The 72,089-nt window shown below is 39.7% G+C and overlaps 2 protein-coding genes across 2 annotated transcripts in view; one reads left to right on the forward strand and one right to left on the reverse strand.

Moving 5' to 3' along the window:
* LOC140310345 (golgin subfamily A member 7-like) overlaps window positions 1–66 on the forward strand; it is a 15,332-nt gene extending 15,266 nt beyond the window's left edge. Inside the window, exon 6 of the mRNA XM_072388620.1 lies at window positions 1–66. This exon is cut by the window's left edge and continues 1,817 nt beyond it. The gene's annotated coding sequence lies outside the window, so the exon portion shown is untranslated.
* A 9,694-nt stretch (window positions 67–9,760) lies between these two features.
* Window positions 9,761–58,773, reverse strand: loxl2b (lysyl oxidase-like 2b). Its single transcript, XM_072388618.1, has 14 exons — window positions 58,691–58,773; window positions 53,082–53,441; window positions 52,662–52,837; window positions 37,799–38,010; window positions 30,659–30,878; window positions 21,619–21,802; window positions 19,671–19,822; window positions 19,031–19,198; window positions 16,119–16,284; window positions 13,668–13,908; window positions 13,241–13,356; window positions 12,652–12,788; window positions 12,446–12,557; window positions 9,761–11,661 (listed from the first exon to the last, which is right to left on the reverse strand). The coding sequence occupies exons 2-14, from the start codon at window positions 53,428–53,430 to the stop codon at window positions 11,591–11,593; spliced, it is 2,304 nt and encodes a 767-aa protein (XP_072244719.1). The 5' UTR covers window positions 53,431–53,441; window positions 58,691–58,773; the 3' UTR covers window positions 9,761–11,590.
* Window positions 58,774–72,089: the final 13,316 nt, after the last annotated feature.

A 72,089-nucleotide genomic window follows, 5' to 3' on the forward strand; every position in this document is an offset into this window, starting at 1 on the left:
CTTTGTCAGTTGAAATCCAAATATATTGTTAATCTTAAAGTTGTATGCTAATAAACATGTAAATATTTAACGCTTTCCTGCCCCTGGTCTTATGTGGTGCTCAGCCAGAAACTGGTCCATTTTTATATTGCCTCTCCACATCACACTTGTTTTATTAGGCACTGCTGACCACACTAAAGGCTGGATAGCCAACTGAGTGAAAGACACTACTTCAGACTAATGATTTAATGTAACGTCTCAAGTTCAGAATTTGAGTTGATCCGTCTTCAAAGTTTGACTTACTAGTTAGAGCAACATATTGCAGTCACGGGCAGATAAATCAATAAAACACATCTAACACAGTCATTTTGCTTCATAAAACAAACCTCAAGAAATTTAAATAAAAGTCCTCTGATTAATGCCCTTTAATGGATGGTGAATGTTTGTAGCCTGTTATTTTTTGGGAGGTTTGTTGTGATGCAACATATTCTCTCATATTTTAATAATGGATTTAATGGTGCTATGAGGAATGTAAGAAATAAAAACAATTGTTTCTGTTTAATTGCATTGTATGAACCCAAAATGTGTAATGTTTGTCTTGTCAACTACACTGAATTTGTCAAAATACATCAAATTGTTTAAGGTTCCCACAGCATGTGGTTGTCACGTTTTTCGCTTATTAAATCTTTACATATTTCTTTGTTTGAAACAGGTCAAGTATGCAGGCCAGTTAAGTACTCAGACTGTACCCTCTTCTTCCTCAACCATGCCTTTGTAATGTGTACAAAATGTGATTTTGCATTGTTCTGTTGAAAAATGCATGCATGTTACTGGAGAGGATGTGGTCTTTAAGGCAGCATATGTTGCTTTTCTGCATTATTGTGTGTGACTTGTTGCTGATAGCAGTCTGGGTGGTTATATTTGTATTTGGTCTGGAGCACACAGGATCCATTTAAATCAAAATTGATCTGGAATACTGTTTGGTCTGACCACAATACATCTTTCCACTGTTTGAAATTTCATTCCAGATGCCTCTGAGCCCAGAAAAGTCGACTGTGGACAAGGTAAATATAAGGATTCCTTTTTGCGCAGTAAAGTTTTAAGTGACATTTGTGAATGTAACTCTGTAATAGGTTTGTCACAGTAATCCCTTGTCCATGTGGTTTATATCAGCTATTGAAGAATGACGGTTCTCCATGCAGTGCCGTTTGAGGGATCAGAGATCACGGGTGGCCAGCTAAGGGCTTGTACTCGTTTAGGCACTGAAATATATGAAAGTAATATTTTGCACTGTAGAAGCACAACTATACAAATGTAACATATTTGCTCCTCAAAGACTCAGCCTTTCATGGAAGCTGTCTCTGTGCCAATCCATGATTACAATCTCCTGTTTCTGGTTGGGTTATTTTCATCTCAATAGTTGCCCTTAATATCCCCCATAACACATTTTTTATGTGTTGCAGGCCTAAAAAAACCCAAAAACTGATATATTAACAAGTAAATTTAAGTTGACAAGACAAAACATGAAATATGATGGGCTCATAGTGTGCAATGAAATCAACGTAAATGTAAGAATTGGTGTGCAGCACAAATATACTGGTTGGTATTTTGTTAGAACCAGTGTTTTGACTCTGCTTCCCTCACATAAGAAAATAATTGTTATTTGTTCCAAGTTGAGCAATGTTTACATCTCCACTGAGTTGATGAACCTGTTGACCAATCCTCAAAATGTCATGGCCCAGAGCTTTAAAAGTCTTTGCATACTGAACTAAAAAGGAACAGAGCCAGTGGTCTGTTTGAGGCAAGTATAAACAGAAGAAATAAAGCCAGATGAGAGAGTGCCAATCCGTTCACAGCGGTGTGTTTGAGGCACATACTGTATGACTGCATTCAAACCCATTCCTCTTCATGCCTACATCCTGCTCGCCCATGACCGTATTGCTACAATTGGTACAGACTAACTTGTGTTCTTTTCCGAACACCTTGTATTTGTATGATTTCAGCAACCATGTCAGAATGTTTGTTTTGTTCTTCCTCTGAACAATTTGATGTTTACACTGTATTCCTCATATCTGCACTCACTGGTTACTTACTTTGTCAGCTGTCTGTGTGTTCTGTTATAGACGGCTATTAGCAGGATTCTGGCTGCACTGTTAAAATGACTGCATTCCTCTTCATCTTGGCATTGCTGCATCCTCTTTCACAAGGTTTTTATTTTCACAATTTGTGTGTTCCACCTCATTACAGCTTTTGTATTTCTTTATTTGTCTTGTAAAGAGAACCCAGTAAAACCTGCAACCTGAACCTGGAACACAGAGGCTCATGGTTTTGCAAGTCTGAGAATCTGAGAAACCTCTTGAGAATCAACTGTCAAAGTTTCACATGAAGTTTTGTCTGTCCCAAAGCAGGACACAAATCAAATGTTAGGCCATTGCATGAATGGAGCCAAGCTATACATACACACAGTTTTAATCTTTTCCTTCAAAGGTTTTCTCTCATTAGGGGTCCCATGGCATCCTGAAAGAGAAAATAGACTTGATCCATCATCCTGAAAATGATTTATGTTACCAGGAATACAATGTATGCATTCACTGCAAACTGTGGTTTTCCAGCTGCACAGAAATACTTAGTGAGACAGAGCACAGGGTACCATTTGTTACTTTCATGAGGTTAAAATGCATACCAGAAAGGGATAAGTCTTGAAAGTAGTCTAGCAGAACTAAATTATTTTCTGTTGGCACAGACATACAGTTTAAAACATGATCGAAGCTTAAAGTGGTCTTGCAGAACAATATGTTGCATTTCTGAAACCATCTGGTCTAAACAGTAACCCTTTTGGAGACTAAAATAAAAAATTCTTAAACCTCCTAAATCTCACGGTTTTATTGCAAAGAAAACAAATTTTACACCCTCTTAAAGATATACTAAAGACTAGTTTGCGCAGTTTTATAACCAAAAGTGTCATAAATATAAAGGAATTTTCCATGGCAAGACTCAGAAAGGCCCAGAGAGGTAACATTTCATGTAGCCATTTCTACATTTCAAATAACACAAAGAATCAGCTGCTTTTAGTTTGGTAGATAACAAACTTCAGAAATGTTTAAAGACTTTTTTCGGCCATTTCATATATATAAATATAAATATATATATATATATATATATAAAACACAAACTAAAAACATTAACCATCACAGATTTATACACAATTTAATGCAGCATGTGTTTAGCAAAATTTCAAGCTGAGACAGACCTCAAAAAGACCTCAAGTTTATTCTGATACATAGGTTTTTCTTGTAAATAGATTTTGAATAATACACCATATCAGTGAATCAACTAATTGTTCATCACATTTAATCATTTTCACTGTCAAAGGCAACTAAAAGTAGGGGCTAGACTATCTGAATTGTTTGCTTATGGCAACAAATAGTTGAAAACTAAAATGAACTAAATTAAAGTTACTTAGCTGAAAGTGCTCGCTACATGCAATAAATTGATGGCTAACAAGTTAATATATTTGAATAGTAAATGTTGGCACAAAGATGGCATATACTATAAATAAGTTATTATAAATGCATTAATACATTACTTTATTTAGTTATTTAGAAGGTCCACTTCCTGGTTGAGGATGGTGCTCTCAAAAACTTGCCCACCTGAATGCCTCTTACTCCACCAGGTGTTGGTAATGTGGACTGAAACAAGCATGATTTTGAAGATGGGGATAGGGAAATAATGGGTTTTTATATGTGCTCTGCTTTCAAAGCATTTAATAGAAAAACGCAAGCCTTGGTTGCTGTATCGTTTAGGTCCCTCTGAGGTATAGTTTGTTGATTAAGATACATTAGTTTTAATTGTTCATTTTACTTTGTCTTTGTTATTAGCAAAATAGTTTTCCCGGAAGTATTTAAAGATGGTGTGTAATTACAGTTCTGAACTCCTAGAACTACTGGTAGATATCCTGATCAGCCAGGGTTTAATCTCTTAACTTAAAAGTGCTACCAGTATCCTGTCGACTTGAGACAATGGCTCATGATCACCACATGCAATGTCTAACTTTAGCTTCCTGATGGAAGCTACCTGGGTGTAGTTTCCGATCTAATGCTTTACAATTGCAGTGTTTAATTTATTTAGGGCAACTTGTCAGTTGGTAATATTATCCTGTTATTAACTGTTATGTATGTATTCTCATTTTTGGGGTGCGAAACTGTTTAAAATCTACCATGTTTGATGTGACTGACAACGGTGGCTCCTCCAAACATGCTTAGGTAGTTCTAGGAGTTTACTGCATTCTCTTACATTTGGGCACCTCTGACATTTCTTTTTTCCATAGAGTTTTGTACAGTTGTTGTCCATTTCATTCAAACACCATTGGATAGACGGGGAAGTTTATTCTGTTACTTGTCGGTTGCTGCATAAAGCAAAAAAACATCCTCAAACACAGCAAACTACACAAATCTCTGGCTGTCTTTACACGCTATATAGAATCTCTCAAAATGACACACAACCACAGTGTTAGCCATACATACAGCCTTCACAGGGGACACTTATAATTGAATAAACCTGTAATATACAGTCTGTGGTCACTCCTCTCAGCTTAAACTGCGACTTCATAAATTTCAGAAATATCTGGCCTTACTTCAACATCCACGCTCTCCTGCAGAGAAAGCAGCCCTGATTCAAAGAGCTTACTTCCTTAGCTTGAAATGACTGTACTTTTGACAGCTGTAATTTATTGTTTTATGGTTTATTAAATGTACTCTGGCACAGAAAACATAATTGGAGTTTACAGTAAACTCCCTCCCATTTGCTCACTGGCTTTGCAATGAGATCTGTCTGTGGCAGATGGGGAAACACGATTGTAATCTTTGAGGATGTACCACCCTATTGTTTCAGTGATGCAGCTGTGGCTCAGTGTTTATGTGGCTTTTTCTTTCCACACTGCAGAAACATGAAGTTCACGTGATGTAAATTAGAAACCACACTTTACCTGTGGGGTAGCCTGCATTGCTGGTGATGTCACATTGGATTCCTCTCACAAAGTATATGCTGGAATGAACATTAACATCATAAAATCTGAAAATGTAAATCTTATTAATAGAGAAATGTTGTAATATCAGGTTGAGGCCACTGGAGGTCAGTGTTGGACCACTATTCAGGTTCCTGTTTTAGAGACCTTTGGTTAGTTGTCATGGCTCTTGAGAGAATTGTGGAAAATGTGCCTACTATCTTCCAACTTTTCTCCATTTATAGATAAAATACAATTCAGTTACTGCTGAACTCCTAACTGAACTGGTAATCATAATTAGCTTGTTTCAGCCTAAATCAGTGCCACCTGTTAACCAGCAGGTGCACATTTATGGGAACTCATTCCTAAAATCTTGCATGTATGTCGCCTGGAGTCGCTAACGACTCAAACTCAACTCTGGCAGTGTGGAAATATGTCAGTCAGTGAGCTGTTCAGATATAACATAACATGTCAGAATATATATCTCTGTACCAGGTTATCCAGCTGCCTCCACCATAACTTCAAATGATGCTGCATTCACTGTACCTTGGATGTGGAAATGGAAACGCTGGTTTTGCTATTATCATAATATGAAATGTTCAGCTAAGGACCCTAATATTTTTATATCCTGACAAGAACATCTGTTTATTTTTAATCTGTAATTGTTTTCCAGTTGGAAGTTGGGAAGTATGATTTCCCAATTGTCCTTAAAAGCACCATCGTTACAACTTCAATAACTGTCGTTAATAAAAATTTTAAAAAACGTTAGTGAAATAATGTCCATTTAAGTAACAGTACTTAATGTTGGCCGTTAAAAATGGCATGAGAAAACTATTGCCAGGTGTTATATATAGATTTAGAAAGTTTTCAGTCGAGCTGTTCCTTCTCATCTCGTGTACAACGGTAAAGGCCGGAGCTGGTGTCCTGTAGTAGAAATGTAAAATTGAAGTTGTTCACATCTATGCTTTTTACTGTAGTACAATTAAATACTCTCAAAAAACTGTTACTGATTTTAAATACTACCATTTTTGTGATACAAACTGTTCAACAAGTTTTATCATGTGAAAAAACATGTTTTCAATTGTTAACATCCATAACTACTTAAAAATGACGTTTTTGGAAATCTGACTTTACAATGACCTCTGTATTGATGTACTGTCCAATCTACTGCAAATGGCAGATATTGTGTCCACAGTGCCATCACTCTGTGAGGAACATGTTAAAGTGAACAGTGTCTGAATGACTTTTAAAAGATTGATTAAGTTTTATTCTTTAATGTCTCCTGTCTGAAAAGGACAACAGTGGTGTAGCGTACTTGTGATGACCGGCAAGGGGGAAAGACCAAAGAAACCATTTTGCTTTGATCTGTTAGGAGTGGTTTCAAAACAACAAAACCACCTAATTTACAATCATGAGAAAAGGGGTGAACAAACATTCCAACCGAAGACCTTCCACCTTTGAAAGATTCTGGAGTCAGATTAATATCTGCTCGGCCGACCAGCACTGGGTTGGATAAACAAAGACTCACCTTTTGGTACCAAATGGGTGAGTGGAGTGCCTACCAAGAGAACATTACCATTCTTATCTAAAGAGTTGTAAATTAAAACAAGACGCTCACCACCCGGACGAAAAACAGACCCTTTTTTTAAATAAGGAAAGTCTTCAGAGCCAACTCCAGGTGGATTAATGGATCTGTTACAAATATGTATCATAGCTACCTCCCGCCGTAAATCCCGACTGTCGTGCCGTGGAGCCACAGCGCCATCTACAGCTCGGTGACAGCGAATCCTTGAATTAGAATCATTCTGCATTTTTATACTCCTGTGAATAATCCTGTGACTGCAACATTAGTACAAATTAAATGTGTGAGTGTTACAATGAACCGGAGGTCCAACCAACAGAATAACAGTCAGTAAATGAACCAAGTGTATAAAACATCTCCACTTTAATAGGCCACTCACTATAATCAATTGTCTCTCTATGTCAAATGATTTACGTTGCTTATATTTCATGCCTTTGTGATAAATATAGTATTAATGTATTCTTTAAATGTGCTTTGGGATGCCGGGATAGGAGAGATTAACTTTTCTTTTATAAAAGTTGATTTAAAATGAAGCCCCTCTATGACGCCCAAAGACAAATCAGACATCTCATTGGTAGAAAACCATAGACGAAACTCCGCCCTCACCAGTGAAAACCGCGCGCGCAGCTATTCAACTACCACAAGCAATTCAACAGCTATTCACTTTTTTAAAAAAACTTTTTAACTTCTTCTACTCCATTAGCTTTTTACTTCAGACTTCAACTATAAGTTATTACTCTTGAATTCCACTTTTCCACTTGCTTTTACTTCTCAGTTGCCTTTATATCATTATGCTCTTTTGTTTCTCTGCCCTATCATGCACCTGTCCTTAGACGTGTTTTTGTACCTTTTCCCTGACTCCGCTTATCTAATTTTTGTTACCTTTTTGGGACGCTCATTTCCTAAGCAAAACCCACGGGGCAGACTCAACCAATAATTCCCTTTGTCACAAAGTTTATTTGAAAACCTATTTTTTGGTTATTTTGACTCGACGCCGCCCAAAATCCACTCAGTCACAGGCCCGCGTTCTTCGGCCAGAAGGGAAGACGATACCACCAGCATCAGGTGCCTTCAAACCGAACCAGAACCAGAGACTGGACCGCACGCTCCAAGGATTCATTCATTCATTGGCAACGACTTCACCGGAGAAAGGGGATCCACAAGTGTCCGTTTGGGATTCGTTTAGCAGGCGACCGGAGAACTCCTGGAAGACCAATACCTCTGAGATTCTGCTCAAGGTAAGGTCAACCCATGGCTACCTCCCTAAGAATGGTAACGACTCTTAGTTGATCAATTTTAATACTTTCCCTCCAACATGAATGGTAGGTGGTGCCCTGAAAAGATTTTAAGAAATAATTATATATTATCTAGAACGCTACAGCGCACAAATGGTTTCAGGAATAATAATTCACTCTTTAACTCTTCATACTTTGCTGTGCTGCAGACTTTATTATTTACACCCAACAAACCAAAATGACAAGTGAATCTGACTTTTTAATATATATATATATAGATATTGGAAAATCTAACACTGAAATTGTATCTGTTTGGGGAAAAGGGGTAGGAAAAAAAAGACTTGGACTATTTAGAAGTCACATCTGTTAACTTAACCAACACTATTTTCTTTCTATCCCCTATGAAGAATGCAAAAAGAGGAGACATGCCTGACCCCCTTGCCCTGTTTGATTGCCACGCAAGGCCCATGTATTTGAAACACAACAAGGACAAAGATGGCGGACAGCTATTCTGTATATAAAAGATAGACGTTACTGTTGTAACATCGCCACCTTATATACAAACTGTCCTTTTGAAGTCTTGAGTTCAGCATCTGGCTTTTTATCTTTCTTATCCACCATTTAGTGAGAAGCAGGGAATACATCGCCACCCTAGGTCAGTCACAGGGACAAATGCTTGCTTCGTAACTCTGACCTTTATTATAGTTTAAAAAACAAAGCACATCATTTTGTACGCTCAATTCAAGTATACACAATGTAGCTGTTCAACATGTACTGTGCCCTCAGAAAACAGAGGACCAGTTTGATAGCACCATAACAAACAGTATGATAAAACTAGATTCACACACACATGAAAAGGTACAAAAGAATAACACAAAGAATAAAATTGTAAAAACCTAAACTTTAAAATGTTAGGAGATAAAAACGACTCATCTGCAAATCTGACAGTTTAGAAAAAGAAATGTTCTCTGTGTGATGAGAAGATGGTATATGTGGCACTGAAGGATGGAAACCAGCTCTTCTCCCTGCCAATATTTATTTTTGAGGACAATGTGGGTGGTAAATGAGCTGAAAAATCCCTCAATTGCATATGTGGGTTATTTGCAGGATTACCCTGGGACCAAGCCCTGTAGCGTATTTGTTGATCCATTCATTTTTTTACCCATTTTGAGCACATGCGCCTATTTCTGTTAGATTATTAAATATACAGCTAGGATACACATACCTGGGTTTGCCCATGTGGGCCCCAGATAAGATGCTAATTTTTGAGTTGCATGTTCACTCATGTGGTGCGCATTCATTTTGACTTCTTGTGAGGGCAATAAATGAGGCAGTGAAACTCCTCTGGCAGCATGTCACTGCAAAAAGTCCAATAATAATCATGTAACATCTGCGAAAGACAAGACATTCTAAAGTGAGGCATCTTAAAGCAAATTTTTTTACGAGAGCGTTTCACGAGGGTTTTTTGCATTGAAAACTACAATGAATTGGATTAAATTTCATCATAATTCAACTAAACTGGACAGTATATAACTGGACTTACATTGAACTAGTTAATTTTCTCTTCAAAGTGCCCTGAGATTACTTTTGTTAAGTGGCTCTACATAAATAAACTAAACTCAAATAAAGAAGCTTGCTGGAGAAACTTAAAGGGGAACTCCGGTATTTTTAAACCTAGACCTTAATTCTGGCATGAAATACGTTTATCTGCTCACCGAGAACAGTTTGGTGAAAGTCGGCGTCCTTCGGAAGCTATTTAGAAAACTCGCGATCTGCATATATATCCATATAACGGAGTGAACGGGGCTTAGAGGATGCAGCCTCTAAATAAGGCATTATCTGTCTTTATTTCACCAATACTTTAAGAAGAATGAATGAATGAACGTGTGCTATAGCTCTGTTAGCTCATAGCTGCTGTTATGTGGCTACTTGCAGCTATAGGAGAGCTAACGGAGGGATTTCTACACAGGCACACAGTAGGAATACTGGGACTTCAGAATATGTTATGTGTTACAGTATCTTGTGGCTGCATGATATGGATTCAGCAGATTCTTTAGATTATTTAATTTAGTGTTCAGGTAACGGTAGTTTTTTTTATGCTAATAAGCTCCTGAATATATAATGGTCAGATAGCAAACTTATTAGCTTTGTTGCAAACAGGATAATAAATTACAAGCCATAAATTACGGGACACTTGTCTGAAAACCATCTAGAGAGAAGTTTGTACTTAAACAAAGGAGTTTAACTAAAAGAGGAAGGTTCAGTGCAGCTAATTAGCTTTGAATGGCTTTGACACTCATTTCATACAAACAATCAGAAACACCAAAAAGGCTATCCATCAGACAGTGATGCCAATTAGGCATTGAAATTCTCTTTCAATCTTGATACAGTGCAGTGGAGATTACAGGTAATTTCTCAGTTTTAAAAGTTGTTGTGGCCAGGGCTTGATCCGGTTTAAAATAATTTTACTGGTGGTATATTAAAAACATGTCTACCTCGATAGGGTGGCTCCCAAGAACATTCTGATGATGCTGAAAAGTTTTGTTTCAAAGCCCTTGTGGTCACAAGTCTAACATTTGGTTCAAATCTATCCAGAAGAGTCATTCAGAAAACCACACACATAGGTGCTTTTCATGATTCTTTGTGTCCCCTCTTCTCTGGTGACCTTGTAGGCCTTTTTGTCTTCCTCAAGGAGATGAGAAGAGAAGGCTTCTCGAGGAGCTCAGACACACATTTGTGTCCTATGTGGAAATCTTTATTAAGCAATTATTAAGTGGCATGGTATATAAATCCTTTGACATTAAAGGAAAACAACCAAAGATTCTTGGTTTGACATTTCAGTTCCTTTATCCTCACGTGTCCTCCTAGCATCTTTCCTGCATCCTTTTTAGAGGGAGCTAAAGCACGAGGGAGCCAAGCAAGTGAAGGTAGCAAGTATACCTAAAAGTATATTGAAAAGCAACCTATGATATCACAGAGTACAATCTGGAGTACGCTTGTCCTTCACTGCATCAAGGTGGGAAATTAAACCACTAGAAAACAATTAAACCAAGGATTTCAAAGGATGTTAAGTTACTCTTACAAGACATAGGAATAAATAAACACGAGGTCCCATTTTAGTTTTATGCATACACTACTATATTTTATAAAAAAGGAATTTTTTTTCTAGATTAAATGAGATTATGTTCAAAATACATTGATAATGCCTTCTCCCCCAAAGGATTATAGTGCAACTCCTCTTTGAAATGCAACTACAGTTAATGCTCAAACTGTTTAAAGAGAAGCCTTTCATTATCACACTTTTCAGCGATGCCAGATTAGTTTTACAAGCGGCCCAGGTAATAATCACTTATGATTTGAGATAAATGGACTTACTTCTGCAACAGCTGAATTGGCATAAACATTTTGTTGTGTAAATATGTGACGTGCCAAATAAATGTGTGTGCAATGTAAAGGCTGCTGCTATCAGTCTTAAGAGAGGCAGGGACATCATAACCCTCCAGTGAGAGCTTTGTAAAAAATAAATAAATACAAGAATACTGCAGCAGGGCTCTTCTTAAAGTGCTGCATTTCTATGAAGACACATTTTTAATAATGCTACTCCTAAACTGTCTTCACAGGGAGATTGGAATTGCTGGTAAAGTTCAAGCTTCCTCGGTTTGGACAGGAGAGACTCAAATACTGCTGCTAAAATGAGATGGTCTGATCAAGGCAGGGCTGGCAGGAGAAATCCAGAAAAGATGAAATGTGTAGTGGTTGGTGGATTCCAGACTCTATTCCTCATCTTCATCTTTATCTGTGGGTCACCTGGTTGTTGAGAAGGCCTGGGAATGTATCCTCAGTTTCAGAGCTTAATGAGCCACCTAGAAGTGGAACGGCAGTGACAAATATTTATCACCCACACACTCTGTCCTTGATTCACAACCGACCAATAGTTTAATTTACTCAGTAAATTCTGGTGATTCAAAAGCATGAAAACTAGGTCTGTTCATCTCTCTAAATTTGTGGATGTATAATTTAACTAACTTAAAGTAAACTGTTAGCTAAAGGTGACTAGTTCTCGCTACTGTATATAAAGGCGAGTAGACATGGTTAAACTCGCTAAAAGTATTAAATATTCATTTAAAAGTAGCTGATAAGTATGTTTGAAGTCGCTTACTAAAAACAGTAATTGCCTGACTGAAAGTAATAGATATCAAAACGCCTTAAGGAAGTAAGCTATAGTTTAGCTATAGCAAGCTAATAACTAATAGTGAAGGAATATTTAACTTAGGGTAATGGATAATTGTCATTAGCAGTGGGGATAACCACAGTTAGCTAGCAAACACCAAGTGTTAATATGTGCAATGGAGGTTTTAATTTTTTTAAATTCCACTCAGAACCCGCTCACAGGGGCCCAACTCAGCATAACAAAATAAAGTGATAAAGTTTTGGTAATGTGAGACTTTTTAAATGTGTCTTGTGTGTCTGAAAACTTTCTATTCTGAACAACAGAATTTTACTGTTTTCTTTTAAAGCTACATGAAGCTGTATTGTGACGTGTAACAGTTTTGTTTTTCTGTTTTGAAAGTAGAACGAGTTTCACCTTTCAGATCATCAACAGTGCAAAGAAAACAGGTTAAATGTTCTTCTTCATCTTTGTTTTACCATTATGGCAGCTGTACATCCACACACGATAACCATCATATCGACATCTGCATTTCATGATGTTATTGGTGTAGTCTGACTCTGACACTTCATAGTTTGGATTAATTATGATCTGTTCGAGGGAAAACATGAATGAGCGGAAGGTTGCAATTGTGAAGAAACTTTGTCAACTGATGATCACTGATAGAGAAAGAGTTGAAGGACACCTGGAAAATGTAGTCCCCAGGTTTGACATCAGTGATGTCGATCCATTGGCAGTCAATGTCGTGCCTGTAGGTATCCCAACAGCCCACAGTGATACCCTGGTCTCCAAAGTTGGCACATTCATACCTCTTTTCAATACCTGCAAGATACAATATGATCACACACACTAAAAACATATTGATTCATTTATTTTAAGGGCCACTTGAGGTCAGAGCAAGAGCCTTTAAATCCTGAAAGTTGTTGGGATGTTAGTTCAGTTGTGAACATTGTCGTTACACGCCTTCACAGTATCTGCTGCGTCATGTAAAACATTTAGGTCTAATTTTAAGACTCCTTTTAACTCAATGTTGGTCTCCACAGGTTTTGAGTAAGAAATCTGACCCTTCAACAGGAAGTACTTCAATGTATTAATCAGGTAGCTTCATATTTTTAAGGGGTTTCTACAAGAGGCCCCTTCTGTATCTCAAAGTCACATGAGCAACAGTTCAGTCACAGCTTTGAAAGGTCATTACTGACTGCAGCATTTTCAAAAAGTGAAAACGTCTTCTTTCACGTCATGAAATTAAATTGGGATATCAGTGTCGTTCTTACCTTCATCACACTCTGAGTCCTCCAGGCAGAAACTAGCTTTGTGTCCCTCTGCCACTTTGGTTCCATTTAGGCTGAACAGGTCATAGGTAGTGAACACATCCATGCTGTGATAATGCCTACACACACAGGCAGAAATGTTTTACACATCCACTCAGGATTAATAGAAGTGCACCCAAATTCTTTACACTTGAACATGTTAATCACAGATAGACATTTAAACTTATTTCACCTTTTCTTCCAAGAGGTCATTAGTTCAATGTCTAACTATATTCATTAAAAAAATACGTGTATCAGCAACTCTATGTTGAAAAAGCGAAACTTGTTCAAAATATTCTTTAATAACCAATTTAAGAAAACCAGCTGTTCTGTAATTAAGTGATGGAATTGAATTTAAACCAAAGGATTGCTTGTACTCAGTGACACCGACCTGTGACAGTCGTGCCACACCCATGAGTTCCTGTCGGCTTTGGGCCGGAAGTCGGACTGGCCGTTGTTGTGGATCTGAGAGGAGAAGCGCAGCAGGCGGCGGTAGGAGTTGGCGGGCGCCTGGCTTGAGTTGGAGGACAGACAGTTCTCCTCGTACGCACACTGCAGCATGAACATTGGCCGGTCCTCCATGTAGGTGGTCTGTTCCACCACCTGAGGGTTCAACACCAGGTCCGGGGCCGCTGCAGACAGGAGGATGTGGCAAAAGAAAAAATACAGAGGCAGACACAGATGAAATGTATTCAGAAACAAGGAGACTGCAATGAAAGTAAATGAATGGTTACCGTTCCAAACAACACAGCTTTCCAAGGATTCAGGAGGAACACTTTTATACATTTTTGTAGGACAGAGCATCTCCAGAAGCAGAAATAGTTTCAACTGATCACTGAGGTTTAGGAATTGCCTCTACTCAGTATTTCATATCAATGTTCAGGCAGAACCAGCCAGTGGGACCCTGGAAGCAGCTGATAGGTACCGACAGGCCAGACGGGCTGCGGCTTCGGCGGTTGCTGAGGCAAAAACTCGGGCCTGGGAGGAGTTCGGTGAGACCATGGAGAACGATTTCCGGACGGCCTAGAAGAGATTCTGGTCCACCATCCGGCGTCTCAGGGGGGGGAAGCGGCTCACAGTCAACACTGTTTACAGTGGGGACGGGGCTTTGCTGACCTCAACTAGGGATGTTGTGAGTCGGTGGGGGGAGTACTTCGAGGAACTCCTCAATCCTACCAACACGTGCTCGGAAGAGGCAGAGTCGGAGAGCTCGGAGACGGGGCCTCCCATTTCTGGGGCTGAGGTTGCCGAGGTGGTCAAAAAGCTCCTCGGTGGCAAGGCCCCGGGGGTGGATGAGGTCCGTCCTGAGTTTCTCAAGGCTCTGGATGTTGTAGGGCTGTCTTGGCTGACACGCCTCTGCAGCATCGCGTGGACATCGGGGACAGTGCCTCTGGACTGGCAGATTGGGGTGGTGGTCCCCCTCTTTAAAAAGGGGGACCGGAGGGTGTGTTCCAACTATAGGGGTATCACACTCCTCAGCCTCCCTGGTAAGGTCTATTCGGGGGTATTGGAGAGGAGGATCCGTCGGATAATCGAGCCTCGGATTCAGGAGATGCAGTGTGGCTTTCGTCCTGGCCGTGGAACAGTGGACCAGCTCTATACCCTCGGCAGGATCCTGGAGGGTGCATGGGAGTTCGCCCAACCAGTCTACATGTGTTTTGTGGACTTGGAGAAAGCGTTCGACCGTGTCCCTCGTGGAGTCCTGTGGGGGGTGCTCCGGGAATATGGAGTGCCGGACCCCTTGATAGGGTCCGTTCGGTCTCTGTATGACCGGTGCCAGAGTTTGGTCCGCATTGCCGGCAGTAAGTCGGATACGTTTCCGGTGAGAGTTGGACTCCGTCAGGGCTGCCCTTTGTCACCGATTCTGTTCCTAACTTTTATGGACAGAATTTCTAGGCGCAGCCAGGGCGTTGAGGGTGTCCGATTTGGCGACCTCAGAATCGGGTCTCTGCTTTTTGCAGATGATGTGGTTCTGTTAGCGTCGTCAGGCCGTGACCTTCAGCTCTCACTGGAGCGATTCGCAGCCGAGTATGAAGCGGCTGGGATGAGAATCAGCACCTCCAAATCCGAGACTATGGTTCTCAGCCGGAAAAGGGTGGAATGCTCTCTCCGGGTCGGGAATGAGATCCTTCCCCAAGTGGAGGAGTTCAAGTATCTCGGGGTCTTGTTCACGAGTGAGGGACAAATGGAGCGGGAGATTGACGGGCGGATCGGTGCGGCGTCTGCAGTGTTGCGGGCTCTGCACCGACCCGTCGTTGTGAAGAGGGTGCTGAGCCAGAAGGCGAAGCTCTCTACTTACTGGTCAATCTACGTTCCCATCCTCACCTATGGTCACGAGTTGTGGGTAGTGACCGAAAGAACAAGATCGCGAATACAAGCGGCCGAAATGGGTTTCCTCCGCAGGGTGTCTGGGCTCTCCCTTAGAGATAGGGTGAGAAGCTCAGTCATCCGGGAGGGGCTCGGAGTAGAACCGCTGCTCCTCCGCATTGAGAGGAGTCAGATGAGGTGGCTCGGGCATCTGGTTAGGATGCCCCCTGGGCGCCTCCCTGGGGAGGTGTTCCGGGCACGTCCCACTGGGAGGAGACCCCGGGGAAGACCCAGGACACGCTGGAGAGACTATGTCTCTCGGCTGGCCTGGGAACGCCTCGGGGTCCCCCCGGAAGAGCTGGAAGAAGTGGCCGGGGACAGAGACGTCTGGGTTTCTCTGCTCAAGCTGCTGCCCCCGCGACCCGACCCCCGGATAAGCGGCAGATGATGGATGGATGTTCAGGCAGAGCTCTAGATGTTCCTGATATATTAATATGACTTTCGAGCAAACTGCATTGATATTTTGGTGCCTTACTCTCGGAGCAGGAGACTCCTGCGGCTTTGCCCCCGCCTCCTTTCGGGCAGCTGAGGTGTTCGCCGTGGTGCAGGCAGTGGGACAGAGACATCTCGGTACCAGAGCAACGAACACCACTCATCGCCACGTTGTCTGCGCTTACCTCACCCGGCCAGTACCACGTCTCCTGTGGAGAAACCGAACATCTAACATGAGAGTGACATATAAGTATGGTTTAACGTTTGCAAGACTTATGAGGAAATTGTTAGGGTATTTTGTAAAGGTAAAAATTTTAAATGGTACATCAGAAGCCATCAGTAAAACAAACTCTTTATTAGCAGATATTAAATGTCAAGATGGAACGCCATAAATTCTTTATGAACATGTGCAGTTTGATGTTTTAATGAGCCATCATGAAACCTACGTCTTTACAATGAATGCTTCACCGTGTCGGGGAGCTCAAACCTCCTATGAGTGAACCAAAGGCTCTACCACGTGAACCACAGTTGCCCAGGTATTACACTTTTCCCAACATTTAAAATATGATACTGTGAATTTTGGAACAGAACAGCGGGACAAAATGTATGTACCAGGTTTTTAACCAGAACCACGTGTGACCAAACAACCATCTCCCAGAGCTGTGTGGTAATTACCATCAAGGCTCCTTAGAGCTCTGTTTCAGCAACATGAGCCAGTTTTAGATGCTCAAGCAGAGGCCTTTAACGAGCACAACAGGACTCTGAAATCTTAAAACGTCTCCAATCTGGTTTTGATTTAAATCACTCTCTAACGGTGATCATAAGGTGTTTTATCCCGCCCCTCTGGAGTTGGCTTTATCTGTTGATTTTATGTTTCTGTCCCATTTAAAGCCCTTTGATATCTTAAACTTTGATAGCTGCTCTCCAAATAAGTATTACTATTCACTTATTCATAGTATTCAGACTGAATATTTTCCTGTCTTATCATATTTTTGATTGGTATCAGACAGATAATCAAACTTTTCTTTTTTCATGTGGCACAGAGTTATTAGCTGATATACAGTTTTTAATCGCTGCAGCCGCGTCTCTAACATGTGGATGAGTGATGTATCTGACAGCTGAGGGGAAAGGCCGAACAGTTAGTTGCTTGTAACAAAGCCAACATCCTATAATCTCATAGCTCTGCAGACACTTTCAAAGGCAGTTGGCATTAAGCTCCCCAACCTTGCCTTCCAGTACCGCTCCAATGCTGCTCTGTAAATGACGCTGGGAACCACCCAAGAAAGTTTTCTTTATGTCTTACATGTGTCAGCAGTTACATGCAGTATGCAGAGAAGCACGGGACAGAGGGATGATTGGAGTTAAAATGATAACTTGTATCTTTATTTCTAAACTAAATATTTAGATTCTAATATTTTCTATGTGTCAAGTTCCTACCAACTGAACAGTGTACACATTTCATTGAAATGAAAATTTGAATTATTTATGTGTTGACTGTCATTCAAAGCTCACCTCAAATACTTTTTGTTCAAATAAAGCAAAAATCACCTTACCATTGTCCTTTTAGAGTTAATATAAAATAGACAATTTTTATCAATATAGTCTGGTGAAGAACAACACAGTAGTGTGTTTTTTGGTTAAAGTTGCAGTTAAATGTTCATTTATATATAAGAAAATGAAGCAGAGTTCATTCTTACATTATCTGTTATGTTTTAGTTGTTGTATTTTTGTCTCTTTGTAAAAGAGAACTTTAAAATGTGTATGCCATTCCCTTGGCATAAACAAAAATCCCACAACTCTGAACCAAAGGCAAGATCATCACTTTTTCTTCACGATGAAACCTCAGTTTAAATGTTGGGGCACTTTAAAGGCAAGAAAACTGGAAATGCTTTAGACCTCAGGTTGTATAATAATGCATCGGACCATTAGAAGTAGTTTTCCTGGTGTTCCAGCAAAGGGCGCTCAAACTTCTTAGTAAAATAAGCTATAAAATGCTATTAAAATAGAGATTAAATAGCGGGCCAAGCTCTTTTAAATGTATAACTACAATACAAATAATCTGAGAAGTATTGTTAGAAAGTATTTTGAATTTTACAACATAAATGTTAAAGTGACAAATAGAAAAAAAATGTGTGTGAACACTTTAAACAAAGTGTCTTATACTACAACAATAAATCATTCATGTGCTAGTTAGCTTGTCCAAAAGCCTGCCATTTAGCACAGTCAGCTACAGCAGGTCCCCTGTCAGACGTTTGCAAAAATGCTATCTCAGAAATGCAGTCAATTTGTATGATTTTGGGATGGTGGTTTCATGAGCTTATGAAAACCCTGTGAAATTCTGACTCATGACTCATGGGGACTTCACAGTTACATCCTGTGAACTAAGACGCCGAGAAGAAGCCACGCAGTTGGGCCTGTTTGCGGAAAGTATCACCAGTACAACGCTTGCATTTAACATCTCCTGGAAAGCTTTTGTAGCTGTTGCCATGGACAATGTTCAAAACTATGAGAAACATTCTTCATCTTGTTTACATAGTTCAAATTTGAAGAATTGTATTTTTATTTCAAATCAGTTCTAACTTGACTTTTGGATAAAGGTGACAGCTCTACAGCTAGTTTGCAGAAAGTAAGGTTATGAATATCCCGCACTGACATTAGACGCACTAGCTGTAATAAACAAACCAACACTTTGGCTCAAGGACCATACGCGGTTGACTCATACACTAAGTTGTCACACTGTCTTATTAACAGCTAGAAAAACCAAGAGTGGCTTTAAGCCAATTTACAACAGGTCAGCTGAATATGAATTTAAATATATATGCTTGTATATTTTTGGAAATGTGTGCATTTCCAAAAATAGACTGTTCCATCCACATAAGTTTAAATGGAGCTGTTTTTTCAAAGGAATCATACGAGCTGTGCTGATTTCCATCCCCTGGCTGCAATGACTCGTACCTGGAAAGCACTGCTAGCAAAGCCCAGGCCCAGTTGTCTGCAGACCACCATGGCCTCCATGGTTCCCCAGCCTTCGCTGCACACCGTCCCCCATGCTAGAGAGCCGTTTCTCTCCACCAGGACCTCAACACGGCCTTCGTAAGGGTTGTGACCTCCACTCAGACGCAGCTGTGGTTAACAAAAAACAAAGAAAATAAAAACACAGCAGAAGATCCACTGATAGCGGATGTGATCATTTGATGGTGCATTTAGTTGTAAATGCAGATTATGTAAGACATGTCGGATCAGATCCTATTACACACATATTCATTCAATTATTTTGACTAAAACAGCATTATTGCAAATTAAACAAAGACAGTAACCAAGGCGATGGGCTTGTTTTTTGAGCAGAATGTACTCCCCTATGTGCAGTAGGCTGTCATACATATGCATTAATGAAAAGGAAAAACAGAGGTAGTATGCTGTAAGGGTTGGCACAAACTTATAATCTTCTATTGATTTTAAAGGATTCAGATTCAGTGAGTCTTTTATTTGTGGCCTTGCAAGTACTGTAGCAGTAACTGCTGTTCCCTGTGAGAACATCTGCTAAATGTTGCATCTTGATTGAGTGAAACGTGACTTAAACAGAGTGGACACGGACCCGCTCCTCAAAGCCCATAGCGGGAACGTTACATCTGACGGCTGCATCTTCCTCATGGCTGCAACCCAGAACCTCCTTGTTGAAGAAACACTCGGTTATGGACTTCTCAAACCCTGAGCACTTCACCTCATTCATGTGTACTGGGCCCATTCCTGAAAAAACACAGAATTGAAAGCCTGTGAGTTTTTGATTTTAAAGTTTTGTAAATTTATCTTTCAGTAGATGAGCAAAACGTAATCACTTTTCCACCTGCTCAGCTTGGTTTTGTATTCCTTGACCTGTTTGTAGCTCAACTGGAGTCACTCTGAATGAACTGGATGATGTTTAGAAGTGTGTGTGTGTACAGTAGAGTCTTGGATAAAAATTAGGATATACAAGTATTTTTTACAGCTTTGAGCAAAGTGGCTTTAATAATTGTTAATAATATGGCAAATGGCATGAAACTTGTGGATCAAGATTCCTACAAGGAGATTTAAGTTAGGGTTAGGGTTATTTATATGCAGAGCATGGACAGAGTGCCTAGGCCCATATGAGTGTAATTGAGCTTTTACATGGAAGAGGCATTAAATCCCCAACGGCATTATCCGATTGTGTTAGTCTACCATTGAGAGTTTTAGTTTTTTGGGTTTTTTTACAATCTGAATAGCATGTTTACATGCTTTTTAACAGTCCAGTTTTGGTCTAACTAACACAATAATTCTTTCAAATGTTAGTGAAACATGCTCAGTATCAGAAACTTAAAGTGTGACGGATGCCATGACGTATGTCTACCAAGATAACTGATTTCCCTTTGGTCCTTTCAGGACCAAACCCGCTGTTCAACTCAGCCTGCTCCACAGACACAAATCACAATGTTTGCTTTCGACAAGTCTTTATTTATTAAGACTTTATTCTGTTTCTGTATTTATCAGACGCTTTTATCCAAAGAGACTTACAAATGAAGATATAACAGCTTTATAAAAAGCTAACAATAAGCTCCATAGAAGGAACCCAGGAGTCCGACTCTGTCAGAGGGGACAGAGTAGAGATAGGGTGCAGGCATAGAAGGAAGAGCAGAAAGATAAAGTGCAGAGATAGAGGGGGGAGGGAAGTACAAGGGAAGTGCTGGGATAGGAGATGCTCTCTGAAGATTATTATATATTTTTTCTGTTAAGATGTTTTTCACTACAATTTTTCCATGTGACTTTTGTTTTTCACAAAAGTTACAGAGCTATAGAGTTAATCTAACTTCCTTCCACGTTCTTCTCAGTGCCAAACAACAGCAGACAAAGTTCAGGGCCTGTGGGTGGAGTATATAGTGGCAAGAAAGCCTGACTTGTTCTTCATTGCTGGTAATGTTGTAAACAAAGCTGAAAAGAGAACCAGTACTAAAAGTTAATGTGTGGATGGATGAAGTTGAAAGATACAGGCATACTAACACACTGCCATAATAACAGTGTGATGTTGTAAAGTCAGTGTTGTGGTGACAGCGAGTTTAACTGGCCCAAAGTGACAATGTAAATACAGCTTTAGTACAACCTTAAGTAGCAGTTACTTTCCATCAGATCTGTGAGGTCATGACACTCTGGTAACATAGACATGACATGAGGATAGCAGTTTAAAGGCTAGAATTACTTTCTGAAATGTCTGTCACATGTGGTTTTACTTAGTCCTAACCTGTTATCCTGTACCATGTAGAAAACCCAGAGGGGCTGTAGTTTCAGCAATAAAAATTGTCATTTTGAGCTCACCATCATGGGAAAGTTTGAGGTCTACTTCATAATTAGTGCAAGTGGGGTTTTTTTTGTCTGTGTTTTTTATTTTTTTCTTTGCTCACGTTTCCTTATGTAATCCTCTCTGGCAGCAGCTGAGGATGGAGCAGCACTTTGAATGAGACTAAAAAGCTGGGAAAAAACATAAATGAGTCGAAGTAAAAATCTATCACAAATACTTTGCATAGAGGGTATACCTTGTCCAAGCCGACCTCCAGACAGAGCCTCCTTTGCTGTACCGAAGCCCAGCTCTCGACACACCACAGTGGCAGACAGCAGGTTCCAGTTGTCATCACAGATGGTGCCCCATTCTCCATTTTTTAAAACCTCCACTCGGCCCTCGCCTACAATGGTCCCCCCACGGAGACGGACCAAGGGCTGCTGGAGATGAGACGGGGGACAACGTGAGGAGGAGTCACCATAGAAGCTAAAATGTCCAAACTCTCAAAGAAGAAAACCACATATTATGGTTACTCTCTCAAAAATAGAAGCCAATACTCTAGAAATTCATCTTTTCCTTCTCTGTGCTGAGGCAGCAGACTGGGTGGTTATGTTTATTACTTGCACTTCTCCCACTAACTGTTAAGATAAACTGTAAGTGTTTTATTTTACAAGTAAAGACATTAATTGCACACTTAAATCTGCCATTACTGCTATTTGTATTAAAAAAGGTGAGGCCAAATGTCTGTGTGGGGGCACTGGAATCTGCTTTTACACTCATTGTTCACCTCCTTACCATACTAGAAACATTTAAAAAAGTGACACATAAACCTTCAAAACCGTCATCTGTGAAAGATGGTTTATCTGTTTAATTAATTTACAACTGAACCAGAAGATTGAAATATCAGAACTAAATGAATGAGTCAGAACCAACACAAAAGGCTACTGTAAAAAAGAATTGACAGAAAAATGGAAGTATCACAACACACAGTTGATGTCGTTGCAGAGGAGGCCAACATGCCAACCTTTTCCACCATCACAAGCGCCTAATTGGACCTTTGAAGAATAAACATAACTTCAGAGGTACTCAGATAACAATTTCATCCTGATCAGAAAAGCTAATATCTGCTATTTCGCTTCTTTCTAACGTATGAACAACTGTGATCAACTGTCCACCCAACATCTAATATAACTTGAGAGCTTGATTTGGGCCACTGACATAAGCTAATTAGCATCATTCCCCCGCTTATCTGTTATTGGTCATACTTTTTTTGGCTAATTTCTGTTGTCCTAGCACGGATCTTAAGTTATCAGAATCCAGGCTCCTTTTGATCCTTTTGTTCTAGTCTGTCACACAGATCCATCATAAGCAGGACTGACAACAATTCAAGGCCATGGAGGTACAGTATTCTTCCAGCTGGAAGGTTGGTGGTTCATTCTACACTTTTTGAAGTGTATTTAGGCAAGACATTTAAACCCCACATCGTCCCTTATGCTTGGTGGTGTGTGATATAAAAGAATATAACACTACTTATACGGTTTGTGTCAAAGCTGTGGCATGTTGTGTATGGATTTGAGCATTAATTCTGCCAATATGATATGATATAAGTGCAGCTTCCCTGTTGTACAAAATGAGAAAGCAATGTCCATATATTCTCAATATCTATACATCTATCATTCTATCATTTTCATGCTCCGTTTATTTTCATTAATATTTTCTTTTCTGCAACTACAATGCAAAAGGTTGTGGCTTTTTCTTTTTTAAGAAAATACTAAATATCTTGTTTTATAATATTTCTTTGAGTGGGGCCTGCTGGATGTGCTGGAATATTTGGAACATGCTGCCAGGCAGGCCACTCCCAGCTCAGCACTAAGCTGTGGAACGTGACAGAGAGCATGCAAGCTCAAACCTCACATACTGAGGGAGCACAGATGAAGTCACACAGATATGAATCCGTGTCAGCTCTGCGGTGCAGTAATTATTGGCATTAACTGTGCTTGAAGTTTCATGACCCCTGAAATTTAGAAACTGAGAGCAAATCTCCCTCATTTACTCACGTGTGAGATCAGAGGTTGGTGCGAGACATAGAACAGCTGCTTTGGAGCTGGCAGGGGCACAAGTGAACGCTTACACAATGAAAGATTTTCCATACAGGACACACAAATCAAAGCACTTCTGGTGAAACTGTTATGGTCATAGCTCCTGATTCAAATGGAAATACAGTAATTTTGTAGGTGCACATTACATGACCAAAAGCATGGAAACCAAAGCAGTACCCCCACACTTAGCTGCTGAATAGTCCAAAAACTATGGGCAGTAATAATGCTCTAACAACCTCCGCTCATCTGGTTTCAGGTTTTCCACCAGATGTTGAAGCAGCAGGGCAGCAGGGGTATGCTCCCACTGAGGCACATGCACATAACTGAGCTGATGTCAGGCACTTCAACAGTTTCCTCTCGTGAATGGATTCAGAGGGTTATACTATGTAGATTTTTTTTTATACCTTTCATCATGGAGTTGAAATATATACATGATATTAGTATGTTATTAAAGTAGGATGTTTTCTTTTCCGTAACATGCCGTGGAATCCATACTCCAATCAAGTCAGTTGGAATCAAAGATCGGAAAATAAGAAAACCCTGCAGCTAATCAGGACCATAAAGCTCTCATTCATTTTCTTACTAACTTCCTGTTTGATACATCAAACACATACAAACTACTTCTGCTCATTCTTTCTGTAATGACCTTATCGTGTCTGAATGATGTGGTGAGGAACATTAACAGTAAAGTCGTCATCTAACGGCCACAAAGATGAAACCCGGAATCTGTGTCTAATAATAATACTTAGATGTGGAAGATGGTGAAATTTTCACTCATAATGACAAGCAACTCAGATGTTGTGCATCTAATAAAGAAAATGCTTAAAATCTGTGGTTTTGTTTTTGCTCTTCAAGTGTCACAGAGCTGTATTACAGGTAGCGATAAGGTGCTACCTACAGCAGAGCCAACGAAGACAAAGACAGTTTTAAAAGTTTAGGATGAAAGCACACTTTTTATATGATGAGCTGATGTCCTGTTTGAGAAAAACACTGCATTTTCGAGCATGACAACATCTCAAATTGTGTTAGACCATGCATTCATGTTAGAGCCAGAACTGAATCCAGAATATCGGAGTAAGCAGCGTGATGATCCACTACTCCAAAGATTACAGCCAGTCTCTGTTTGGTTAATATGATCATTACCTGCAAACACCTGCAGCCAGGATCTAGACAAGATAAATATGCATACACACCCGCCATTGTTACCTGAAGTTGCTAATTGCTTTTCTCTGTACACAACATGTGAAGTGCATAGGGAGTGGTAAATGCAAGGTGCAATTGTTTGAGCAACTCAGTGTTTCTAATCCGCCTTTTTACTCATTGTACGCATGATGGTTGAACTAAAATGCATTCATACGCCTACAGCCAACACAAAACAGGTTTCACAGTGCTTGAGGCTCAGACTCGTGCCCTTTTAGTGCTGGAACAAATTTGACTTTCTGCATCAGTCTTCCTGCAAAACCAGCGTCATACTAGGCCTTATCCATAGAACTGCTGTTCATTAACTGTAGCAGAAAAATACAAACCTTTTCTCTAATGTGTTGCTGACCAAGAAAATCAAACCGCATCCATTGATCCGGATTAGCAGGGTCGGCTTTGCTTTGCGGTAAGACTTATTGCATCACTTCCTGTTGCTTTGTGTGTGCACTGTGACAGTTCTCGCTCTTCTTGAACTACTAATAATCACCTTATTTCTCCCTATAATTTACACATCTTGCATAGTTAACTCTATCCCATACTTGTTATATTCTAACGCTCACTCTTACAGATCTTTAGTTTTTATTTTTCACTTTTTAGCAGTGTGTCTGGTTCTCTAGCTTAGCATGGCTACCAGTTCTCTTCCTCTATCTCCTGCTTTCACCTGCTCCGTGTGTCAGATGTTTAGTTACTCCTCTGCCTCCTTTAGTGGTAACGGTACATGTAACAAATGTAGTCTTTTTGTAGTTTTGGAGGCAAGGTTATCTGAATTGGAAGCTTGGCTCTGCACTGTTGAAAACCACCCGATAGCGAGCCAGGCCCCTTTAGTCAGTGCGGAGCCACCTAGCGTAGCTAGCTCTGTTAGTCATCCCCGAGCAGATCCCGAGCAGCCGGGACTTAAGAGTGGCTGGGTGACTGTCAGGAAGCGGAGTCATAGTCCTAAAGTCAAGCCCGTGGTTCACCATCAACCTGTCCACGTTTCTAATAGATTTTCCCCACTCAGCGACACACCTGCTGATGACAAAACCCTGGTAATTGGCAGCTCTATAGTCAGAAACGTGGCATTAGAGACACCAGCGACCATAGTCAAATGCATTCCAGGGGCCAGAGCGGGCGACATAGAATCCTGTTTAAAACTGCTGGCTAAGGATAAACGGAAATACGGTAAAATAGTTATTCACGTCGGCGGTAATGACACCCGGTTACGCCAATCGGAGGTCACTAAAATTAATGTTGCATCGGTGTGTAATTTTGCCAAAACAATGTGGGACTCCGTAGTTTTCTCTGGACCCCTGCCAAATCTGACCAGTGATGACATGTTTAGCCGCATGTCCTCATTCAATCGCTGGTTGTCTAGATGGTGTCCAGCAAACAACGTGGGCTGCATAGATAACTGGCAATCTTTCTGGAGAAAACCTGGTCTGATGAGGAGAGACGGCATCCATCCCACTTTGGAAGGAGCTCTTCTAATTTCTAGAAATATGGACGAATTTATTAGTCATCCAAAAACATGACATCCCAGGGTTGAGACCAGGATGCAGAGTTGTAGTCTTACACACTTCTCTGCGGCTTCCCACCTGATGCTGCCCCCCCCTCAATCAAAAAACACAAAAGGAGCAAATCCTCTTGTGCAAAAAAAATTTAAAACAAAAACTTTAACTGAACAAAAACATCAAACTATTAAATGTGGTTTGCTGAATATTAGATCTCTCCCTTTGGAAGTCTCTGTTAGTGAATGATTTGATCTGTGATCATCATATTGATATATTTTGTCTTACAGAAACCTGGCTGCAGCAGGAGGATCATGTTAGCATTAATGAATCAACTCCCTCTGACTATTTAAATGTTCACGTTCCTCCAACCACAGGCAGAGGAGGAGGAGTGGCAGCTATCTTCAGATCAGGGTTAATAATCAGTCCTACACCCAAGATTAGTTTTAGCTCTTTTGAATCTCTGATTCTCAGTTTTTCCCACCCAAAGTGGAAATCACAAAAACCTCTTGTGTTTGTTGTTGTGTATCGTCCACCTGGCCCTTATTCTGAGTTTCTGTCTGAATTCTCAGTTTTTATCCCAGTTAATGCTGAGTACAGATAAAGTCATTGTAGTGGGTGACTTTAATATTCATGTAGATGTTGAAAATGACAGCCTAAATATTAACTTTAATTCTATATTAGACTCTATTGGATTTTCTCAAAGTGTTCACAGACCTACTCACTGCCTTAATCATACCCTTGACCTTGTGCTGACTTATGGCATTGAGAGTGAACAGTTAACAGTGTTCCCTCATAACTCTGTCTTGTCTGACCATTTTTTAATAACTTTTGAATTTACATTACTTGACTACACGGTTTCTGAGAATTTTACATATAGAAGGTGTCTGTCAGAGAATGCTGTAACCAGATTTAAAGAGTTGATTTCATCATCCTTTTCTTCACTGCCATGTGCTGATATGACAGAGGACGGCTACCTAAATTTTACTCCAGTAGAACTTGACTCTCTTGTTGACAGCACTATAGCTTCAATGCATACAACACTGGACAATGTTGCCCCTCTGAAAAGGAAGGTAATCAGTCAGAAGAGGTTGGCTCCTTGGTATAATTCACAGCTGCGTGCGTTAAAGCAGACTGCAAGAAAGCTGGAGAGACAGTGGCGTTCCTCTAATTTAGAAGAGGCTCAATTAGTCTGGAAAGAGCACTTTGCAAAGCTAGAACTGCTTATTATTCCTCATTGATAGATGTGAATAAGAATAATCCCAGGTTTCCTTTCAGCACTGTTGCCAGGCTAACAAAGAGTCCAAGCTCTGTTGAGCCATGTATTCATTCAACTCTCAGCAGTGATGATTTCATGAGATTCTTTTTCAATAAAATTGTTTCTATCAGAGATTATTAATGGAATCCTTCCCACTATTATCACTGATGTATCATCAAGTAGAGGAGCTTTAGAAGTATCTTTCGAACCTGAATTGTATTTAGACAGCTTCTGTCCAGTTGATCTTTCTGAGCTAACAACAGCAATAGTCTCTTCTAAACCATCAACTTGTATGTTAGACCCAATCCCAACCAGACTGTTCAAGGAGGTTTTCCCCTTAATTGACACTTCCATATTGGATTTGATCAATCGGTCTTTGTTGATAGGATATGTACCTCAGACTTTTAAGGTTGCTGTAATTAAACCTTTACTTAAAAAACCTACTCTTGATTCAGAAGTGTTGGCTAATTATCGACCTATATCCAATCTCCCTTTTTTGTCTAAATTTCTTGAAAAAATAGTTGCAGTTCAACTTTGTGATCATTTACATAGAAATAATCTGTTTGAAGAGTTTCAGTCAGGATTCAGAGTGCATCATAGCACAGAAACAGCACTGGTGAAAGTTACCAATGATCTCCTGTTAGCTTCTGATAGCGGACTTGTTTCTGTGCTTGTCCTGTTGGATCTCAGTGCTGCATTTGATACGATCGATCACAGCATTCTGTTACAGAGACTTGAACATGTTATTGGGATTAAAGGAACTGCATTAGGCTGGTTTAAGTCATATTTATCTGATAGATTCCAGTTTGTTCTTGTAAATGAGGAATCTTCCTCACACGTTGGAGTAAGTCATGGAGTTCCTCAGGGTTCTGTGCTTGGACTGATTCTTTTTACTTTATACATGTTTCCATTAGGTAACATTATCAGACAGCATGGCATAAATTTCCATTGTTATGCTGATGATACTCAGCTGTACTTATCTATGAAACCAGATGAAACCAACAGGTTGGTCAGACTACAAGCCTGTCTTAAAGACATAAAGACCTGGATGACTCAGAACTGTCTGCTTTTAAATTCAGACAAAACTGAAGTTGTTCTCTTTGGATCTGAGCGCTTCAGGGAGAAATTGTCTAGTTATATAGTTACTCTAGATGGTATTTCCTTGGCTTCTAGTTCTACAGTGAGGAACCTTGGAGTTATTTTTGACCAGAATTTATCATTTGACGCACATATAAAACTGGTTTCTAGGACTGCCTTCTTTCACCTTCGTAATATTGCCAAAATCAGGAACATCCTGTCTCAAGGTGATGCAGAGAAACTAGTTCATGCATTTGTTACTTCAAGATTGGACTACTGTAATTCCTTATTATTAGGCTGTCCCACATATTCTCTGAAAAGCCTCCAGCTGATCCAAAATGCTGCAGCCAGAGTTCTGATGAGAACTAACAGGAGAGATCATGTTTCTCCAGTTTTAGCTTCTCTTCATTGGCTCCCTGTTAAATTCAGAATAGAATTTAAGATTCTTCTTCTCACATATAAAGTTCTTAATGACCGAGCTCCATCATATCTTAAAGATTTAATTGTAAGATATTTTCCTAACAGAGCACTTTGCTCCCAAACTGCAGGTTTACTTGTTGTTCCCAGAGTTTCTAAAAGTAGAATGGGAGGCAGAGCCTTCAGTTATCAGGCCCCTCTCTGTGGAATAAGCTGCCAGTAAATGTCCGGGAAGCAGACACCCTTTCCACTTTTAAGATTAGGCTTAAAACTTTCCTTTTTGATAAAGCTTATAGTTAGGGATGGCTCAGGTAATCCTGAAACATCCCATAGTTAAGCTGCTATAGGCTTAGACTGCTGGGGGACCTCATCTGTCACACCTTTCCTCACTTTGCTCTCTTTTCCCCCCTGTTTAATTTCACAATTGATTTTATGTACATGTGACATTATTGTGGTTATTAACTTGTGTTTCCCTGTTCCAACAGATATCCTTTGAATGGCGTTATGGTGTTTTTCCCCCCTCTTTTCCCTCTTTTCTGTCTTCTCAAACCCCAGCTGGTCGAGGCGGATGGCCACCCTTCCTGAGTCTGGTTCTGCCAGAGGTTTCTTCCTGTTAAAAAGGAGTCGTTCCTTTCCACAGTCCCTCAGGCTCAGGACGGGAGATTGGACTGAAGACACGCTTCGGTGCAATCTGTTGGTTTCCTTAGCTAGGATATTAATTTTTTGAATTAGCTCTATATGAATTAATTGGATTATGATTACAATGAATTGAATTCCAATTGGCTTGAATTGGACTATATTACTTAAGTGCCTTGAGATGACAATTGTTGTAATCTGGCGCTATATAAATAAAATTGAATTGAATTGAAATTGAATTTAGAGAAGCTGAGAAGGGTCAACTTCTCATCACCAAAAACACATTTTCTTGAAGACACAAGAAACCCTTGTTTCTTGCGGCGCAAAAACTGCTGCTTTTAAAATGGTCACAGTGAAGAACGTGCACACTCTAGCTGGGACACACTGCCGGGATAATGACAGTGCAAGGAAATCAGGGAACTATGACGGAATCGTGACCAGGTTGCTGAAAAAAAGTCTCTACTAAACATTAAAACGTGCATAACCCTCTTTTTTAGCTTTGTGTCATATTTAAGGCATTATAACACAGTTATAACACAGGAGATAAGCTAGAAAAGATTAAATAGCACGCCATGGGTCCTTTGAACTCTAATATTTGTTAATGCAGAAATTCCACACGGAACATCTTTTATATTGTGAGTAATGAGAATGACCTCAGCTGCCGATTATTCATCCTAGATTTTTAAGACTTAGCAAAGAATAAAGAATTTAGGAAATACAACTCAGCCTCAACTACTGTGGAGAGCAAACTGTTTCTTTAACGATGCAGCTGTACTGTATGTGAACCCTGTTCTGCAGGACATCTGAAAAAACAAAATGCTATCTGACACTGCTCTGCTCTCCTTGAGATTGAGCATTTGACTGCTTCATGTCATCCCTGACAAAATGGGATGATGATAATTAATTCTGAAGAAGACATTTGTTAAGCGGCTACAACTGAACTTCATTAACTGACAGAGACTCCAACTTCTCTGTTGGCTTGAGGAAAATATTTAATCCACTGGCTCTCTTCATGAGAATTTTGTTTATCATTTCACTTTTCTCACATCATCCATTCAGTGCCCACTAATTGTTACAGTTACAATTATTACAATTCATTATACTGAGACATGTGTTTATTACCTCTTGTCTGAAGGCCTTCCTAAATCCCGTCATAGGCGTTGGGGCGAATGCTCTACCAGGCACACAGCTCACTACCACAGGTAACCCCTCAGCACAGGTCTCATTGGACTTCTCACTGGATATGGCCTGACCCAGTTTACAGTTGGACAAGTGGGCTTCGTTACCAGTGCAATTGACAGAGAAGTCCCAGTATGATGGCTTTCTCCTGCGAGCAAACATTCTGGACAGAAGGAGGAAAAAAGGAGATTAAAAAAGTCATTTGATTTACCTGATTTACCTATACTGGGGTAAGGGTAACTCTTTTCAGGCCAACTGGGATGCTACTTTCCTCCTCTCCATTTATTAATGAGCCTATAATATGCATTTAATGATCCTCATTTACAGAGCATCATGTTTTGTCTTCATGTGCCATATCCGAGGTGTAGCAGATTAAAACAGGGCAGGCTGCATTTGTTTTTTTATTTGCGAGCTGGCGAGGGTGGTGCTGCATACTGGAAACCATTCAGGAGTAATGTTTGAAGCCTGAAGACTGACTCTGCTATGTCCTCAAATTTAATTTGAACACGATGATAATATAAAGGAGCTGTCCTGAGACAGCGAAAATGGACATTTCTCCAAAATCTTTTCATCCTGTTATTCTGAAGTTTTCTTTCCCAGACTTTAATCAACTTGAATGTTACTATTCATAACCAACTTTCCATCACAATTGTTGAGGAAATAAATTTAGGGGATCTTCATTCTATTTCTCACAATTTTTCATCATTTACTGCTCAACTCATCAAATACTCTCTAGCATGGGCATCACAGGGAGAGCACACTCCTGGTTTGAATCATACCTCACTGGTTGGTCATTCAAAATATCCTGGCTTGGTCACACTTCTGCAGCGCACCACCTCGCCACAGGGGTCCCCCAAGGCTCAGTACTGGGACCTCTTCTCTTTGCCATATACACCACCTCACTGGGCCAGATCATCCGATCACATGGCTTCTCATACCAATGTTATGCTGATGATACCCAGCTCTATCTGTCATTCCCACCTGACGACCACATGGTCTCAGCACAAATCTCAGACTGTCTCTCTGACATATCAGCATGGATGAAAGCCCATCATCTCCAATCTAACCTCTATAAAACTGAACTGCTGGTCTTCCCAGCCAAACCAACCATACACCACAGCATCTGCATCCAAACTGAATCCCTATCTCTTGCTCCATCAAAGGTAGCTAGAAACTTGGGTGTCATGATTGATGACCAACTAACTAGCCACTACCAGAACAGCGGCGTGCGTCCCTGTCTAGCTTCAAGAAAAAACCCAGCCCTTCAGAGAGCATCTCCTATCCCAGCACTTACCTTGTACTTCCCTACCTCCTCTATCGTTGCACTTTATATTTCTCTACTTTACTCTATGCCTGCACTCTATCTCTACTCTGTCACCTCTGACAGAGTCTGAGACTAGTGGGTTCCTTCTATGTAGTTTATTGTTAGCTTTTTACATAGCTTATTATGTCTTCATTTGTAAGTCGCTTTGGATAAAAGTGTCTGCTAAATACAGAAACATAAACATAAACATAACCTCTGAAAAACATCCAATAAGTCTCTTTGAGTGTCACTGTTTACTGTAGCTGAAAGCCTCGACTGAACTCCAGCTATGTTTGATACTGCCAAGATCCATTATTGGAATTAGAATTTTGGAACTCGAGCCACACAAAGGATGAATGTAGAGAAATTAGATAAACAGGACTGTTCATACTGATTTCATCCTACTCCTTAGCTTACTTTCCTGTGTACTACCTCTGTCACCGGAGGAATCCTCTAGGGGGTACAGCAGAGAACCTGAAGTATGCAAAGACCTTTTGAATTAGTAGGACGTAAACACTGAAAACTGAGACAATGGAGGTTAGCGTTTGGTCAAAGTTACGATCACAGCAGAAAAAGCGACAGCTCTAGCATTGTAGATGGTAGATGCCCCCACTGGTCATCTGCACACTGCATCTTTTGTTCACATGATCGTACTGTAAGAGGAAATGCACAACTGACACTCCAACAACGCATTACACACCAGGCATTATCACAAACATGAACGCAAAAATCAAAAGCAAGAATATATGCAGCCTTTGAGCTCCCACCCATCCGTATCAAACTGAACCAGGGTGGGTTTTTCACTGCTGTGAAAACTACTTTCTGGATGTTTTAAACTTTTTCAGGTGTTTTTTTTTTTGCATTGTGAGACAAAATAGAGGAAGATACATATAAACAATGAAATGCTATTTTTTTCTCTTAGTCTAACAGATTTTATTTTTATTAAGGAGGCACAATGTGAAGTAAACTGAATAAAGATTTCAACATTGGTGATTAATAAATTTTTACTGTTTAAGACACAAATATCGTTACCAATTAAAATGCTGAAATTTTAATCTTAAAAAGTTAAATGACACCAAACTATGAATTCTTCACTTGCGTGTTTCATAAAGACATTTTGATGAAAATCTTGAGAACTGAACTGCAATCTAAAAAAGATCCAGAGAAAGGACAGTTATGAAAGTCAGGATTATGAAACAGTTGCAGCTCCTGGCTCCATTTCATAATGGCAGCCTGTGAAAGTACACTGCATGCTTCACTGCAAGAGCAGGCTGACACGTAGATGGAAAGTTAGGGAGCAGCTGAGCTCTGCTGTGGTTACCTAAAGCAGAAGCCTTCCAGCCCAGGCAAAAGAAAATTCAAGGTTATCTTTAGTCCTGAAAGTTTTATGGTAGGCCATGATTAATGTGTGGGTTGTAGGCTGTGAGCTTACTTATGTAAGCAAGATTTAGATCCCTCAGCAGTTGCTCCAACATTACGTCAGCTTTGTGGAATCCATCAAAGTCGGACAGGCAAGAGCCAGGTAGGGGATTCACTGTTCAAGGACCTGTGATATCAAGTACTCTACACCTGGTTGTCATCCTAAATTATGACAAACTTTGGCTGAATTTGAATATTAGGCTTTGACACATTTGTCATCCAGTAACAAAGACCAGCATATGGAGACATCGTGCTCCTTGCAGCCTTGCAGCTCCGCCACATAAAAAAAGCACCTTCAAAGATATGATATCAGTGCAGACTACATGCCATTTTCACGATATTTGGGTAGTAAAAAAATACACTTAATCTCAAGCAAGCTAAGCAGGCTAACTGGGATTAGGGCTCTCAGAAGGTGACTTGAAGAGTCATGCTTGTAGTATGAACTTGATATTGGAATAGTAAGCCAGCACACAGTGGGGTATGTTCAGCTACAGAACTTGTTATGCCTCAGAAAAGTTTACATGTTACGTGAAATGATAAGCTTATGTGCTCTCTCAAGAAGTCAGCTCAACATAGACGGATTACCAACACGGTAAAGCACGAAACCCTCAGGGCTCAGTTGACCTATCGTGGGTCTGGATGTCTGAGTTCTAGTTTCTGCATTTGGAATTTGCACAACTGAAACTCTGTATGGACCGAGACCTTACTGGTCTGTAAGCTGAAGTTTCAAACTGTGGGTAACCCGATTTTTTTTTTCAATTTAAATTTATCGGTATCTCAAAGTAAAAACATAAAGTAGAAAAATGCAATTTGGTCATCGTCAGGGTGTTGGATTCAGCAGGAAATAGGAGTATTGCAATTAATGCATGTAAGAATCTCGATTTTAATTTTCAAGTCGTATCAAGTCAAGTCGTGTTAAGTCAAGTCAAACAAAGATATAAACAAGGATACTTGGCATATTTTGAATGTAAAATGGAGTAGTAACAGTCAATAAAAGCTTAGCTACAACCACCAGCCTACTTTTTACATTCACAGGGCTGATTGAGGACATATTGGTTTTTTTTTCCTGTGTGCCAGTTCATGTCCAAAACCATCTGTAAGTTCAAAGATTACCTCTAGTTTCTATGTATTGTGATATCACCATGTTTCATTAAACGATATCCAGAGCCGTTTCTGCAGGTATAGTTTTTGATAGTTTGAATTTCTCTAAAGAAGATGCCTTTGTGGAACCTTAGAATTGTATAATTTCTGTGTATACTCAATGCTTTTGCTTTGCAGTGCGGTATTCAAAATCAGCAGTAATTGTTTAACTTTTAAGAAGGGGAAAATAATGAAAATTTGTCATTTTATTTTCATTATTTGTAAATACAACGTATTCTCATGAAAGGGTTTGTATGGAAACGTACGAAAAGTTATGTACAGATTTTTGTGCATTATCCTACGAACATCCAATGACACGATCGACCAGTGCACATGCACAGTTCCCTGCAGTGAAAAATGGCTGCCATTCGTTTCAGTTATTGAACACTCCCCTTTCCGTCGGCGAAACAGAGTGGCAGGAACCATGTCTAAATTAGCATATTTTTATGTTTTCATAACATAGCTTTTCTTACGACATAAACGTACATGTAAGGGTGATACTTTTTTAGTTGAAGAATGCTCAGATATATGTTTTTTAAACCCTAATTTCGCAACCCTGACCCTAACCCGGAAGCACGATATAAAAACTACAATTCGTACTAAATTGTACACAGTGGCGGGCAGCGCCATGTTTTATAGTTCAAATGTGTTTCTTCTAATATGTCAAATTGTGGCCAGGAAACTTTCAGACTTATTATAGGTTTTGGGGTTGGGAAGCACATCTATTTGGTCAGATTTGATCTTGCTTATAGTTAAAGGGGTGAAATCACAATTTTTCTGGGTTTTGACCCTACTTAGTGGCGCCCCCTACAGGTGCCCCCAGGTGATGGTAGTATAGGTCTAGAGCTTTCCTGTTTACAACTGGTCTGTTTCCCATTTTGTTGCTGCCTTGTAAGCCTTCAAAAGTGTCTCAGGTTCAAGGTTCAAAGGTCACCTCTGAGGAGCAGGAGCAGCCCACAATTTTTATATATGTTACTCCCTCGGTCAAGACTTTTCTAATGATGTCTTCACTTTTGTCCTACACCAAACTTTAATTTTCACCTTGCTCCATTAAGGCAAGGCCCTTTGAGGTGTACTTTCTCAGACCCATTATAATAAGCTAGATGGATGAAATAATTCAAACATGTTTTAAGGGGTAGTTAGTGGCCACGTGTGTTCAAAATATTGACGTCTGCTTAATACACTGTCAGACTTTTAAATTTGAACCAGTTTAGACCTGGTTTTCCCCATAATTTACAGTGAGTTTCATATTGTATTTTCTAATGACCTAATATGAACAATGATGCCTACTGTATCCCTTCCCCCAGGCTGACAGGATGGTCCTAGATGACCAAGACTTCTGTATATTGTAGTACCAATACGTATCTGGATATACAGTTTTAACTTTTGCATACATAGCTTTACAAATGTTGTTTATTTGCGAGTGTGTGGTGTCTGTAGCTGTTTATTTGTTGGAGCACTTATCAAATGATCATTTTTGTTCTCTTTTATCCCTGACCATTTTTATCTGTTTTGATTTATCTATCCATGTTTCCTTATTTATTGTTGAAATTAACTGCACTGATCTCCAAACGGTGAAACACAATTTTGTCTTTATGTGATGCATAAGAATGACAAATAAAATTATCATTATTTTATTTGTTTATATATTAGCTGTCTCCATTCGCCTCAGCGCTCTGATTTGATGCAGGAGATGTCAGTGGGCAGTGATCTTTGAGGGTGCGCTGTTGTTCATCCAAAACAAATTTATTTCTCCGTTGCCTGCGTGTATTTTCTTTATAGGGTGGTTCAGCAGCGAAGCCGGAATAAAAGCAAATTAAAACAAACAAACAAAAAAGTAGCCTATGGTGATTAACGTGACGTTTGCGGAAGCTACAGCGATAGTAGCGTCCTTAGTAACCATCATAGCAATGTTCGAAACAAAAATAAACTTTACAGATTAATAACTAACAAACTAAAGCTTGCATAAATTCCCTGAAGGAAGACTGTAAAAATAAAAAGTAAAATTTTCGCTTTCAACAATGAATTATAATGCTGGAACTATTTTAAAATGTTCATTTTCCTCTGTGAATAAAAGGCATGTCAGGGCTGACGTGCCTTTTATTTGGATTTTATTTAATTTTATTTTATTATGGAATTCTACATACACCTCTAGTGGGACCACTTCATCGACATGCATGGCTGCAGCACAGCTCATTCACTCCAGTAAGAACTCAAAGTCGTCGTTCACGTTGTCAAAATCTGATAAATATCCTGCCATGTTGCACAAAACTAGCAGTAGCAAACTCTGTGTGAAGTTAGCTGACTGTCACAGAGCACGGAGTGAATAAACTGTGCTGCAGGGGGGCGTGTGGATGAAGTGGTCCCAGTAGAGTGCCTGTGTAGAAATCCCTCCGTTAGCTCTCCTATAGCCGCAAGTAGCCACATAACAGCAGCTATGAGCTAACAGAGCTATAGCACATGTTTGTTCATTCATTCTTCTTAAAGTATTGGTGAAATGAAGACAGATAATGCCTTATTTAGAGGCTGCATCATCCCTACCCCATTAACTCTACGCCGATCACGAGTTTTCTAAATAGCTTTCGAAGGACTCCGACTTTCGCCAAATTGTTCTCGTGAGTAGATAAACGTATTTCATGACAGAAATAAGGTCTAGGTTTAAAAAAAACGAAGTTCCCCTTTAATTCAGTTTATTTATCAGCATTCAGATTGTAATCTGTTTTATTTTTGTGAACATTGTTAAAAAAAAATTAAAATAAACATTCTTAAATAACTCCATAAACTTTACCCTGCTTTTAAGCTTACTTCTGTTTCTTTGCAAACACTGGACTTAAACACATACTGAAATCACAACTCTTTTGTTAGGAAACAAGAACTCCTGCAAGTTTAATTGTCACAGTTCAAATATGAGTAATTTTGGTTGATGTGATTCCCACAAATACAAAGTTATTGTAGAAAATAAGTACAATTCATGTTTTAGGAGCTTTCAGAGCTACAACATGTTGTTATGATAGTATAAAGAAATGTGAGACCAGCTGGGAGTATGATTAACATGAAATTACCAATTTGTGTTAAAGAAACATGATAGGGGGAAAAACAAATCACAGTTTTGCATCCATCAACTGCCCCAACAGAACAGCCACCGAGTCACAGCTTTGTTGGACACACCAACACCATGAATTATCTTCACCTGGAGCCTCCTAAGGTCCCTACATACTCACTTGTAGACTCTGGCGTTGTACTTCCTCTCCCCAGGGAATCCAAACATGCCACAGATAACTCTGCTGTTAAACTGGGTCCACTCTGAGTTACATATCTGCTTCCATTTGCCACCATCCTTCACCTCTACGTAGCCCTCAGTTACAGGGATGCGCTTTCGATACGACGACAGGATGGCTCGTATGCGCACATCCTCTACGCGAATGTCAAGGTTCTGTGGGAAGAATGTTGAGAAACATGTCAAGTAACTTGCTTCAAAAATAGGAAATATTTAAGAAACACATATATAATAATAATACTTTGTTGCTTTTTTATGTAAAGAGAAGGAAATGCAACCCGTGTAGCAAACTGAGATTTAAAAAAGCTTTCCCTCAAGTGTTATGGTCCATAAGGAACCACGTGTTTTCTGCCATCTGATGGGATGTAAACGTCTGTCTGACGACTGCATTTCCTGTGTTACATAACGTGGCAGAAGGTATCAAAGGGTTTCCATGGTAACATGTGCAACAGTTCTTCGACAAGTCTGCTGCTGGAAAAATGCACAAACATGGCATTGTGGGTACAAACACACTTGGAGGTCGTTGAGGAACTGACATTTATCTTCGGATGCCTCAATCCTACACCATCATCGACCACAAATCGAAGCAGAGCAGGGTTTGGAGAGTCCAGTGCTACTTAGATCAGAACACCAGAAGTGGTTCCATATTAGTGTCCCACAATGTTTAATAATGGTCAACTTGGATTCTGATATGATATATCATAAACACAGCCACAGATATGTCGTGTGAGACCTCAGTCCATCATGTTAACTTCTGCATACAAAGACTGAGTTAGTCTCTCCATTCTGCACCTCCTCCTGAACAACACTACAGGTGCTGATCTTTTCTGCTCATAATTTCTCAGGAGGTACTCCTACAGATGTTAAATCGACCCAAACCCACAGAGACATTTTTCTTTATTTATTTAAAGAGATTGAGTTTGGTAAAGTGTGCCAAAACTGGGGAGATGCGGTGATATTTAAATATCAACACAGACACTAAATATTCCCTCTCCGCCCTGCTTGTTTTTGTGGTAAAATGCCTAGTAAAGAAGATATCATTGTAAGACAGAGATGATCCCACTGACTTTATGTTTCTCTCACTTGTTCCATATCAGCACCAGCCTCATCACAGAGTTTTAAGGTTTTTGGGTCGCCTCTTAAAGACATTTCCAAAGTTAGCGACATATTTTTGGACCCACTTTTTTTTCTCTCCTTTCGGATTCATATAGCAGGGATTTCTACTGGTCCTGAAAAGGCCTCTTCAGCATTTTTTCTGTTTAGGTCTATTATAGTGAATACAAAAAAGTAGGAAAATCCCACCTCTTGGCATTTTTAAAAAAAACTTTGTTGCAAACTAATAATGAAAGCTGTCTCTCTGCTGGGAAATGTACTGTAGTCCCTGGAGCTGATAATGCAAAGAAGAATGTTGCAAAAGCCATCCATCATAGGTAACAATGCTGAACACCCTGCTTATAACAGTCATCAAACAACAAAGTGTGTTCAGTCAGAGACTTCTTCATCTCCACTACAACTGAGAACGCTACAGGAAGTCATTTTTGCCCAAAGTTACTCTACACAATGACTAATGAACCATGACTGTTTTTGATTCTTCATGCCAGAAAAAATATTCATTTTGGATGGCTTTGAAGAAAATAGGAAAATAGATAGATAGAAACATTTGAGAGGCAGACTGTTGCTGCTCCAGGCTTGAAAGGTAAAATGATGCTCCAGGTCATACTGGGTTAAGATCTGATGCTCCCAATTACCTTCTGAGCACATCAGCTGGAGAGTTAAAAAAAAAGGCAAAACATAAGCCTGAAAGTATTCCAAAGATGCACGGCAGGGAATGGAGTCAATGTCCATTGGATCAATATAAGCAGATCACGCTACAAAAGATGGTCTTCATACAAAATAGCTGTTGCTTTAGGAAAAAAAAGAGAAAGAAAAATAAAGCATCTAGGGGACTCTCCAAACATGTGCAAGAAGGTAATCTGGTCAGATGAAACAGAAACGTAACTTTTGGGCCATCAAGAAAAATACTTCATGTGGTGCAAATCACAGTGACGCATGGTGGTGGCAACATCATGCTCTGGGACTATTTTCCCATCAGCGGAGGCAAGGAAAGTGGACGGTTTAAAACGCAGAAAGATTCTTACCCAAACCCGGTTTCAGTCTTCCAGAGAGTTCAGACTGGGTTCATGGTTCAGAGTTACAATGACTCTAAAAAATGCTTCAGGCTATTTCAGGGGAACTATTTAATTTTATTGGAATAGTCTAGTCAAGCTCAGACCTCAGACACTAGCAGAACCCATCCAGCTCGACAGAACTGGAGCAGATTTGCTTGGAGAAATGAGCAGAACGCCAAGCAATAAAACATAAAGCTGTGATTGTTGCAAGCAGGCAGTGCAAGACTTTTTCAAGGATTTATATTTCACAAAGATCTTCTGTGAGCTGGGAGGAAGGAGCTCAGTCTGGCTGGAGGCAGAATTTGTTGGGTCGCTCAACAGATGAATTCACCACAGACTTATCTCATATAAAGCTGAAATAACCTTGACAAGAAAGAATGAGAGAGGAGGTTTTCCTCAATTGGTATTTGCCTCCAGGGAAGGGCAAACGCCACCAAAGGGTGCCTCAAAAACTACAAATCATCTGTTTTTCTATCCTCTGCTATTTTCTCACAAAGGTAACCATATTCATCATTTGGATCCACCACAACAAGCTGTGGACTGCAGAAGATGTTCCAGAGCATAAAGACTGAAATCACGTGTAGAAATGTGGTGATGGTGACTTTGCACATGTGGTGGATAAACATTACAGGCTTGCAGGCATGCAAATTAACAAGTACAGGCAAATGTTGCTACTAAATCAGGAGCAGGTAAAAGCATCTCCACTACTGAGTTTCCTTTGAGGTCAGCATAAGAGACCCAGCTTGTTCCTCGTATAGTTCACATTCCAGCTTACCCCCTCCCCCTGCTCATTCCTGTCCCATTCATTTTCATTTCTCCTGATGAACTTCCTGTTCATTCCGACAGCTCTCATATGTGTTCAAATGGTGCTCTGACTGGGAAAAACAAACTTGTTTCAGGAGACTCTAGGGAGTGGGGCTTTTTCCTGAGTTTTTGCCTGTCTGAGAGGGAAAGTGCCACAGATGGAAAAGCCATTAGTGAGATGAGTTGTACAGGAGAAGCAAAAGGACCTCAGATTGTTAAAACACAGGTTCTGACTTTGAGGTAGTGCTGTAAATGTTTTTTTTCTCCTTTGTTTAGATCCATCACATGTTTTCACTGAGAATTTTAAAACTGCTGCTATGGTCTGACGTGTTTTGGTCTGACTCTTTCTCACAGTATTACTTCCTTCCTGTTGCTGTTATCAACATCAAAGTAGAAATGGAGAGGCAACCCAAGTACAGTGGGAATTTCTTAAAAGCTTTTGAAAAGGTTGTCACAGCGTGTAGTTACATTAACTCTTAGTTTAAGTTGCATTAATTGATCCTTTAGAACAAAAACAAGCTGAAATCTGACATGTATTAGTTTTTTTTTGTGTAGACTTGATGAATATACATACATGCATAGAAAAATTGATAGATATACAGATACTTTATTGATCCTGTGAGGGAAATTACTTTGCCACATCAGCAAATAGTTGCATGGTAAGGTGGCAGCATAAAAGGTAAAAAATAAAGCATGATATCATTATTACATAACTAACTGGCAATAATAAAAAAGAAACATCATTCACTGGTGTCAGTGTCATTGGACTGTCTGTGATGGAGAGCACTTTGTTTAGTGCCCTGTCCATCACTGACTCACGTGTCGCCAGGTTCTGACCAATAGTCTCTCCACTTTGGTCTGGTCTGTCCAAAGGATGTTGTTCCAAAAGTCTTGTGGTTTGTTCAGATGCAACTTTGCAAACCTAAGTAATATGTTCTATCTCTACTGAAGCTTTCACCACCAGGCCTCCTGAGCCCAGCTGCACCTCCACCTCTGCAGTAACCCCCACCCCTATCTCTATGATTGATAGCAACATCACTCCTGTCACCATCCCTCCGCTACAACCTCTGTGTCTAACTATAGAGGAGGTTGGAGCTGAGCTCAGGAGACTTCAGTCAGGGAGGGCTGCAGGCCCAGATGGAGTCTGTCCAAGGCTTCTGAGGGACTGTGCTGGTCAACTAGCAGTCCCTCTTCAGAGGCTCTTCAATATGAACCTTCACATGGAAAAAGTCCCGGTGCCGTGGAAAACCTCCTGTCTCATACCGGTGCCCAAATTAGGGCAACCGGTGGAGCTGAATGACTACAGACCAGCGGCTTTGGCATCTCATATCATGAAGACCTTGGAGAGACTCCTTGTTCGCCGCATGAAATTGCAGGTTGCTGAGGATCTTGACCCCCTCCAGTTTGCCTACCAGAAACACATAGAAGTGGAAGACACGATTCATGCTGCATTGGGCATATGCTTATCTGGATGTGCCTGGTTCATATGTGAGAATCATGTTCTTTGACTTCTCCAGTGCCTTCAACACCATACAGCCTCCCATACTGAAAGAAAAGCTTCTAGGTATGGGTGTGGCCCCCTCCCTGACATAGTGGATTATAGACTATTAGACTGCCAGACCACAGTATGTCAGGATGGGGAGATATGTTTCTGGAACACTGGAATGCAGTATTGGGGCTCCCCAGGATACTGTTTTGGCTCCTTTTCTTTTCCCTCTGTACACATCGGACTTCAGGTACAACTCAGTGTCCTGCCACATACAGAAGTGTTCTGATGATACGGCTGTTGTGGCATGTGTGCGCGGTGGGCAGGAGAAGGAGTACAGGGACCTTGGCTGGACCAAAAATAACTGTTTGCTCCTGAACACTACCAAGACCAAAGAGCTGGTGGTGGACTTCAGGAGATCTAAAACTCCATACCAGTTAGTCTGCATTGATGGAGGGGAGATAGAGACTGTTCAGACCTGCAAATACCTGTGGGTGGTGCTGGATAATAAACTGGTCTGTGGTCTGCCAACATAGAAGCAGTGTATAGGAGAGGCCAGAGCCGTCTCTTCTTCCTGAGATGGCTCAGGTCCTTCAATGTCTGTAGAGATATGATATGCATGTTTTATCACACTATCAGTGAGAGTGCCCTGTTCTATGCTGTTGTCTGCTGGGGGAGTTGCACTACAGACAAAAACTGTAGATGCCTTGACAAACTAGTGAAAAAGGCCAGTTCTGTAGTAAGCAGAAGGCTGGGCCCTCTCAGTGCTGTGGTGGAGCAACGGATGAGGAGGAAACTGTATTCTGTTTTGGAGAATAATAAACATCCTCTCCACAGCATCCTGGCAGGTCAGAGGAGCAGCTGCAGTGAGAGGCTGCAGGACTGAGAGGTTCAGGAGGTCCTTTGTCCCTACAGCCACAAGGCTTTTTAACAGTAACTGCTGACATGTTCTTCACACATTTATTCATTTATTATTATTATTATTGTTGTTCTAATAAGCAATCATTGTAAATAATATTTTTTTGAGCTACTTAACTAATTTGAATTTGCCCCACTGGGGGATGAATAAAGTATTTTCCTATCCTATTCTATTCTATTCTATTCTATTCTATTCTATGTATTGCTGCTCATCTAAGGTTGTAATTTTAAGAAGGGATAAGGACCAGATTATTTTTTCATTATACCCTGATACATAAAACCTTTAGAAAATAAAAAATACTTTTTTATTTACATAAAAAAATTACATAAAAAATTGAAAAATGGCTAACTTTCTTTTCACATGACTATAGCTCCTCCATAGCCTACAGTGAGGTCAAGACTTCATTTGCCAGAGGAGCTTAACAACATGTGGTTCCAATAGAGACTTTCAACAGCTCGTTGCCTGCAGAAATCACCTACAGCAACATACCAACACATTGGGTTCATATGGAGTGTGGAATTTGGCTGTACGTCTCCTTCTGAGATTTTTCTTAAAATTCTTGTATGTCTTTGTCGATCTGCACTTCAAGAAATCAAGCAACATAAGTTGAAGATGATGTGTTTGTGCAGTTGGTGTTAACAGAATGCTGAATCCTTTGACTCACAGTTTGGACTTCCTCCTTTAAAAGCCATTAAAACAGCTCCTTTGTTAACAAAATGGAAACAGAGGTTTCTCAACTCCATGAATAAAGAGCTAAACTGGGGTATAAATTACATAGACAATGACTGAATGGAAATGAGGTGCTTTAACGTGGCTTTATAGCTGAACTGAGATTAAAACATGAGGAATATAAAGATACTTGGTTGTGATTGCATAGCACAGGTAGCTGACTGGTTGAATACAACTGAATGCAAACTGGCTACAACGCACCAACACTTAGAAACAGTCTAGTATTTTGTGTCCTCTCTCCACTAAGTATTACAGGAATGACAGATGACATAAACCTCTCTGCACTTTTTTCTGCGTTTTTTCCCCACAACACTACCAAAATCTAGCTCTAGTCTTCAAAATGGATGCCTACAATTAGCATTTAGTCCTGCTTAAAATGATCCCAGATATTAATCAAATGCAGCACAGATTCATAGGAGGTGGAGCCATAACACTCTCTGATGTTCACATGGAGTTCACTGGAGCATCACAGACAAAAAGAGCCTTAATGGATCCAGATTACTCATCTTCATGGCAGCTCGCACTGTCGAACCTGCTGTGTGGGACCAACTCCTGCCATCCAGTCAAAGATAAACTATTTTTTCTCAGAAATTCTTGTGAGACATTGTATCGCTGCACAACCTATTATGATGATACCTCCAAAAGATGAGTACTACCACATATGATTTTTTAATGAAATTAACGCATTTAATGAATAATGATAAGTTAGTATGGGCTCCTTTTAATATATTATGATAATTGTTTTGAGCTACTTCAAAAAACAATTAAGGGCCGGTGTAGCCAAATTATATATCGCCGCACACAAGGCACCAACAATATATATTTATAGCGGATATATACAAAAGGCCCTGTCATGGTGTCTCTTTAAACCTGAAGACTCTAAAGCTTTAGAGGACTTTGCTCTATATCTAAGGGGGTGCTGCAACAGCATGGAAGAAATCACACACAATAAACTTGATTTATTTTCCAATCTAAAGGCTCTGGTTACCAAGTTGCCATATAAACATCGTGAAAAGTGGAGATTTGAAAAAGCAAGGTGAGGTTCGGCGACCTGGTCAAGTTCATCGAACGTCAAGCAAATATCTTATCAGACCCTGTATATGGCAATATTCAAGACCAAAACATTAATAACCCCAAATATAATAAAGTCACATTTTCAAGAAGGACAAAACCCACCAGCAGCAGCTTTGCCACCAGGATAACAAACATCAAATACAGCCATAAATCCCCTCAGCCTCAAGGAAGCGAAGTTCAGGCGGAAAACAGACCGTCTGTCTGTTCTGTTCAGGTGAGCATAAAATGGATGCATGTCTGCTTCTCAAAAGGAAACTGCACAGAGAAAAGATCAGCTTTTTAAAAGAAAGAGGAATCTGTTTTGGGTGTCTTCTACCAGGGCACATGAGTAGAGATTGCTGCAACCGCTTGTCATGTAAAGTTTGCAATCTAAACCACCCAACTGTGCTTCACATAGGAAGGAAAGGAACACCAGCAGGTGAAAAGCCTGAAGCTACACAGAACAATGCAAAGGTTTCTTCGAAAGCATGTTGGCATATTGGGGCCGGTGAAGAAGAGTGTGTCCTGTCTATTGTTCCAGTTCAAGTAAAATCCAGCAAAGGGAATCAAATTGTTCAAACGTATACCTTCCTTGACCCTGGCAGTTCAGCCTCATTTTGCACAAATAGACTCATGCATCAGCTAAACATGACAGGAAAGAAAACTAACATCCCTCTACGCACCATGGGTCAAGAAAAGACTGTCAGTAGTCATGCAGTTAAAGGCTTGGAGGTGAATGAGCTACATGGCAACACATTTACAGCCCTTCCAGAGTTATACACCCAAAAAACAATGCCCGTTACAAAAAATAACATCCCCAACCAGATAGATTTAGCAAAATGGCTCAAATTTGGCAACTACCTACGATAGATGCAAACATCAGCTTACTGATCGGCACTAATGCACCCAAAGTAATGGAGCCATTGCAGGTCATTAACAACCAGGGAGAAGGCCCCTAAGGACCTTACTTGGTTGGGTGGTCAATGGCCCATTAAGAGGAGGAAGTGCAAATGTCAATCTGTCAACAGGATTTCAGTAATCAATCTTCATGAGTTGCTGGTCACACAGTACAACACAGATTTTAATGAAAAATCCTATTAAGACACAAAGGAAATGTCATGTGAGGACAAACAGTTCATGAAAATTGTTTAAGACTCAGCCAACATTGTGGAAGGACATTACAGTCTCAGATTGCCATTCAGAAAAGACGACATTTCACTGCCCAACAATCGCCAGGTTGCTGAGCAACGTCTTTCCAGCTGCACCATTTAATGAGGAGTACACAAACTTTCCTCAATGATGTCATGAATAAAGGCTACGCTGAAGAAGTGCCACAGGGGCAGCTGAAGCGAAATGATGGAAAAGTGTGGTACATACCTCACCATGGGGTTTTGAGGTGCAGACACTGTCAGACCAAGACTCCAGTGAAGTGTGCCACATGTGATATGCCCCCATGCTTTGTGCCAGGCAGAGACTGCTACAATGTTTCCAACAGCAAATAATGTCAATACAAATTGTGAATAGTGTTCAGTGTTGTTTGCTATGTCATTATTTATGTATATAAACTAATTGCATTTAGACCATACAATTTGTTTGGACTTTTATTGTATGCACAAAGATCTGGTTATAGTAAAAATGTGTTTGTGCTTCTGTTACTCTTTGTCAGTAATACTGACAGAGGATCTGGATGTGGGATAAGACGGTCCCAAGTGTAACCTTTCATTAGAGCCCAAGATCATGACTGTATGTTGAAGCGTTCAGGAATGGCAGCAGACATAAAATTTCATCTCTTTCACTGTATTCAAGCTCATTTTTTTTTTTTTTTTTAGGAGTTGCAGGCAAAAATTGCCTGACTGTTAAGGTGTTAAGATATTAAAGTAAATTTTGAGTACCATAAAAAGCTCTCACAAACATTACCTTGCTTCCTTTTTTCTTTTAAAATAGACCTAAGGATCCAACAAACACTTTAAACAGCACAAGCCAAAGACTGGAGCCTTTATGATTTTACAATTCAAAATGTAAAAGGCGTTCTTCATATTTCATAACACTGATAAAAGACCAACAAACCTAAAACTCTCTGACTGTCCCTCCCTGTCTGTCTGTTCATTTCTCCTGATAACATCATAATGAAACATTTTCATTTGAGCTTCCCTCCTTTCTTACAGACTTTAGCAAACTGCCTTTGATTTCAACAAGGACAATTTGTTTACTTGGGGTTTTGGTCACTGAAAAATGACCAGATGTGTACTTTTGTTTTCCCTGATATCAGATGACTTGCCTACCTAACGAACAGACACGCAAAACACACACCATATGCACTCGCAGGGGAAACAGCACTGCTTAACTGAGCAGTGACTTGGGTTTATTTTTCCAGATACAGCAGATATCTATTTTCAGTCAACAGGTAAAAGTTCAGATGGATTAAGTGTTTATTTCACCCTTTAAAAAAAAACACTCTGGCAGCCAGCTAACATGCAACAGAAAAAAGAAAATGCTTAAAACTTCACTTTTTGAGAAAAAAATATATAACTATTAGCTTGTGATATCATAGGCAGAAGTGAAGAATCGTTATAGGCACTGAACTTCACTCAAAAACTTCAACACTTGTTGAGCTTTTTATGTGTGGACTTTGGTGACTGTAACCATGCCACAAAGTGACAGAACAAGGTCAAGGAAAGAAAAAAACACTTATGTTTGATGAAGATCATATGACACAGCTGAAGGCTTCAGAGGAAGCAGGATCTAAAGTCGCCATTCCCAAGGCTATCTATGACTTTGATTTCAAGTCTAATACGGCTCTTGAAAATTAAAATAAAACTTTTCCATTCCCGCCACCACAGTTTGTTCCACACACTGCACATTCTAACAGTGGAGAAAACTGTCTGACCATTTAAATAGCTTCATGATTCTTTAACAACAGCTCAGTAAGACAAAGCTGTTGTGCACATGACCGGTCTGTTTCTTTCACATCAACAAACACGGAATTTGTCAGCCTGCAGAGACAGATCACAGCAAATAGACAAAGAGCAACAGCTGTTCCAAATGACATCCCTCCTTCATTGTGATTTCAGATAGAGTTCAAATCATTTTCAATTCCCGAGAGACTAAACATCCGTTTGTGATGTGCTGTGGGACTGCGATGTCTTGGGGTAAAACTTGTTCTTAGCTGCAGAAACATTGAGCAAAAAAAAAGAAACTCAAATCCTTTCGAGGCTGTGTATAAATCCACTGCATAAACATGCTGAAGGGCTGACAAGGCAATACATAACACCATAGCACGACGTGGTTGGTTTCACAGGGAGGCAAGTGGAAGATTTTACCTAAAGCCTCAGGGGAAAAAATGACTGTAGAGAGGAAAATGGGAAATGCAAACTCCACTCAGGGGAACTTGATGGCTGCTTGTCATATCCTCATGAGACAAAAAGCAGCAGAGAGAGAAAGAGGATAAATAAAAAGACAAAAATGCACATACAAAGAAAATGTCTGGTTCTATTTATGCCCCACAGTCAGACTGACTCCAGCAAGATGGACATGAAGATTTGACAAACAAAAAGAAGAAAGCTCAGCATCTTATAACCAAACTCTTCATCTACAGCAGAAAGCAGCAACTCAACGTTGAAAGCATTCACATACAGAAGTCAGCTAACATGGCCTTAAAAAGTCTAAAAAAAGAAAAAAGATTATAGAAAAATGGACTGAAACTTTCTTTTTAACTATAGGAAACAAAATCAAATAAATAAACAATTCTGCTGCCATCTCCAGCCATTGTTATCGTTACGTCAACAGCAATGTTAATTTCCAACAGCCCCCAGTGGTGTCACCCCCTCACCCACCCTTTTCCCCTTTCCAAAGCTTTTAATGACTTTTAATCTAGCATATTTGCTCCAAAAATGACTTGTAGCCAGTCTTCACATTACTTTACATTTCCCTATGGAATTTTCCTCTTTCTCAATCAGTTATCCAGATATTTCAAACTAGACTTTGTCATTTTTTGAGTTCTTTGAGTTCTTGATTTCATTAGCCCTGGAATTCTGTAATGTTGAAACTGGTTCACTATGGAATGAAATCCACACCACTGCTTGCAGGTCAGACCTCAGAAATCCTCTGTAGCCACTTCAGCACAAACTGATGGACTTCCTCAGAACCTGACAGGAATATATAAATAAATGCTGAAAAGATGCTGCAGTAAATATTTCAGGGATGCAGAGCTGAACACGGACTGTCAGTGCGTGTTGTTTACAGTCCAGCTGGCCGAGACAATGCCACATATAGTCGCTGGAAACCATACAAACCTCCAACCACAAAAGAACAAATCCATGGAATGATGCAGCTAAAAATACAACACGTCACAGTGAGAAGACACAGAGGCTGTACTGAGGAATCTGAACCGAGGTGACATAGGTCAATAACATGTGCCTGCAAGAGTTCACAAGGGTTCTGCCCGGATCTTAGCTCACTCTCTAAGTATTTCCTGTTTTTCTTTCTTTTTTTTCTCTAACTAAGCTTACCACCTGCAAGGTTCTACACATGCAGCCTACTAATCATCCCAAACCATACAAATCCCCAGCGACATGTCGTCATGGCAGCCATTACACTCAGAGATGATCAATCACAATCATTATTTTTAGCACGCTGTAAAGCAACACAGCTGCTGCAGCCAGATAACTAAGGAAAGCTGATAAAAAGAAAAATACACGTTATCTAAATTAGCTTTTAAAAGACTTAATAGGATAGATGTTGATAGAAATATAAAAGTACGGACATAAGTTTGATACACTGTATGCTCAAAGAGTAACGTATCAGAAAAACTAAACGGGAATCGCTAATAGTTTAGTGATGATTTTAATGAATAAAAGCAACAAATGTTTGCTCCAAATCTTTAAAAGTGAACAGGAACAAGTTTAAGACTAAAAGCAATCCCTGTTTTAGGCTACATGGACATTCTTTTTGGCTGACACATCTCATATCAAGAAGAGTAAAAGTCAAATGGTGTCATTAACCACAATCATAGACGAGTGAGATGCTAAATCCATAAAGTTAAATATCAAACTTAACTTTTTACCATTTGGAAGAATTTCTTCATCTAAGAAGGTGATGCCTTAAAGAGTTATAGTACAGGGCAACATTAGCATTCGTTTGGAGCCTTCATTAATCCAAGCCTACTATTGTCTCTATCAACTCCTGGGGGAAACTTCTGGCTCCTGAAACTCTTTGGAGAGTTTAATAATGCCAGATTTTTAAAGTGAGTGTTACACATTTCTATTGGTAGATTTTCATTAAAGGATAGTTATAAGTGCCTGTCAGGAAATCTTAGACTTCAACTGTAATTTTCTCATTTGGCAAAAATGTCTTAGCAAATCAATTGCACAAAGGGGACAGATAACATCCTTGATGGGATTTTCTGTTACTTATGTGTTATGTGTTAGCATTTTACTATTTTGAAATGTTTATATAAAGTTCCCATCCACAGCCTGCTTGAACATCTTCTTTGCAATGTTACCTCATCTTCCAATCAAATGGAATCCTTTTCACACTGCTATTCCTCTTTGATAATTCATATGGACCATAGAGAGGTAGATCAGAACAGTAGGGCTGTAATCAACCAAAGAAATTCTTGGTAGACTGAAACCCTGAAATTTTGGAGAAAAAAATAAATAAATAAAAAAATCGACTAATCGGGAAGAGGAGGAGGCGGCAAAATTACTTTTGCCTTCATTCAAAACTTGAGAGCCATGCGTATATAGAGAGATGCTGCCGTTGTTGCAGGCGGGTGCGCCTGTAGTTATATACGATTATTAGACTAAAATATTGAAATGTGTTTAATATGATATTAATAACTGAAATGAAAACTGTTGTTTGCAAATTTTGCATTCGACTTTCTTCCTGCCATCTATTTTGGTAAAATTCTGCCACACTGCCGATGTCTTTGACATGGATGGTAGAGGAGGACTCACTGTAAATGAAACGCTCAAAATAAAAAGAAATATTCAGCAAACCACTGGACGTTGAATAATGTGGACGTTCAATCTACCCGTCTCCAGTGGGTTGGGCTCATCCAAAATAGTGAAAACAAGGGGGGTGTTCTCTGAAGACAGGCTGTTACCTGTGAAACAGGGGTGCTCTGAAAATACCCGCTGTTGTTGTCTATTTGACAGATTACAACAAGAGGGTGATATACTTTAACATAATGTAATTACCAGCAACACAATCCGTTATTTTCTTCTGATGGCCTTATGAATGATATAGACATTTTTATCTATATTAACTGTTTTTTATTTTTATATGTTTATTTATTTATTTATATGTGTTTTATATGTTTATTTATTTTATTTTATTTTTATTTTATTTTTATAAAGGAACAGTTTCAGATGATAAAATGCTATTCAGTAAGCTTTTGCCTCATTGAAACAGAAAATGTGAATTAAATTGATGGGTAATGATTAATGCTGACAGAATTTTACAATCTCGGTCATCACTTTGATGAAGAATGATAACTCTAACGCAACCTATGAGGTTATGAAAGAGCTCAGACATTACAACTCTACAACAGTGATCGAGCAGCCCTATATATTAGCTCATAAAATTCACCCATTAATGTACAACCTTTCATTTACATCCAAAAAAGACATTAACAGTGTGTTCATCTAAAATAACCAGGATTGTCCTCCCTGTCGCTTCGTAGAAATATGGAGCCCTTTCCTGTCATATTGCTCCATGCATAACTGAAATGATACATGACAAGCCAGAATCAAACAATACCACATGAAAATAACATCTACAGACGATGGAGAGAACATCTTCACCTACAATAATAATCTGATCCGTATGGGACGAAAACAATATCCATCAAAAGCCTTCAGATTCAACATGTGAGCAAAGTGGTGGTTATTGTGAGTCTCAATTTTTGTAATTCTTTGTCAGATATAATCCAACATGAAATGGATGATAAATGATAACAAATGATAAATTACCGCTAAAATGTATTATGAGCTCCAGCATGACAAGAAGGAGTGGTAGTCCTTCATACCATTGATGCTAAAACAGACTCCTTACAGAATTCATCAACTTGTGAAAAATACTTGTCAAAGAGGGAAAAAATGAAATGAGGTCATGACAAACTGAGATGAACAACAGCCTATGACATATCACACTGTGTTATTATTTAATGAACAAAGATCAAGCCAAAATACAGAAGCAGTGGGCATCCTAACGTGTGCATCCTACCTTTCCAAAGGAATTAAGATAGTAAGTAGCAGCCAGGAGCTGCTAATCAAATGAACTTGATTAACTGATCATCTTCAAGTGTGAGCACCTCAATAAAAGCAGAAGTTTTGTCGGTTTGCTGGTCTGGAGCATTCAGGCGTGTGTTAACACAGTGCCAAGGAGGAAAGACATCAGAAATGATCTCAGAGAAGCAGCTGTTGCTGCCTATCAATCTGGGAAGGGTTATAAGGCCATTTCCAAACCATTTGGAGTCAGAAACTTTTCTTTTGGTTGTTTTCTTTTTTACTTGAACAGTAGCAGACATTTTTATGTGATTACAAAACGATCAAAACTGGTAGCAGGAAAAAAACGTCCTCTATGAAAGCACAAAAAAATTTGATGCTATGACATGCAAAAGATGTACTGAGGCTTTTGTTAAGTTTACCTCCACGTGGTTGGGCAGAGTGTTAACGAATTTGAATCCTGGGATCCTCCTGTCACTGCACACCACGCCTACGTCCTCGCTGTGTTTGCAGTCTGAAACACCGATCCCATTGGATAGACACAAAGCCAACGTCTGCTCTTTGCCGTTGCAGTGGAGATTATCAAACCAGATGGGTCCTTACGGGATAAAAGAGAGATTACTCTGTGTTTCTCTTTGGTTGTAGAAATAAGAAAGCAAAGAGAACACATTTAATTTGATGATAAAGTTGTGTTTTTTCCCCCCAAATACTACAGAATATTCAACCTCCAACAATTACTAATAGATAAGAGTACATAAATCCAAAGATAATACATATCTAAAAAAATGTTAAACCAATAAATGAAGGTTTTCAAGCTGACAAGAGGAAAGAAACTGAAGTACCTTGTCCTCTTCCGTACTTTGATGATGGCGACCATGAGACGGCTTCTAGGTACCCCAGTTCCCTGCACACCACCTGGGCAGCGTGGATGTTGAAGTCATCATCGCACACAGTGCCCCACTCACCGTTGTAGTAAACTTCCACACGCCCCTCATTATGTTTCCTCTTATCTCCTGCCAGTCGGAGCTGAATCCTGGGCGTGTCAGGCGCAAGCACAGGGGGGGTGTACTGCTCCTGTTGCGGGCTCAGGTAGCCCGGTGGGTAGCCAAGGTGTTCGGACTGGGCATTTGCAAGCTTTAGTACCAGCAATGCAATGACAGCGCAGCAGGGAAGAGTGTGGGCGCTCAGCATCTTGCTTGGAACTTTACAAAAAGAAGAGAAGAGAAAAGATGCTATTAAGATTTGTTGTCCCTTGTCTCAGACAATTCCTCATTCATTGTTTATGACAAACTGAATAAACAGCAAGGGGTGGTAGGTTAAAGGGGCATTTTACTGAATTCACATACAAAGATTGTTTTTATAGTCTGAGAATGAGGTCACGTGGGTAACGTCGTGTTGGTTTACTGAAAAAAATAAAACTGAGCAGTGAGTTCCAGACGACAAGTGGTTTTCTGTTGCACTGAGATGGAGATGGATTCCAGGAGAGACAAACATTAACAATGCAAGCTCCAGCTCTTTGACTGGTTCCTTGCGTCTCAGCTCGGTTTATCTGACTGATGTAAATTCACTGGTTACTTTGATACACAGACTCAATCGACTGCTAATAATCTTTATAAAGCACTTGTCCTTTTCCAAACAGCTTCAGCTGAGGATTTTCCACATGGATTTGTGAAACAAAACATCTGGTGACTCAGCTTACTTTGCTTTCAACTCCATGGAGCCTTTGAGAACATTTCAGCTCATTATTTTTTAATTCAGTAATACCCACAATTTTACTGTTTCGGTTCAATCTCTCAGCTCACAACAATCCAACAACAATAGCCAAAAAGCTTTTACATAAAACCTCTGATGAAGCCACACTATGATACCTGCAAAGTGTAAGAAATCTTTAAAAAGTTAGCAACTGGCTAGAGCTTTTATTTAGTCATCTTTTGCCATTTTAGAAGCATACGTGGGACCTTAAGGAGAATGACGAGGCAGTGGTTTCAGTGTTGTGGTTGGCAATTGTGATACCCACGTAAAAAGAATACTTGTTAACCTCTTCCACACCCTCTGCCAGTGTAGCTAGTTGGATGTCCATTCGCTGACAAAGCAAATTGAGTGACCTTTTGAAAAGCTGCGAAAAATAAACGCGAAGCAGACATTTATCAATTGACTGGTTCAAAGGAAACAAACTAGGTTGCATTGCGTTTGTGAGAGGGTGGCAGAACAGGCTACGCCGCTAGTAGTTATAATTCAGGAGAAGAAGATGTTGCTCTAACGAGAAACAAACCTTCAGGAGGAAGAGAAACAACAACAACTGCAGTGGACATCTGCAAGGCGAAAATGGGGATGGTTCTCACTGAGGAATTACTTTCACCTCTGATATTATCTGTGATATCACATAATATCACAGATAATATCAGAGGTGACGTAGTGGTTTATTGTTAGCGGACGCAGATCAGAAACAGCTGTGGAGCCATTTTAAGTGTTTCAATTCAATTAAATTTTATTTATATAGCGCCAGATTACAACAATTGTCATCTCAAGGCACTTAAGTAATAAAGTCCAATTCAAGCCAATTGGAATTCAATTCATTGTAATCATAATCCAATTAATTCATATAGAGCCAATTCAAAAAATAATATCCTAGCTAAGGAAACCAACAGATTGCACCGAAACTTGTCTTCAGTCCAATCTCCAGTCCTGAGCCTGAGGGACTGTGGAAAGGAACGACTCCCTTTAACAGGAAGAAACCTCTGGCAGAACCAGAACCAGGAAGAAACCTCTGGCAGAACCAGAACCAGGAGGAAACCTCTGGCAGAACCAGACCCAGGAAGAAACCTCTGGCAGAACCAGAACCAGGAAGAAACCTCTGGCAGAACCAGAACCAGGAAGAAACCTCTGGCAGAACCAGAACCAGGAAGGGTGGCCATCCGCCTCGACCAGCTGGGGTTTGAGAAGATAGAAAAGAGGGAAAAGAGGGGGGAAAAACACCATAACACCATTCAAAGGATACCTGTTGGAACAGGGAAACACCAGTTAATAACCACAATAATGTCACATGTACATAATATCATTTGAGAAATTAAACAGGGGGAAAAAAGAGAGTAAAGTGAGGAAAGGTGTGACAGATGAGGTCCCCCAGCAGTCTAAGCCTATAGCAGCTTAACTATGGGATGTTTCAGGATCACCTGAGCCATCCCTAACTATAAGCTTTATCAGAAAGGAAAGTTTTAAGCCTAATCTTAAAAGTGGAAAGGGTGTCTGCTTCCCGGACATTTACTGGCAGCTTATTCCACAAGAGAGGGGCCTGATAACTGAAGGCTCTACCTCCCATTCTACTTTTAGAAACTCTGGGAACAACAAGTAAACCTGCAGTTTGGGAGCAAAGTGCTCTGTTAGGAAAATATTTTACAATGAGATCTTTAAGATATGATGGAGCTCGGTCATTAAGAGCTTTATATGTGAGAAGAAGAATCTTAAATTCTATTCTGAATTTAACAGGGAGCCAATGAAGAGAAGCTAAAACTGGAGAAACATGATCTCTCCTGTTAGTTCTCATCAGAACTCTGGCTGCAGCATTTTGGATCAGCTGGAGGCTTTTCAGAGAATATGTGGGACAGCCCAATAATAAGGAATTACAGTAGTCCAATCTTGAAGTAACAAATGCATGAACTAGTTTCTCTGCATCACCCTGAGACAGGATGTTCCTGATTTTAGCAATATTACGAAGGTGAAAGAAGGCAGTCCTAGAAACCAGTTTTATATGTGCGTCAAATGATAAATTCTGGTCAAAAATAACTCCAAGGTTCCTCACTGTAGAACTAGAAGCCAAGGAAATACCATCTAGAGTAACTATGTAACTAGACAATTTCTCCCTGAAGCGCTCGGGTCCAAAGAGAACAACTTCAGTTTTGTCTGAATTTAGAAGCAGAAAGTTCTGAGTCATCCAGGTCTTTATGTCTTTAAGACAGGCTTGTAGTCTGACCAACCTATTGGTTTAATCTGGTTTCATAGATAAGTACAGCTGAGTATCATCAGCATAACAATGGAAATTTATGCCATGCTGTCTGATAATGTTACCTAATGGAAGCATGTATAAAGTAAAAAGAATCGGTCCAAGCACAGAACCCTGAGGAACTCCATGACTTACTCCAACGTGTGAGGAAGATTCTTCATTTACAAGAACAAACTGGAATCCATCAGATAAATATGACTTAAACCAGCCTAATGCAGTTCCTTTAATCCCAATAACATGTTCAAGTCTCTGTAACAGAATGCTGTGATCGATCGTATCAAATGCAGCACTGAGATCCAACAGGACAAGCACAGAAACAAGTCCGCTATCAGAGGCTAAGAGGAGATCATTGGGAACTTGTTTCTGTGCTATGATGCACTCTGAATCCTGACTGAAACTCTTCAAACAGATTATTTCTATGTAAATGATCACAAAGTTGAACTGCAACTATTTTTTCAAGAACTTTAGACAAAAAAGGGAGAGTGGATATAGGTCGATAATTAGCCAACACTTCTGAATCAAGAGTAGGTTTTTTAAGTAAAGGAGTCTTCAATGACCCCTAATGAGTCTCAAATCTTCCTCAAACAGGCAAATACCACCTCAAGCAAGCGTATAAGCTCATTTGCTAAAGTTTTTACTTTTTCTAACTTAATGTCTTCTGAATGCAAATCAGGAACGGTAATGTAAAACCCTGACAGCTTCTTTGCTTTCACTAATGACACATTACGAGGAACGTCTTGTTCTATAAAACAGCAAATGGAAACCTTTATTCATCCTGCTGTTGACTGAATCTTTACGACATCAACAGGATGGTAAACTAGCAAAATATTAAATTGTGTTTTATATGAGCTGTCCGAACCAGACATCCACACCCTGTCTCACAAAAAATGACCCAATACAGTCGTGCTGTTGCTCCCACTGTATTAACCTTTGAAGAAAAATAATAATGCAGAATTCGGAATAAAGACAGCTGCAATCGTGAGTTTGGGACAGAATAAAAATAAATGATAAAAAATACGCTCACAACTGATACCATCCACTGACTCCTTAACAGATGTGTTTGTCTTGTGCTTCGGTGTGAACACATCTGGCAACACACAGATGTCCCATCAACTGCAGAGTTTCTCCCTGCCTCGTTGTAACGTGGCAGAAGTTACACAAGCTCGAGTCAATGCACATTACACAATGAACAGATGGAATGAAGCCCACAGTCTCTGGGTCTGCTCACAATGCGTCAAACCAAACAGCAATGCTGTCAATCAAACAAATGTTATCACAGCAAGGAAGACAAAGCATGAATAACTGAACAGCTTCTTTCTGCGGCAGCTCATTTTAACACTGTCTGTACATCATAGTGCAGAAAAAAAGATGTACCTCCTCCTGAAATAAAGCACAGAAAGGATGAGGACTGGATGCAGCTGCAGACTCTTCAACCTCTAACAAAATATGGCGAAACATGCAGGATGGTTAAAACTAAAAGTCTGGAACAAAAATGAACCAGAAACTTCTCAGCCTCAAAACACTTAAATGTCTTGAATTGTGCATAGTGATATATAGAGCTCTCTCTCTCTGTATGTATGTATATGCATACATACAGAGAGAGCTTTACTGCATGTAAGTGAACCCACCTTTTAACTACTTTAGTAGTTGTCTCATATACATCCTTATTTCACCATCACACATGTCCCACCTGCTGTTGGAGGAGAGCTATGCAGTGACTGCAAAGGTCAAAATGTCAGTTTCTAAGAATGTCAACTACCTCACTTTTCTGCAAAAGGCATCCCTGCAAGCAGTCACAGAGAAAACGGAGAGATTTTCTCTCTTAGACACAATGTCCACACTGACATGATCGGATTTCTTTTTGTAGAAAACACAGAAAAAATAGAGCCCAATATTTACTTCAGCTTTTCAAACACAAGTAGATAGTTAAACAAAATGTATTTAAATGCAGTCTTAAATTTGATATAATCCAATTTGGCATGTAGCTTGATTACTCATTAATAACTTGGTTGTTGTATAGGTTTATCAAGCCAATCAAATGTCAGAAAACACTAAAACACAAGTTCAGTGATGGCAACTTAAAAACATCTGTCAAAAGAAAAGTTAAATCAATGACAACAGATTTCCACAGTCCTCAGGCTGGACGGTGAAAATATTGCTGAAGTGTGCGGACTACTTTCTCCATATTTTTTTAATGTGATGCACAAATGTAACTTAGAAAAACTAAGCATTATTCCAGACCGAATTTCACCCTCTCAAAGGTCCCTAAAAGTTCTTCTGAGGCTTAAAATAATGTTAGCATCTAAAGATAAACGCCTTGTTTTTTGAGTGAAAATTCTGCAGCAACGTTGTAGGGCTTAAAGAACATCATTACAACGTTTCACATACACTCTGGCCATGAATCAGCCGAGTCTCATTCTCTAAGTGACTTTTCAAGCTGTGAGAACTTACTGTTCTTGCCTCCCTGGAGCTGGAGCTGCAGGTAAATAGTTAGAAGTCTGAAGTTTGCTGCTCCTGCTTCTGCTGTTTTATGTATTTTCACTGTCCTCCTCGTGTATATATGAACGAGTGTGAGCGCAGTGCCCCCGCCCACCGACGCCCACCTTTACCATGACCTCAGCTGAGATGGCCCGGGACGTGAAAAGGCGTATCCAACTGGAACAGCCGTGCGCTCATGTGTCGGATGCTGCTTTCAAGACTATCGGAACATTTTACAGAAAACTACTCCTCTGGTCAGTAGCCTACTCTTTATAGTAGTTAGTTGTTAAACTATATGCATTTAGGTGTTAACTCAGTAATGAGCAGAACATTGATCTGAGAGCATTAACAGTGATTATATTTCACATCTACTCAAAGTAGCTTACAGTAACCACAAAAATAAGAGTAAAAGATTGGATTTTTCCAAGTGCCTCTGGTTGGATTGTCTTAAAATGATCGCCATTACTAGTTTATTTTTTCGATTTTGTATTTGTTGAATTAAGCAGTCATGGATTGCACCAATTTCCTGGTTGTTTGCTGCTTTAGGTATCAAACAGACACATTAAGTTTAACCTCAGATTGACTACCAACACGCTAAACTCTGCTGCCACCCTGTGTAATATACAGTAGCTGTGAGTCATTGCACTTATACATTTTAGAAGTAGATGAAAGATACAGGACTGCCTGCTTTGCTCTTATTACATTTTGACGTAGTGTGACTTTTACAGCACTTTCCTTCCTTTTCAGAACATAAGTTACAGAACAATTGTGGGTTTCACTGCAGCATGTGCTCCACTGCTTTCACGCTCAGCCCTGTCAGACCTTTCATTTTTGAGAAAAAGATGCAGTGACTAATCAGCTATGTATGAACCCCCCCCCCTCTTTTTTATTTCTATACATGATAGCTTGTTGTCAGAAATATTTGTCACAGTGAGTATATGACAAATATACATCACACCTATGACATTATTTGTTATTCGTCATTGGATATGAGGTTTAACAGCATTGTCAACTTACGGCAGAGAGCTAGGTTTTAATCACCTACACAGTTCTAATTCATTTGATTTTATAGGATTATGATTGTATTAGAATGACTTGGGTTATAATTGGTTTGAATTGGACTGTATGTTATAAGTGCCTTGAGACGACATTGAGATGACATTTGTTGTGTTTTGGCGCGATATACTGTAAATAAAACTGAACTGAATACATTATTTACACTGAAATTTTAGTTTTGTAATCTACTGTGCAACCCTTGTTAGAAGTGATGATAAGTCACGAGACAGTTGAAAATGCTCTGAAGGCCCAGTTTTGCCACTTTATTGTGGTCTCTGATCATCTTTCTCTGGTAACCTTATTTATTTAGAACACTGCGAAAACATTTGACTTGTGAACCAGAGCGTCATCATTACAGAAATAGGGTTTTTTAATGCTGCCGAATTCCCAATAAAGCTCTACTTCACATTTTCGGTTACTGCGATGGTGAAATAAGCAAAATAATGCAGTAAAATATACTTCTATTGAAACAATATTTTAGTATCTTATGTGCTTTCCTCAGCCAAAGGAGGCTAATGACCATCATAGAGACATTGTGAAAGTTTTTGAGAAACTACAGGTTATGTAAATTCTGTATTTATGTCAAGAACTGGTGGAGAGGTAGGACCCAGATGCAGCTCTTTAACGTCCAAAAAAAGGTTTATTCCAAAAAACAAGACAAGGCAAAAACAAAGCGCGGCAGAGCTGGATCAAAAATACTTAACTATGAAAATAGAACAAGACTATGACTGTGAATAAAATAACTGAACAGGACAATGTTAACAAGGCTGTGAGGCATGTAACCAAACTTATCTTTCTGTGGCATGAAGGCAAGGCAAGGCAAGTTTATTTGTGAAGCACAATTCAACAACAAGGTGATTCAAAGTGCTTCACAGAGACATTAAAACAGAAGAAATAAAAAGCATGATTTAAAATTTAAACAAAAGAAGGAAATAAAAACAATAGATAAAATCAGAAAAAAGTATATATATGAAAGATTAAATCAATAGTTAAAACATGATTCCGTTTTGAAACTCAAGCTTATTCAAATGCAGCTGAAAATAGATGTGTCTTCAACCTGGACTTAAATACACTGAGTGTTTCAGCTGATATGAGGCTTTCTGGGAGTTTGTTCCAGACATGTGGAGCATAGAAGCTGAATGCAGCTCCTCCAGGTCTGGTTCTGACTCTGGGAGCTGATAAAAAACCGGATCCAGATGACCTGAGGGGTCTGGGAGGTTCATAGTGGGTCAGGAGGTCACTGATGTATTTTGGTCCTTGACCATTCAGAGCTTTATAGACCAGCATCAGAACTTTAAAGTCTATCCTCTGATGGACAGGCAGCCAGTGTAAAGACTTCAGAGCTGGACTGATGTGCTCCACTTTTTTGGTCTTAGTGAGGACTCGAGCAGCTGAGTTCTGGATGAGCTGCAGGTGTCTAACTGACTTTTTAGGCAGACCTGTAAAGATGCTATTACAATAATCAAGCCTACTAAAGATGAAACAGAAACCTGGCTGCAGCAGGAGGATCATGTTAGCATTAATGAATCAACTCCCTCTGACTATTTAAATGTTCATGTTCCTAGAACCACAGGTAGAGGAGGAGGAGTGGCAGCTATCTTCAGATCAGGGTTACTAATCAGTCCTAGACCCAAGATTAGTTTTAGCTCTTTTGAATCTCTGATTCTCAGTTTTTCCCACCCAAAGTGGAAATCACAAAAACCTCTTGTGTTTGTTGTTGTGTATCGTCCACCTGGCCCTTATTCTGAGTTTCTGTCTGAATTCTCAGAGTTTTTATCCCAGTTAGTGCTGAGTACAGATAAAGTCATTGTAGTGGGTGACTTTAATATTCATGTAGATGTTGAAAATGACAGCCTAAATATTAACTTTAATTCTATATTAGACTCTATTGGATTTTCTCAAAGTGTTCACAGACCTACTCACTGCCTTAATCATACCCTTGACCTTGTGCTGACTTATGGCATTGAGAGTGAACAGTTAACAGTGTTCCCTCATAACCCTGTCTTGTCTGACCATTTTTTAATAACTTTTGAATTTACATTACTTGACTACACGGTTTCTGAGAAGAATTCTACATATAGAAGGTGTCTGTCAGAGAATGCTGTAACCAGATTTAAAGAGTTGATTTCATCATCCTTTTCTTCACTGCCATGTGCTGATATGACACAGGATGGCTACCTAAATTTTACTCCAGTAGAACTTGACTCTCTTGTTGACAGCACTACAGCTTCAATGCGTACAACACTGGACAATGTTGCCCCTCTGAAAAGGAAGGTAATCAGTCAGAAGAGGTTGGCTCCTTGGTATAATCCACAGCTGCGTGCGTTAAAGCAGACTGCAAGAAAGCTGGAGAGACAGTGGCGTTCCTCTAATTTAGAAGAGTCTCAATTAGTCTGGAAAGATAGTTTAATAACGTATAAGAAAGCACTTCGTAAAGCTAGAACTGCGTATTATTCATTATTGATAGAAGAGAATAAGAATAATCCCAGGTTTCTTTTCAGCACTGTTGCCAGGCTGACAAAGAGTCCGAGCTCTGTTGAGCCATGTATTCCTTTAACTCTCAGCAGTGATGATTTCATGAGATTCTTCATCAATAAAATTGTTTCTATCAGAGAGAAGATTAATGGAATCCTTCCCATTATTATCACTGATGTATCATCAAGTAGAGCAGCTTTAGAAGTATCTTTCGAACCTGAATTGTATTTAGACAGCTTCTGTCCAGTTGATCTTTCTGAGCTAACAACAGCAATAGTCTCTTCTAAACCATCAACTTGTATGTTAGACCCAATCCCAACCAGACTGTTCAAGGAGGTTTTCCCCTTAATTGACACTTCCATATTGGATTTGATCAATCGGTCTTTGTTGATAGGATATGTACCTCAGACTTTTAAGGTTGCTGTAATTAAACCTTTACTTAAAAAACCTACTCTTGATTCAGAAGTGTTGGCTAATTATCGACCTATATCCAATCTCCCTTTTTTGTCCAAAGTTCTTGAAAAAATAGTTGCAGTTCAACTTTGTGATCATTTACATAGAAATAATCTGTTTGAAGAGTTTCAGTCAGGATTCAGAGTGCATCATAGCACAGAAACGGCACTGGTGAAAGTTACCAATGATCTCCTGTTAGCTTCTGATAGCGGACTTGTTTCTGTGCTTGTCCTGTTGGATCTCAGTGCTGCATTTGATACGATCGATCACAGCATTCTGTTACAGAGACTTGAACATGTTATTGGGATTAAAGGAACTGCATTAGGCTGGTTTAAGTCATATTTATCTGATAGATTCCAGTTTGTTCTTGTAAATGAGGAATCTTCCTCACACGTTGGAGTAAGTCATGGAGTTCCTCAGGGTTCTGTGCTTGGACCGATTCTTTTTACTTTATACATGCTTCCATTAGGTAACATTATCAGACAGCATGGCATAAATTTCCATTGTTATGCTGATGATACTCAGCTGTACTTATCTATGAAACCAGATGAAACCTACAGGTTGGTCAGGCTACAAGCCTGTCTTAAAGACATAAAGACCTGGATGACTCAGAACTGTCTGCTTTTAAATTCAGACAAAACTGAAGTTGTTCTCTTTGGACCTGAGCGCTTCAGGGAGAAATTGTCTAGTTATATAGTTACTCTAGATGGTATTTCCTTGGCTTCTAGTTCTACAGTGAGGAACCTTGGAGTTATTTTTGACCAGAATTTATCATTTGACGCACATATAAAACTGGTTTCTAGGACTGCCTTCTTTCACCTTCGTAATATTGCCAAAATCAGGAACATCCTGTCTCAAGGTGATGCAGAGAAACTAGTTCATGCATTTGTTACTTCAAGATTGGACTACTGTAATTCCTTATTATTGGGCTGTCCCACATATTCTCTGAAAAGCCTCCAGCTGATCCAAAATGCTGCAGCCAGAGTTCTGATGAGAACTAACAGGAGAGATCATGTTTCTCCAGTTTTAGCTTCTCTTCATTGGCTCCCTGTTAAATTCAGAATAGAATTTAAGATTCTTCTCCTCACATATAAAGCTCTTACTGACCGAACTCCATCATATCTTAAAGATCTCATTGTACAATATTTTCCTAACAGAGCACTTCGCTCCCAAACTGCAGGTTTACTTGTTGTTCCCAGAGTTTCTAAAAGTAGAATGGGAGGTAGAGCCTTCAGTTATCAGGCCCCTCTCTTGTGGAATAAGCTGCCAGTAAATGTCCGGGAAGCAGACACCCTTTCCACTTTTAAGATTAGGCTTAAAACTTTTCTTTTCGATAAAGCTTATAGTTAGGGATGGCTCAGGTAATCCTGAAACATCCCATAGTTAAGCTGCTATAGGCTTAGACTGCTGGGGGACCTCATCTGTCACACCTTTCCTCACTTTGCTCTCTTTTTCCCCCTGTTTAATTTCAAAATTGATTTTATGTACATGTGACATTATTGTGGTTATTAACCTATGTTTCCCTGTTCCAACAGATATCCTTTGAATGGCGTTATGGTGTTTTTCCCCCCTCTTTTCCCTCTTTTCTGTCTTCTCAAACCCCAGCTGGTCGAGGCGGATGGCCACCCTTCCTGAGTCTGGTTCTGCCAGAGGTTTCTTCCTGTTAAAAGGGAGTCGTTCCTTTCCACAGTTGCCACAGGCACGCTCAGGACGGGAGATTGGACTGAAGACACATTTCGGTGCAATCTGTTGGTTTCCTTAGCTAGGATATTAATTTTTTTAATTAGCTCTATATGAATTAATTGGATTATGATTACAATGAATTGAATTCCAATTGGCTTGAATTGGACTATATTACTTAAGTGCCTTGAGATGACAATTGTTGTAATCTGGCGCTATATAAATAAAATTGAATTGAATTGAATTGAAATTGAATGCATGGACTAGTTTTTCCAGGTCCTGCTGAGACATCAGATCTTTTAACCTTGATATATTCTTAAGGTGATAGTAGGCTGACTTTGTTATTGCCTTAATGTGTTTGTCCAATTTTAGGTCTGAGTCCATCACTACACCCAGATTTCTGGCCTGGTTGGTCGTTTTTAGATTTATAGATTGAAGCTCTGTGGTGACTTTCAATCGTTTATCTTTGGCTCCAAAGACAATTACCTCAGTTTTGTTTTTGTTTAGCTGGAGGAAGTTGTGGCACATCCAGTCATTAATCTCCTCAATGCATTTACCAAGGGCCTGTACAGGGCCTCGGTCTCCTGGTGACATTGTAATATATATCTGTGTGTCATCTGCATAGCTATGGTAGTTTATTTGGTTTTATAATCTGTGCCAGTGGGAGCATGTAGATGTTAAACAGAAGAGGTCCCAGGATGGAACCTTGGGGAACTCCACATGTGATTCTTGTCAGCTCAGATGGAAAGTTACCTATTGACACAAAGTACTTCCTGTTCTCTAAGTATGTTTTGAACCAGTTTAGTACAGTTCCGGAAAGACCAGCCCAGTTCTCCAGTCGTTTGAGTAATATATTGTGGTCAACTGTATCAAAGGCAGCACTGAGATCCAGTAAAACTAAGACTGACATTTTTCCACTGTCTGTATTCAGACATATGTCATTAAACACTTTGGTCAGAGCAGTCTCAGTGCTGTGGTGCTGTCTAAAGCCTGACTGGAAGGTATCATAGCAGTTATTTTGTGTTAAAAAGTAATTAAGCTGTTGAAAAACCGCTTTTCAATTATCTTACTTAAAAATGGGAGATTTGAGATGGGCCTGTAGTTGTTCATTTGCGTCTTGTCAAGATTGTCCTTTTTCAGCAGAGGTTTAATTACAGCTGTTTTTAGTGGCTCTGGAAACACACCTGACGTTAAGGACAGGTTCACAATCAGTAACAGGTCTGACTCCAAAGTCTTTGAGACCCCTTTGAAAAAAACCTGTTGGCAGGATGTCTAAACAGCAAGAGGAGGACTTAAGATGTCCTCCAGGTCTTTACTGTTAATGGGTTGAAACAGTGTCATGGTGTTTAAACCGGTTTTCGGTGAACACGGTACATATGCTGAACCTGCTGCTGATGCACCAACTGCTTGTCTAATATTTTGGACTTTGTCTATGAAGAATTTGGCAAAGTCATTGCAGGCCATGGTGGAATGGAGTTCATTTGCCACTGACACAGGAGGGTTTGTTAGCCTGTCAACTGTAGCAAATAAGGCCCGAGCATTATGACTGTTTTTGGTGATGATGTCAGAAGTAGGACTTCTTTGCATTCCTCAGTTGTGAATTATAAGAGTGAAGTTTCTCTTTATAGATGTCATAATGAACCTGGAGATTTGTTTTTCTCCATCTGCGCTCAGCTTTCCGACACTCTCTTTTCCCATTTTTCACCAGTGTGGAATTTCGCCATGGAGACTTCTTCCTTCCAGAGATAACCTTCACCTTAATGGGAGCAATAGTATCCATAACATTTAACATTTTAGCATTGAAGCTACTGACGAGCTCACTGACTGAACCCCCGGACAGGGCAGGTGTTAAAGAGAAGACCTGGTTAAAGATCTTACTCCTGTTTTCAGTTATACACCGTTTTGAGATCACTGATGTTGAGACATTTGTGTGCACTGGAATCGTTCTCTCAAAGAAAACACAGGAATGGTCAGACAGGCCCACAGACACAGTAATCTTTGAAATGCTTAGACCCTTAGAGATCACTAAGTCTAGAGTGTGCCCCCTATTGTGTGTGGGCTCTGTTATATGCTGAGTCAGCCCAAAGTTGTCCAGAGTGTTACTCAGGTCTTTAGTCCCTCTGTCCTGAGGGTTGTCCATATGGATGTTAAAATCACCAACAATAATTATACAGTCAAAATCAACACAGATCATAGACAGCAGTTCACTGAGGTCTTCAGAAAAATCTGCACAGTATTTAGGGGGCCTGTAAATATTCAGAAACAAGGGTTAGTGAGTATTCTGCAGTGACTGAAAGGAAACCAGGAGGCTAAATACTGTGGAGGGAGTGATCAGTGAATGAGGTGCAGCTGTGAACAGTGAACCAGGTGACGTGAGTGAACCGAGGTGGCAGGGGAAAACAGGACTAGAACATAACCTGAAAACGTGACTAAAACATAAACTGTGATATGAACATAGACTGTGACAATATACTGAAGTAGCTTTGGTATGCCTATGTAAATAAAGAAAACTGGCTATGTCAGTATTGTAGACATTGTATGAATATGTGGTTTCGTGAAAATTTTAATTTAATTTTAGTTTTTAGGGAGACAGAGAGTCATGAAATTTCAATTTCGAATATGTCTGTGGATGTATTGCAGATTTGACGATAAAGCTGACTTTGAAATGCAACACATTTCAAAGTCTATATGCTTTTGGTAGCTTGGATGAAACAAGCCAGAAATTGTGATTGAAAAGTGGTCCATTTAGGTCCTGCACACACAAACACAGATAATTTGAGAACTGCAGATTTTTCTTTGCGTTTGTGTCTTGAGAGAGATGCAATTCCACATGGAGGGTTTTAGAAGAGCAGATAATCAGCTTTGATTTGGGTTGACAGTGACTGCAGTTTATGGGCATAGTTTAATACTTCTTTTGCTTTTTGTAAAGAAAAACGGAAAGATGTGAAAAATAATTACTTTTCTAAAAGTCTGGCTGCTTTAATGAATATCTGGATGTCTTTGACTATGCAAATTTTCGATTGACATTATCTAGCAGCATTTAACCACCTTTCATAAATTACATTTTTTTCTCATGGTTCTAGTTTCATTCCTGTGTGGAACTATTTCAAATGTCCTCTGGGTAGTTCTCTACTTCTATGTTTTGTGCCTATTTTCAAATAGGCCTATGAGCTGCACTGTTGTTTGAATACCACACTATATCAAATATCGAAGAATTATCTTTGGGCAACTTTTAAAACTTACTTAAATAAAAAAAACAAAAAAGCAGAAAAAATCTTCAGCATTATCAGAGCGTGACTAGCTTCGGCTGAAACCACCAGGTGAGAAAAGATGGGAGATTACTCAGACCAATCATTTGATTTCATCATAGTTTTAGGGAGAGAAAAGCAGTTTCCATGTCTCGAAAAAAACTGATGAAAGTCGTTTTTACAGATTCTTTCATGTGCACCTCAGATGATTTTATCATCAAAGAGCAACCAATCTTCCCGGAGAAGCACCGTACAGACAAAAGGGAAGTAGTTTACTGGAGCTGTGTCGGAATGCAGCACTTTGAGGGCAAATTTTCCAGAGTTGTTCAGGATTTTTGGACAGAACTGCACAAATCTTACCAAACACCTACAGAGTAATTGTAACTGAACCAGAGCTTTACACTTTGGAAACAGATTGAAAGACATGTAAACTTTAATTATCTGTGTTAAGGTTAAGGATAAATTGCCAGGTCATCTAGACCTATTTTACCTGGCGATTTTTTGTTTGATTCATTAAGATGTATGACTGAAATATTGATTTTTCAGTAAAGTTCCTCTTTTGCAACAGAACTGTCCTAGAACTATGGGAGTACCTGCTAATAAGGACTATTCAGGCATGTAAAAAGGAGAAATAACCCTACATCAAATCTAGGTTTATATATATCAGGACATAATAAAGAAAAACATCTAGTCCCTACCATTTCGTGAAAATCAAATATATAAAGTCCACCCTTACTGCTTCCACAGAAATTAAGAGGGTAGGTAGCAGCCAGGTGCTGCTGATCAATGCACTGATTAACTGATTATCAGTAAATGTGAGCAGCTCTATAAAAGCAGAAGTTTTGTCAGTTTTTTGATCTGGAGCCTTCAGGTGTGTGTTAACATAATGCTAAGGAGGAAATACATCAGCAATGATCTTAGAGAAGCAAGTGTTGCTGCCCAACAATCTGGGAAGGGTTATAAAGGCCATTTCCAAACTATCTGGAGTCCACCAATCTTCAGAAAGAAAGGTTATTCACAAGTGGAAAACATTCCAGACAGCTGTCAATCTTCCCAGGAATGGATGTCCCAGCAAGTTCACCCCAAGGTCAAAACCCAAGAGCTACATCTCATCTCAGGCCTCAAGTAACAAGTTAAATGTTAAAGTTCACAACAGTACAATTAGAAAAAGACTGAACAAGTATGGCTTGTTTGGAAGGGTTGCAAGAGAAAGTCTCTTCTCTCAAAAAAACAAACATGGCAGCACAGCTCAGCACAGCTTAGCAAAGCTGCATCTGAACAAACCACAAGTCCTTTAGACCAAACTATTCTTGAGTGAAATGTGAGGCCATCTGTCCCACAGCTAAAGCTTGGTTGAAACTGGGTCATCAACAGGACAAAGATCCCAAACACAGCAGCAAATCTACAACAGAATGTGGGAAAAAGAAAAGAATCAAGGTGTTGCAATGTTCCAGTCAGAGTCCAGACCTCAACCTGATTGAAATGCTGTGGTGGGACCTTAAGAGAGCTGTGCATAAACCAATGCTGCAAACCTCAACGAACTGGGTGTACTTTATTTTTTCACATGACTGGATGTACAGCTAATGTAAGAATAATGTCACTATATTTAAATTTGATTTGTTGGAAAGTTTGACCTATGTTACAGCTCAACGTTGTTTTACAGGTCATACTCCTCTTGGGAACATAACGAAATTTTATTGATGATCTACTCAATAATTATCAAAATATTTCACTGTGAGCTATAAATGTCACTTCCAGTTGCCCAAAAGACTAATCTGTGGAGTAAATGTCCGCGTGGCATTTCACAGAGTAGCTGTGAATACAGTGTTATCTCTTCCAAAGTGGCTTTCAGTTATTCTGCCTTTGTTGAGTCTTTACCAAACACTGAAGACTGCAAATAAACCTTTGCTGCACTGAACCATTTTATCTTGACCGGGGATTTTAACATTCGCATAGATAATATGACGGATGGTAATGTCAAAGAATTTTCCTCTGTGCTGGATATGTTTGTTTTATGGCAACATGTAACAGAACCAACCCACCTTCAAGGTCACACTCTGGACCTGGTCATTTCTAAAGGTGTTGATATTTCTTCTGTTGTGGTTATTGATTTGGCCTTGTCTGACCATTTTTGTATTTTATTTGATTTATTGATCCGGTTGACGGACTGCTGGATCATTTCAACTTAAGAATTTTGAATGTAATAGAAGCTGTCGCACCGATAAGAATCAAGAGCCTTTTGAGCAAACAGAAAACACCATGGAGAAACACCACAACGGTCAAAAACCATAAAAGAGAATGCAGGAAACTGAACGTAAAGAAAACAAAGCTTCAGATTCAGTATGAGCTGTATAAACGAAGCCTGCGTAGTTATAACAATGAGCTGTGCAAGGCCAGAGAGCTGCATTTATCGGAACTGATTAATAAGAATGCCAACAATTCTCAAACTCTGTTTGCTATGGTTGAAAAACTCACGAATCCTCCTAAACAGTTAAACACAGACCTCCTCTCCACTGAGAAATGCAACGAATTTGCCTAGTTTTTTTGCCAAAAAATCAAAACAATTAGACAAAACATTCACGCCACATAGACAAACAAGGAAACTAATCTGTGTCTAAAACTTAGAAATAACTCTGACGTTATGTCACAATTTAATATTATTGATTTAAAAATCCTGGAGGAAACAGTTCGGCATCTGAAATCAACAACTTGCACTCTGGACATAATACCATCTGACTTTTTAAAAACAGTTTTTACCTCAGTAGAAAGTGATCTCCCACAAATAGTTAACAGCTCACTGGCATCAGGCATTTTTCCCAGGTCACTAAAGACAGCTGCCATTAAGCCACTCCTAAAGAAGAGAACTCTAGACGCCTCTGTGATGAACAACTACAGAGCTGTCTCTAACCTCTCTTTTATAAGCAAGATTATTGAGAAAGTTGTATTTAACCAGCTCAACGACTTTCTGAATGAAAGTTGAAGTCTTGATAACTTTCAATCAGGCTTCCGACGTCATCACAGCACTGAAATAGCTCTGGTGTTAAACAACATCAGGTTGAACTCTGATTTTGGTTATGTTTTAGTCCTGGTTCTGTTGGATCTCAGCACTGCATTTGATACTTTAGATCACAGAATCCTGGAAAACTGGGTTGGACTTTCTGTCGGTCCTTAACTGGTTCAGGTCCTATTTAGAACGCTGGAGTTTTTTTTGCTACAATTGGCAGCTATGAATCTGAGCGAGTGGCCATGACTTGTGGAGTCCCCCAGGGATCAATTCTTGGACCTCTTCTGTTTAACTTGTATATGCTCCCTTTGGGTCAGATATTACAGAACTTTAACATCAATTATCACAGTTATGCAGATCATACACAACTTTATGTGTCTCTGTCACCAGACGACTGCAGCCCAGCAGATGTACTGTGTCAGTGTCTGCAGGAAATAAACTCCTGGATGAGAGAGAATTTCTACAATTAAATGAAGACTAAACTGATATCATTCTGTTTGGTAGCAAAGAGAAGACGGTCAGCATTGGTAAATATCTTGAGACTCTGGCCCTTACAATCACTGACCAAGTTCGTGACCTTGGAGTGTTGATAGACTCAGATCTGACTTTCAGCAGCCACATCAAAGCTGTCACCAAGGCAGCTTTTTACCAACTCAGAAACATCAACAGAATTAAAGTTTTCTCTCCCAAAAAGACCAGGAGAAACTCATCCATGCATTCATCTCCAGTAGACTCAATTACTGTAACTGGACTTCCCAAAAAGAGAATTAAACATCTGCAGCTCATCCAGAACGCTGCTGCTGGAGTTTTAACCAGGACTAAGAGATCTGAACACATCCCACCAGTTTTAAAATCTTTACACTGGCTTCCAGTCAGTCACAGAATAGATTTTAAAAGCCTACTGATGGTTTACAAATCCCAGAACGGTTTAGGCCCTAAATACGTGATATGTTCAGAGAATATAAACCCAGCAGAGCTCTTAGATCCAAGGACTCAGGTCAGCTGGTCCAGTCCAGAGTCCAGACTAAACCTGGAGAAGCAGCATTTAGCTGTTATGCTGCAAACAAGTGGAACAAACTCCCAGAGGAGGTTAAACTGTCACCAAATGGATTTTTAAATCCAGGTTAAAAACATTCCTTTTCTCATGTGTCAATGCATGAAATCTGCACGGTATCTTTTATCGAGACTGTTGCTTGTTTTTATTCATTTTAATTCATTTAAATTATTTTATTTATTTCTCTTTATATTCTTTTATATATTTTTAATGCTTCTTCCACTCCCTGTTGCAATGCTTTTATTTTATGTAAAGCACTTTGAATTGTTTTGTACATGAAATGTTCTATACAAATGAATTTGACTTGACTTGACTTGACTTGACTGAACCGACTACAACTTTACTGCAGGGAGTCAGGGCTGCATTACGTCATGGAAGAGATAAAAGTTATGAGGAATAAAT

The sequence above is a fragment of the Leuresthes tenuis genome, unplaced genomic scaffold (genome assembly GCF_036924035.1).
Source record: "Leuresthes tenuis unplaced genomic scaffold, fLeuTen1.0.hap1 SCAF_6, whole genome shotgun sequence".
NCBI lineage: Eukaryota > Metazoa > Chordata > Actinopteri > Atheriniformes > Atherinopsidae > Leuresthes > Leuresthes tenuis.

Bases quoted from the DNA above. Each gene is read 5' to 3' on its own strand.
- loxl2b (XM_072388618.1), bottom strand. From the start codon at position 53,430: ATGCTGAGCGCCCACACTCTTCCCTGCTGCGCTGTCATTGCATTGCTG. The intron at 52,838-53,081 runs GTACTTCAGTTT...TTATCCCGTAAG, and splicing joins AAAGTACGGAAGAGGACAAG to GACCCATCTGGTTTGATAAT. The intron at 12,789-13,240 runs GTAAGAACGACA...TGTATCTTGCAG, and splicing joins GGACTCAGAGTGTGATGAAG to GTATTGAAAAGAGGTATGAA.